The following is a 60,948-nucleotide window of genomic DNA, read 5'->3' on the forward strand; positions in this document are numbered from 1 at the left end:
TCAGAGAATTTCTTTTGTTCCACATTAATTTCACACATGTCTGGTATAAATATGTGGCTTTGTTTCATTAATACAGTGTATACTTTTTTCTTTATTTACCCCGAAAGAAGGGAAGGGAAATGTGACAACATGCCCCATAGGTGGGGCACATTGTAACATGTGATGAGGCACGTTGTAACATGACCATATGACAACTAAAAATGTTATCTGATTTAATTAAAACAATATGTATGACAAACTAAAATATTTTGTCAATAAAAGACAATTATTATTTTTTTTTAATATAAAATAATGACATTTTTTTTAGAAATTCAGATTTAAATAATTTTGTGGTTTGACAGTGAACACTCTCACAGAACACAAGATAAATAGACGAGCCGGTACAAATGCTGTAAATTTCTTGAAATAATATTTTCTGAATGTTCAGGTTCTTCCTCTCAGTCTTTATTCACCTTTTTTCCATGGTTTCGCAATAGACATTCATAAAAGTTGATTATGACAGTTGTATCGTAACTGTATAGATTAGTATAGTTCTAATAGCAGGGCAGATTGTAATGCAGTGTTACAACGAACCCTCTCTGCGCAACTGTAATTTAAACCTGGTTAGTGTCTTCTGCTAGTTAGTGAAGCATTAAAGAACTACCCAAACTGCTAAACAACAGATTGGAGTTTAAAATAATATCAGATTTGTCTAATTTTACATAAACACAAAAAATATAGATGAAAAATTATCCTAAGTAAGAAATTTACTTTTGCTATTGTTAAATAAATGTATAGTGATATCTTCCAAATATTTCTGAATTTTGGCGCAATTTTTTCTCTATATATTGTTGATATGGCAACTAGTAAATATGCTAAGTTTCTTCATGCTAGCATGTGTGGAAGTATTTAAACCATGCATGTTACAGCTAACCCGTGTTAGTTTGTGCCCTGCGCTCCCCTACTCTGTTACGGGACCTGATGTTCGTGAGGTGAACAACTGGCACACAGGGGAGGTGAAAAAAACATCTTTTTCCTCTCCCCCCAGAAGAAAATTTTGTACATTTTAAAGATAAATTCATTAATCTTGTGCACTTTGAGAGTTCAAAATAAAGAGCTCCAACCTATGTTCAGTGTGCAAACTGAACAAAGAAAAAGTCTGTGCATTGACTTGCACCTAAATCCTCTGTTAAAAATAAATCATCCACCCGCCAACCGCCTAATTATATTCTCTGATTTAGATATCTGCACCTGATCATCACATTACAATTATTCACATTCTGGTAACGCTTTAGATTACAGCCCAGAAAGTACTGTGTAATTACAACAAATTTACAGCATAACTTTCGATAATTATAGTGTACCTATAAAGTAAGTATGTGTAAGTATAGGGGAACAATATGTAAAGTCTTGGGAATAAAGGGGTAACAACCAGGAAAATAACACATTATTTATACTGTATTTTAGAACTAAGAGGTACTTATACTATTATGATAGACAACAATCTTACATTTGGGAGCAATTTAGCGAGAAAGTGCACTGATTAAGTTGTTTCAAGGCAAGTAGAAAGAACTACTGCAATCTTTTTTAATACATGGGGAAATATACTCGTTTCATGTAGTTACAGGGTAAGTATGACATTGCGGGCCGTAAATTAAAGTGGTGCTTGTTACACTCTTGTTTCATGTAGTTACAGGGTAAGTAATAAAAAAAAATATTTAAAAAACTGCAAACAATCTGATATCACTGACTCCGAAACATTTATTTGAAAAACAACTTAATTAAAAACAGGTCTACAACACGTATTATTCATTTTTTTTTTAAATCAACTTTTCATTTCAAATTCTAAAGTCCTGACAGAAAGTAACACGTTTTGTCCTTTTTTGGTTGTTGTTGTTGTTGTTGTTGTTGTTGTTGTTGTTTCTCTTGCTTGGCTTCCTCCTCCTCTTGTTTCTCAACTGATGAATCTTTAGAAGGAATCCCCTTGCTATTCTGTATTAAAAGAAAATACAGTAAACCCAGAAATTTTCTCATGGTTTAGGCTATTCATCTTTTCGCTTCCGAACAACTGTCACCAGCGCCTGCATGAGAGTCGACTTTGCATTCGACAAAGCATATTGTAATTAGGGATGGGCAGATCGATATGAAGTATCGATATATCGATACTGACGTTGAGTATTGAAAGTATTGATACTCAAATTAAAATATCGATACTAAGGTGTTTTTTTTACTAGTTATTTTGTTCAATTAACAATAAATTTAATGCATACAATATGCATTAAATTGGACAAATAACATATGTTAGCGAATAATTTGTAGTAGAAGTATTTTCCTGGCTGCTCATCTGAACACACAAATGCTGCAAGTCAGAACCAATCAATCACAGAGAGTGTTCGTTCACTGCCAACACTACATCTATCGTAAGAAACCATTTATGCTTTTGGGAAACGCAGCCCAGAACAATGCTTAACCGAAGACAGAACAATATAATATTATTATTATTAATTATTTCACAATAAACAAAATGAAATAGTAGCCTACATAGTTTGTGCAATTACATTTATTTAAATTGAACTTTAAAAGTTCATATTGATGTTCTGTCAGAATACAAATGTTTCATTTTATGGGTGCAACAGCCTGTCACTGGCAGTTCCTTATGAAAATGAACCATTACTACAGTGACCATAGTTCATATAGTGCATATAGTAGGCTTATTTGTAGATTTTCCATGGTTTACCAAGTAAACATTTTAACCATGTGTGAACAAAAATATAATCTAACAAACTGCAATTAAGGCATATTGAATGTTAAAATGCCTTTCAAATGTAATGTTAAGTGAGTATCATAACCCATTTTACTCTTAGCAATTCAATAATTGAATAAATGTTAAAATCTATAAGTTCATATTAGTGGTATCGTATCGCTATCGATATCGGCGATATTGTCCTTGAAAGTATCGTTATATCGAAAACAAAATAAGTGGTATCGTCCATCCCTTATTTTAATGAGCAACGTGAAGCTTTCATGACGTTCTCGCGGGAGATTCATGTGAAACTCGCGCGAGAACTGGCGTCTCTGTTATTCTGTCTTGTTTGTTTCTCATTATCATTATCTGTTATTCTGTGTATTTTGTTGTGAGCATTAATAAAAAAAAATAAAAAATGAATAAAAAACTGACGGCATCCAACATCCGCGTGAGTTTCTCGGCAGGTTTCAAGTTACGTCAAGCATGAACTCTCAACCCTCTCATGCACGCGCAGGTGACAGTTGTAACAAGCACCACTTTAATTTACGGCCCGCAATGTCATACTTTCCCTACATGAATCAAAAGCATATTTCCCCATGTATTAAAAAAGATTGTAATCTACTTGCCTTGAAACAACTTAATCAGTGCACTTTCTCGCTAAATTGCTCCCAAACGTAAGATTGCTGTCTATCATAATAGTATAAGACAGGCTACTGTCTGCCTCACTGCTCAGAGTGGTTTGCGTCTGTAACTCTGTATAGCTCCGTATAGCTTTGCTTTGAATCTCTTACTTTTATTCATTGTTGCTTATATTATCATTACCCTATATATAATATTGCCTACTACATTAATCTGATGTCGCTAGCTTTTAATCTTTGAATCTAAATCACTATTACAACGCGTTTGCATCTCGCTAGTTTGTCATCAGTCTCTCGCGCGCTCCTTTTTCAATGCGTTCATCAAACAGCTGTGGTAAGTCGGATCAGTCTACAAACACGGTGAGTCATGTCATCCTCTCCTAGTGTTATATCGTGTTCTGTTTGCCACATGTTCAGTATAGCTTTCTCTGTCAGCGATGAGGGATTTACATGTCATAAATGTAGGGAAATAGTCAGGCTGACAGAGAAAATCTCAGAATTAGAGACACGCATCCAAACTTTAATCGAGGATAGTAAGAATGCAAGGGTTTCAGATACTGTTTTGGATGCAACTAGCTTAGTAAACTCTGTACATTGTTCTGTTCCGGCTGTAGAGCCCGCGCAGCAGGGCACTTGGGTAACGATGGGGCGGCCTAGCCGCAGAAAACACCACTCTTCCGTTCCAATAAGAACATCGAACAGGTTCTCCCCACTCCGTGACGCACCCACTGAGAATCCTGTTGAAAGTGCCCTAGTAATTGGCAATTCTATTACACGGAACGTGAAAATAGAGACACCAGCCACCATAGTCACATGTTTGCCGGGAGACAGAGCACCTGACATCAAAGCAAATTTAAAAGTGCTGGCTAATGCTAATCGTATATACTCTAAAATTATTATTCACGTCGGCACTAATGATGTTCGACTTCGCCAGTCGGACATCACTAAAATTAACATTAAAGAGGTGTGTGAACTCGCAAGTACAATGTCAAGAAAAGTAATCTGCTCTGGCCCTCTTCCTGTTCGTCGGAGTGATAAGATAGTTAGCAGATTATCATCACTCAATGGCTGGCTGTCTAAGTGGTGTCCGCAGAATAATATAGGTTTCATAGACAATTGGAAAAGTTTTTGGGGCAGACCTGACCTGTTAAAAAGAGATGGTTTTCATCCCTCCTGGGGTGGTGCTGCTCTTCTCTCTAGTAATATGGCACATAGTCTTAGAGCTGAAACATGACAAACTGGGGTCCAGGTCAGGAAGCAGACAGACTGGCTAAACCGACTGCCTGCTAGCTGCCTCACGTTACAGAAGTCAGAAAATTCAGATAACTCACAACACATAGAAACTCTTACACCTAGATATTATCACATAGAGACTGTGTCTGTACCCCGAATTAGTAAAAACAAAAAACTTCCAAACCCCTTTGAATGGTAAAAATTTTATTGATGTTCAACAAATAAAAAATAGAGATAATAATAATAAACAAATGATAACGCTTGGGTTGTTAAATTGTGGCGGTGTGGAAGTTCCGCGTCCATGCCCATATCTGGGAGTCAACAATTAGGAGTAAAAGATAAAAGGGAAGTAAAACTTGGGGAGGAAGTGAAGTGTTTGAGGGAGGAAAGAGAATTGACTTACCTGTTGCACCAGCTCCATGCTCTTCTGTGACGCGGCTCGCAGTATCTGCCTTGGCTATTGAGAGTGTGAATCAAAGCAGCGCTTTACTCCTAACATTGGCAACAGAGAAATGCCGTGCCGTTTTCCCTGCTGAAGTATGCTGAAACATTGGGTCCCACACACACTAGCCTACAAAGTCACGCATTCATTCACATCTGAACTTTCGTGTTTCGCCTATTGGCATATAGTTTCTTGTTTCTTTTGACGAACTTGGGAACTTTTGAGATTATTTATTTAAATAATTGTTTGCTTTGCTCCCTTTTTGTTTTTTTTGTTTTTTTGTTTTTGTGTTTTGGTTCTTTTTGGGGTGATAATGTGAAGTGAAATGGACACGTGAAACTGCCGGTATTACCAGCATTCACGGACTGACCTTATCATTTATATTTTTCTCATACTGTTTTTTTTTCCTCTTTCTTTCTCTGAGTTTAAAATTGTGATTTGTTGTGAGAAATGCTGATTATCTCCCCTGATTACTTGATTTTTGCAAATATATTCTATTGATCTGCATCCAGTGTTATGTTATGATTTAAAGTGGTGTGTTTTCCTTAATTTTATGTAACTGGTGGTACATTTTGTACCTTTTTGTGATAGGATTCCACCTATCTGGCGCCCGAAATTAACTTACTTAAACTAAAAGATTATTTTGGACAGGCCGCCACCGTTACAAAATATTAGATCCCTTTCTTCAAAGCACTTATTGTAAATTATATTATCACAGATAATAATCTAGATGTGCTGTGTTTGACAGAAACCTGGCTAAAACCAGACGATTACATTACTTTAAATGAGTTTAGCCCTCAAGGTTACGATTATCAACACAATCCTCATCAGAAAGGCAAAGGGGGAGGTGTTGCTGTAATTTATAGTGATATTTACAGTATTAGTCAAATATAGTTCCTTCGAAGTGATGGTACTCTATGTAACATTATGTAAGTTGACATTTGTGCTGGCTACTGTATACAGGCCACCAGGGCACCATACAGACTTTATCAAAGAATTTGCTGATTTTCTATCAGGGTTAGTACTAGCTGCAGATAAAGTCCTTGTTGTTGGTTATTTTAATATCCATGTAGATAATAAAACAGACTCATTGGGATTGGCATTTACAGACATTCTAAACTCTATTGGAGTTAGACAACACGTGTCAGGACCCACTCATTGTTGTAATCATACTTTAGATCTAATATTGTCACATGGAATCGATATTGATGCCGTTGAAATTCTGCAGCAGAGTGACGACATCTCAGATCATTATCTAGTCTCGTGTATATTACATTTAGTCAAGGCTGCTAAACTGCCTCCCTGCCATAAATATGGTAGAACCATCACTTCTACCACTAAAGATCGCTTTATGAATAATCTTCCTGATCAGTTTCATCGCTTTAGCATACAAGACAGCTTAGAAAACCTCGATGTTGCTACAGAAACTATTGCCTCTGTCTTTTCCAGCACATTAGACTCAGTTGCTCCTTTGCGTTTAAAAAAGATTAAGGAAATTAATCCAACGCAGTGGTACAATGAGCACACTTGGGCCCTAAAGGGAGCAGCCAGAAAAAAAAGAGTGCAGCTGGAAGAAAACAAAACTAGAAGTTTTTTGCATTTCGTGGAGAGAGAGAATGATTGAGTACAGAAAGGCCTTAAAAACTGCTAGATCTGCCTATTTTTCTAAACTTTTAGAAGAAAATAAGCACAACCCTAGGTATTTATTTGATACAGTGGCTAAATTAACAAGAAATAAAGCTTCAACTTCTGATGTTTCCAAAGAGCACAGCAGTAATGACTTTATGAACTTCTTTACTTGCAAGATTGACAATATTAGAGAGAAAATTATAACCATGCAACCATCTACTACAGTATCGCATCAGACAGTGCATTGTAGTGTCCCTGAGGAAAAATTAAATTCATTTACTGCTTTAGGAGAAGAAGAATTGTCTAAACTTGTTAAATCATCAAAATCAACAACATGTATGTTAGACCCTATACCGACTAAGCTATTGAAAGAGATGCTTCCAGAGGTTATAGATCCTCTTCTTAATATCGTTAATTCATCTTTATCACTAGGATACGTACCAAAAACGTTTAAGCTGGCTATTATTAAACCTCTTATTAAAAAACCACAACTTGATCCTAGAGAATTAGTCAATTACAGGCTGATCTCAAATCTCACTTTTCTGTCAAAAATACTAGAAAAGGCAGTATCATCACAACTATGTTCCTTCTTAGAAAGAAATGATATCTGTGAGGATTTCCAGTCAGGATTTAGACCGTACCATAGTACTGAGACTGCTCTCATTAGAGTCACTAATGATTTGCTCTTATCATCAGATCGTGGTTGTATCTCTCTATTAGTGTTACTGGATCTTAATGCTGCATTTGACACTATCGATCACAACATTCTTTTAAATAGACTCGAAAATTATGTTGGCATTAGTGGAATTGCATTGTCATGGTTCAAATCATACTTATCTGACCGTTATCAGTTTGTAGTAGTAAACGAAGAGATGTCATATCGATCACAAGTTCAATATGGAGTATCGCAAGGCTCAGTACTAGGACCATTGCTGTTCACTCTGTACATGCTCTGTACATGCTACCCTTGGGAGATATCATTAGGAAGCATGGCATTAGTTTTCACTGTTACGCTGATGATACTCAGCTCTATATTTCTTCACGCCCTGACGAAACTTACCAATTCACAAAATTAACGGAATGCATAGCTGATATAAAAAAAATTGGATGACCAGTAATTTCCTACTACTAAATTCAGAAAAAAGAGATTCTAATTTTTGGACCAAAAACTTCTTCACGTAATTCTTCATTTAAAAAGCATGTTTAAAAGCATGTCAATTAATTCCTTTGTATTCACCTCAAAAATTCAAAAGTTTATTTTAAAGAAATGGTTGGTTATTTGTTCAAATAATTGATATTTGTGACAAAAAATAAAAATCACTTTAAATTAAGGCAAGGTGTATTTTAATAAAAAACACAAAACAATTTTTTATTTAAAAGAAGACAGAAGCCTCAAGTATATAATTAAATTTTTTTTTAATAATTTAATGTATTTAACAATTGTATAAATGATGAACCAAACAAAACTGATAAAAACAGTGGTTTAACTTTATTTTTTTATAAAAATAAATAAATTTAGTAACAGGAATGAACACTGGGTAAAAGGAATGAGTGTCCATATGTGTGTGCATGTGCGTGAGAAAAAGAGTGTGTACATGGCCGTGTGTGCATGAGTGTGAGTGAGATTTCTGTGTTGAAGGGATGTGCTGTGTGCTAGTAGTACTTCACAGTGAAGGAGGTGGAAAGAAAAAGAAGGAGAGACAGGAAAAGAGAGAGAGGGAGAGAGAGGGAAGAAAAGACAAAAAGTGGGGAAAAGAGAGGGCTGCAGGTATGTTTCACTCCTTCCCTTGCAGCATGCCTTGGGTGGGTGTTTCTGGCACCTGCATAGTATAGGTTCTCTCCATCTTCTACAAAAGATAAGAAAGACAATGTCAAAAAGTTTAAGTCACTTCGTGGTGGACTGGCTCCCTGCAAGCATGGCATTCACACTGTAAAACAAATCCTAAAAATCTACAATTTAAGTAATTTCAACTGTAAAACTCATGATACAGGTGAATAGTATTACATATAACTAATATTCACACTATTAAATCAACAAAACAGAGGACTCTACTCACTCCTGTTACTTATACTCACTCCTGTTATTTTTCATATAAGTAACAGGACTGTAAGTAACAGGATTGAGTTTTTAAGCAAAAAAAATGATCAAATACATGACAAATTGCCACATGCTAATAGCATGAGGACACTAAGCAAATTCTAGTGACTTATCTAAAGTTAATATTTTTAAAATAAACAAATAACATCAAAGAAATAATTTAGGTAACAGGACAGTATACGTTATGACCTTCTCAGTCATAGTTATAATTTCATCAAATATACAGAAATTAAAATGAGAGGACTTACTTTTGGGCTTCTCATGGCCTGCATAAGATCCAGATGATGTAACTTCCTGTTGAAAATGTGTCTTGTGGCACATGTTTCAAGTTTTTTAGAGGTGGCAATGTGCGAGGGTAACAGGACTGAGTGAAAACCTGGGGACATGACTAAAATTTGTATTTTGTATAATATATTATGGATTTCTTATGAAATGTCTTTTTGTTTAGCATAGATGGTATATGGAGTCATACAGCAATACAAAAAAAAAAAAAAAAAAGATTTCTGAAAGTTATAAGTTATAAATTATATTTCATGATAAAGTTTAGGTTTTGATAGCAGGGACATGCAGGGAGTAGTTTTTAAAAATGTTTTAAATTATATATTTTAAATTTGCAGTTAAAGTAATGTTCAGGACATTTTGCTTAATAATAAAATGTATTTTAGAGTTAATTGTCATGCATATTTATACATACAATGTCCTGGGGACATAAATGTTACCCATTCGGCAGAATGGCTTGAAAGCATACAGGCCGGAAACCGCAACAGAATTGTGTCGGTGAAAACAGGGCCGTTTCTAGCCTTTTTGGCACCCTAGGCGGAATACCTATTGACACTATATGTAACTATAAGTATTATTATACAATAATACACAGTTTCCACTTTTCAATAAAACAACTGCATATTCATGCTCAAAGGAAGTAAAGGGTAAACAACTACAAGGAAACAAATTGCCCTTGGCATATTTGAGCATGTTAGCATTTTTGATAGCTTTAAAAGTGGACACGCCATAAACATCCCTGTTTATGCTCACCATGGCCAGGCCATTGAGACGGTGCTGTGTCATTGTAGACCTCAGATATGTTTTAATGAGCTTCAATTTTGAGAAGCTCCTCTCTGCACTAGCCACACTTACAGGAGAAGTTGCAGCAATTCGGAGAGCTACCCACATATTGGGGAAAATTTCCTTCAGTTTCTTTTCTTCTATGAAGGACAAAAGTTCCAGTGTTGTCATGGTGTTCTTGGGGAAAATCTGGAAAATTTTGCATTTCTAGTGCAAGTTCCTTTCCATTCAGATCTGACTGACCATTGCTAGTCAAGGCGTCACTCAGTGTTGCACACTGTTGACATATCTCCAGGGTTGAAAGCTTAGGGAAGGCTTGTGAGGACTTGCTTTCAACTTTACTCAGGGTCTCAAAACGCTCATGCAGTGATTCAATGCAAACATCCACAACATTATTGAAGAAACAAACCTCCATTTGTTTCATTGCATCATTGAAGGGCTCATCATGAGACTCATAAGAGAAGAGATGTTTTGTTTTTCTGAGTATCTTATGCTTGAGCACGGCCTCTACATTCATCTTCTCACATATTTCTCCGGCAGTTGCTTGTGCAGAAGCAAACCCTGTCTTTCTGTAGCTCTTGAGGGAGGCCTCAGTTTTCATCAGCAGACTGACAGCAACATCCAGCTGCATGGACTCTGACTGCATTAATTTGCTGACATGATGAATTTGGATGAGGATGTCATACCATACTACAGTGCAGATGGCAAAGCGATATGACCCTACTTCCTCAGCTAATGTGTGTGCCTCAATTTTAACCACTGGGTCATTGGCTTTCTCTAGAAGGGCATCCCTAACTTCTGCAGCCTGGTACCTCACAGCTTCCAGGCTCTTCACTCGACTTTCCCATCTTGTCTCTGTCCAGGATTTCAGAGTGAGATTGACATGGCTTTTTAGAATAGACCAACATTGTGTGGAGGCTGAGAAAAGAGTGAACAGCTTCTGCAGGTAACCATAATAGGCAGCAGCTTCTGGGGAGCTTTTTCCTGCATCAGCTACCACCAGGTTTAAAGAGTGTGTTGCACATGGCACAAAAAAGGCCTTTGGGTTGATTTCTAGCAGTCTGGCTTGGACACCTTTCTTTTTCCCGTCCATATTTGCCCCATTATCATACGACTGCCCCCTGCAATCTTCAAAAGAGATGTTGAGATCCTGCAGTCTGTTTAGAATGAGGGATGATAGGCCTTCTCCAGTGGATTCTTCAGATTCAAGGAACCCCATAAAATATTCTTTAACTTCCACATTGTGTACTGCCACAGTTCGAATGGTATGTGAGACCTGTTCTGTCAGGGGTGCTGACATGATTCCACAATTAGTGAAAAATATTTTGCCTCTTTGATCTCATTAGCCATTGTCTCCATAATTCTCTTCCCTATGCACTCAATCAGCTCGCTTTGAATGATATTACCTAGGTATGTGGTGTGGCTGGCTCCACTTTGAATAAGACCTATATGATGTTTTAGCACAGGGTCACATTTTGCCATGAGTTCAGAATTTTAGAATAGACCAGCCAGCTTCTCTTCATTTTTTCACTGTTCTGTAATTTTCTAAAAAAGTAATGGTGATGGCACCCTCTCCCATCTTCTCTTTTCGGAAATATGTAGTCTGGTGTCAACTGACATGGTCCTCTGTGCACTAGTTCTGTTCTAACTTTGTCTGTCATGGCTGGCCAGTCAGCAGGGTCTAGAAGTGCTGCCACAGTCAACTCACTTTCTGATGGTTGTAAATGGACGACAGCAGCCTGCAGATGTGTATCAGTAGCAGCAGCCACACCACACAATGAAGAACTTAGTCCCTCGACTGTAAAGTCCCTCGAGACCTCGTCCTCGTCTTTTTTTGTAAGTGAATTCTACTAGCTCTCTGTGTGTTATGTTTATGGATGAAAAAAAGAATATGAAAAAAAAAGATTAATCATATATTTCAGAGCAAATTGAAACTCTTATTAAGCTAATTAAATTGTATTCTACTCACAAAAAATGATAGTTGTGGGATACAAAATAAATAGATGTAAAATAAACTGTTATTAGTTTAACTCTAAATACAATCTAATGAAGATGGTATATTAGTCTTCATGTGTAGAAATAATAATAAAAAAAAAATGTGTTTAATAGCAATACACAACTCATTTGTGTTCTATAATTTTTTAGTACCCTATCCAGTGTATGAGAGTAACTATTGTACAGCAGTATTTCATATGAGAAACATGTACACACCAGTGGTGTGTATCCAGGGGTGTCAATCCAGTGGTTGTCCCTAAGTTTGATGTGTCAGCTTCACCTACATGTACAATCAGACATGGCATTGCCACATACCATTTTAAACCCTTTTGAAACTATTCTATATAGCTAAAGCTGTAAACAAGAAGTAAACACTTACAGTTAGGACTGGGGCTTGCCTCTGATTCTTCTCTTCCTACAGTAGCATCTGCCTTATGTTTCTCCAAAAATTTGTTGAGTGCACCTGTCATGATTGTTTGTAACATTAATATAAATCTCTCCAGCATAAACAGATTCTCATAATCTACACACCCAAATCACAATGCCTATCTGTCTGTCTGCACTATTACAGCACAAAGAAATGCATTTATTTGATGTTTTTAAGTTATTTCTTGATATGCACTGAATTCATGTCAAACTCATTTGTAATTATTTTATTTTTATTTATTTTTTATTTTTTTCTGTTGAAACTATGTTCGTTTGGCAGGTCCACGCTGGTTGTCAAACTTGTCATAGTTATGACACTACCACTTGGTCAATTTACACTAACAGCCATCTCTGATTTTTTGAGCATGACGTGTAGTAAATCCGTCCCGTGCTAATATGCAGTGTCATGTTTTGCTCGTGATGATGGAGCGACTAGCTTGTAGTAAAACAGAACAATTAACCAATTAGTAACCAATTAGTAATATACCTGTATATTTCGCTTTCTTTTTTCTCATCCTCTTTTTATTTTTACGGTACTGAGCCCCTGATGGCTTTGACCTTTTCATGATGATGAAAAATAAATAAATTAATCCAGGTAAACACGGATGACATTCCCTGCCGCCTTCTACTTCTCATTTCTCTCTTCCTAACAGCAGCAGCCACTATCACCAGGGAGACTTGTCACTCAGATAATCGCAAGTAATCATAATGCCTCGAAATAGCAAAAGTACAAAATAATAATAATAATAGTATTAATAATAATGATGATGATGATGATGATGATGATAATAATAATAATAATAATAATAATAATAATAATAATAAAATACATAAGCTACATAAGGTCTATATCAGACGGGCTGCAGCGTTAAAAGATTTTATGTTTATTGAAAAAATGAAAGGGGGGGGTCTAATGCTATTTCATGCATTCTGACTTATTTACACTGTTAAAGAGTACATTCTCATGCTAAACATGTAAGTTTCAAAAAATGAGTAGGACGTATAATGGAGTATTTCTGTGCCAAAAATACTCTTCAGATTTCTCATAAACTTCGGACAGTTTTTTTTCGAGTATGGTCATTTATTACGAAATAAAGGGTGGAATTCCTTGTATGGGGCACATCGTCCAGAGCGAGAGCAAGAGCACGGCCATCAACATGCCTCGTTCGGCTTTACAGAAGTCGTCAGCAGCCCTGCAAAGGACTTGCTCGAGAAAGATTTTTCACTTTGTTTTTGGACTACAAAATCAACAGTGTCACCAAAGAAGTGTGTTTTTGGTTGTGAGGGAAAGATAACCTTGCTTCCCAGAGAACCCAGCGTTAATTTTTGTGCTCACACAATACATTGATGTGCTCTCGACATTTGTTATTAAAATAACCAAAATAACTTTTTCTATTGGTTAAAATGAATGGAGAATATGTCGTGTTTTTCTGAGGCTGCTCTAGTCCTCAGGATCGGCGCTTATGGTTTCATAAACAAGGCCCAGTTCTACACTGGATTTACCGATCGTTTGAAATTGAAAGATGGAGCGGTCACAGCAATAATGATCCCGGTCATGAGTCGGAACCGCAGGTGGTGAGTAAAACTGCTTCAAATGTCTGTTTTGTTGGCAGTCGACGTGCAAGTGCATATAATGTAAACAACACGAACGTAGTGAATTCATAAATTCATTATTCATCATTCACTATACTTATATATATATATATATATATATATATATTATAGTAATATAGTGATTAAAAAGTTATCCAGGGATAATGCGATGGTGTATTGTGTGTGTTTAAATACATTTTGTTTAGCTGACCATTTATAGCTTGCAGATGATCGCTACATAAAAGCTGCGCGTGCTCGTCACACGGCACACCTCCAGGAGCTCAGCTGTTTTTGGAATGACTTGGTACAGCGTATGTATCTTTTATAAATATGATAAAACTAAAGACCCTTCGGAGATATTAAGGATGCACTACTACTCTATAGGTACTGAAGATTAACATGAGATTGGCAGAAACTGTCTGTCTTATGTACCCTTTAAACACTTATTTCATATATACATCATCTTCCAATAATTCAAGCACTTTTCAAGTACCTTTTCAGCATTATCACTATTTTCAAGGTTTTCTTAATTTTTAAAATGTCAAATTCAAGTACTTCAAGCACTTTAAGCACCTTGTACGAACCCTATAATTAGGTTAATTATTTGAACGTGCTCCTCCCGAACTTTGTTAATAAAACATTATTTCTCTAAGACAGAGAATGCCTCTGAGCTGTTGTTCCAGTTCCAGTTCTGGGATAATACAGTGAGAGGCTCTACAAGTTAACAATATCTCAAAAATCCTTCAGAATGGTCAGATGACAAACTTCCTCCAAATTATATAATTGTAATTAAGTCAACAATCTTCCATGTTTGTTCTTTATTGTCAAGGTGAAATTCTTTGTATGGTGCCCCGTAATATTGGGGCAGCAGTCAAATAGCACTAATAAAGTTTACCAATAAGTGGAAACTGGTGATTTTTGCATTTTTCAGAGCAATTTCGTTCTTCCGGTTTGAGAAGCAAAGTTGAAGCTATGTCACAGAATCTGATGTAGGTTCAGGCCTCGGAGTGTGTGATAGACAGGCGGCAGGGGCGGGAGAGGCCCGGTTCGGAGCGCTTTTCTGCATTTATTCATGAGAAAGAGCTTGTTCAATCCAATCACTGCACCGTAGTATGCATAAGATTATAATTGCGGTATTATGCATGAGAAAGTATCACTTCTGTTGCTTCTGTGTCATTGCCTATTATTGTCATTCAGAGACATGGGTCGTAGGTGCTCGTTTCCTCAGTGCTACAACACAAAAATGCTCTTCCCTGCGACGTGACCAGAGCTGAAGTTTTGGTGCAGGTGGTTTGTTTTGCTGTTGTCTACCAGCACAAATGGAAAATATGTCTGCATAAGTAAGATCGCATTCCAGCTGAGAATTCAAATGTCACAAAAGTGCTGTTCATTCACCTCTGCCTGCTCTGCGTTCAGACATGTGAGCCATGTCTGAACTGGAATTTGACAACGAACACATGGAAAATACGATTGTTGCGATATTTAATATACACGCGGAGCGCGCATATGATCGGTTTCAGCACGGAGCTCTTTCTTTCAAATTATCGGTTGTCTGATGCTGGTGGTCTTAAAAAGGGCTGCCTTTCCAATATTTGCACTGCAGAGTGGCAGTTGTACGGTGTGCTGGCTAATGTGGTTTTATAATCTGACTAAGTATTTTCTTTTGATGTTCGTCGTGCTTTCTTTAGCTGTTTTTGCTGATTTTTCCGTGGTGTCCCAGGATTCCTTACTGATTTGTGGGATTTTATGATTTTTTGTATTCACCTCAGGACCTACTTCATCTAGCCTCGCTATATACACCGGGATTCCCGCCGCAAAATTTGCACAAATGCTTCTGTTACCTCAGCTGATGGATGTACTATACTGGTCATTTAGTCTCTCATCGACTGCCCACTTAAACACATCATGAGGATGGGAATAGATGGGAATAGATGTCCCATCAATGGCTCTACCAGGCATTATCACATCTTCAACAACAGCTCAGCCTCTATTTAAAATGGCCCTAGTGAGTGCTAGGTCATTGTCAAATAAAAATTTATCTAAATGCCACCCTACTCTGTGTACTGGTGTACAGACCTCCTAAAGTCAGTAAAACTTATTCATGAGTTTTTGTCCAAACAACATTCAACATTCATGTCTGCTGTCCATCTAAAACTATGGTTAAACATTTTATCAGCCTTTTGCAGACATCCCACCCTGCCAAATTTCAGAAGGCATAAATATGAGGGGCCTGTACTTTCACTCGTGATAAGACAGAGTTGTTTTGCCAACCTTCACATTGCAGAACTTTATATCAGCTGCGTCACACAGAGGAAACAACATATTAACTGAGTTGTTTACAAGGGAATTGGTGAGTTATATATAATATTCAAATTGAATACTGTTCTGTTTTATTTGAACCGATGTACTGTAAAAAAAAAAAAAAAAAAAAATGAGAAGGTAATGAATGTATTTTGTCCTGTGCATGATTTATGTTCGTAATATTGCTTGTATGATGATGTTAAAGGGGGGGTATCAAACACAGTTTCTGCCAATCTCATGTTAATATTAAGTACCTATAGAGTAGTATAGCATCCTTCATATCTCCAAAAACTCTTTAGTTTTATCATATTTATAAAAGATAATGAAATGAAAATGGCATGATTTAACTATTTATTCTACTGACATGAAAACTAATGTTTATCTTCTTTATTGTAGGAGATCTGTCCTGTATTTAAAAACTGAAGTAACAAAACGGAAGTAGCCAAAAACATCAAACTTCCTTCAGAGGATGCCTTCGCCTAAATATATTTTAAACGAAACACTTAAATTTCTGAAACAAAAGCCATTTTTCAGCACTTTTCCATCAAGTCTTTTGTTAATTGGATTGGAGGAGTTGATTGAAAAACAGTTTTTTTCATGCCCTTGCAAATATGAACAGAATGCACTGCTAACAACATCCATCTTCACTGGACCTACTCTTTTTATTTTTGCTTTAATGTTCTTCTGTTTTAGGGCATTTAAACAGGAATGGTTTCATTGTGATGGAAATGAAATGAAGAAAACAGAGAAAAAGAAGAAAACGAAGAAAATGAAAAAAGAAAATGAAGAAAATGATGATGAAGGAAATGATGAGCTGAGCGATGCAAAGGTTTTTGCTTATTGCCTGTTTCCACCTCTTATGTGGGTCATCATCTTGTTATTTGATGGTGATTATGTTGCTTGTGGCATGACTGACTGGAAGGGAGTTTATGGTTTTGATAAGGAGCTCAGCAGGTCTTGGTGTAAACCTGCTGGAATGATGCGAAATGAGGCCAAGCTACGAGATTTGAATGGCAAATATATTTATCATTCTCAGGTAAATATAATATACTATATAAGCTTGTCCTGTTATCATAATATCATTATAAAAATATTAAAGTAGTTCTCTGTTTACCTCACAATATGTCAGAAAAGCAGATCCCTTTCTGTCCTTCGAAATAATGAAACGATTCTCTTTAGGGCTTTTCACACTTATAATAGTTAACCCTGGGTCATTCTAAACCCCAGGTAAATGAAATCCTGTGTTATCCTGCTTCATGTTTCACACTGCTCACAATTTACCCAAGTTAACAATTAATCCTGGGTATTCATAAGCTGATGTTTCACACTGTACACTCCAAAACTGTGGGTTAACATTATTTGCATATTTGTGGTGTCAGTGTGGTTGATTGGATGAATGCACCATGCGACTTGTTTACATAAAGGCTTTAGCATTGCGGATCCTCATATATCGCCGGCTGTACTATCAAGTTTTCCAGAATGGACTTTTAGGTCTATAAAGGGTTTCCCCTCAAACACTGAAACGACTGTTAATATGCTGTGTTCACGCCATGTAATTACCATAATTTCGAGATGACAACACATGACATTCTACTCAGAGCTCTTCACGTCCTCAGATTGGGAATTAAGCATTTCTATGGCAACACTATCAACACCTAAATGAATCTGCAGTGGTCAAGTGGTACAGGAGCTCAGAAAATCCCCAACTTGTAATTACGAGCTCTATGAGGATGTGAATGCTTTTTACAAGTTAAAATCTTGTAATTATGGTAATTACGACATGGCGTGAGTGCACCTATACAACGCTCTGTGTTTTTGTGACTGCCCAATGCACTTGAATATGAGGCACATGATTGGTTGCCGGTTGCTAAGCATGTAGCTGTAACATTCTAATGCTGCATCACTTCATACTGAACAAGTTTGGCACCGCAAAAGCAGTGCTAACCCTGCTAATCCAATTGTGAAACGTACCTTTACCCGGGGTTAAATGCAGGGATTAGAACAATGATAACCTATGGATAAGTACAGTGTGAAAAGCACATTTATGCTATACATTTTTCCTGTGCTTATAAATAATTGAAAGCCACAACAAACCCTAACTAACATAACATGAACATGTGGCTTTGTGGCTCTCAGTCAGGGGTGTCCAATCTTGCTCCTGGTGGGCAAATTTTGTTCTAACCCCAATTAAACAAATCTGAGCAAGCTAATCAGTGCCTTCAGGATTACTAGAAATGTCAGGTGTGTTGGGACAAATTGGAGCTGGCCTTCTTGGAGCAGGATTGAACAACTTTGGTTTAAGCACACAATAAAATATATAGGCATAGCATTTTGTTTTATATATTGATTTTTTTTTTCTTTCAGTTTGCAGGTTACATTATGGTTGCTGTCTTCAGTTTTGTGGCAGTCATCTTAATTGTTATTTATAATTGCTGCATAAGTAAAAAATGTGATTCCTGCTCAAAACAATTATCCTGTGGCAGACGAACAGCAGAGCCACAGAGTGAGGGACAAGGTGATGACCACGAACCAGAATCTGTACCACTTGGAACTGTAAACACTTCCTCCAGCACTTCAACTGTATAAACTTAATTCAGGTTTAATTTGATTCAGGTTCATGCAAGGGACCAAAACAGACACCATGCAATGAGACAATAAACTTACTAATCTGAAGAAAAGATCATGAAGCAAGGAAACAGAAATCCATTTGCTTGATCTTCTCTCCTCACCCATCCTAAATCCCTCTCTCCCCACTCCTTTTCCTTTCACCCTGGCTGAAAGTTCACAAAGAATGGCAATACATATGATGAATCTTGTGCATCTATTGCTTTTTCTCTTTCATGTTTGGTATTACTTTAAATGTCTCGGTGCGATTGGTAAAATTGTCTTAATTTCACAGAAGTCATTTATATTATGAGAAAGATTGAAAACTCTGAATTCTGTTTAGTTGTTAGAGGGTTGTGGGTAACACTTTATTTTAGAGTGTTTTAACTAGTTGCTTATTAGCATGCATATTACTAGAATAATGGCTGTTTATTAGTACTTATTAAGCACATATTAATGCCTTATTCTGCATGACCTACCCAATACCTAAACTTAACAACTACCTTACTGACTATTAATAAGCATTAAATTAGTAGTTTATTGAGGGAAAAGTCATAGTTAATAGTTTATATGTGTTCCCTATACTAAAGTGTTACCGGGTTGTGCCTCTCACAAGGTCTCTGGTGAGAATGTTTTCCTATCCCTGACCAGGCTTGACCCTTGGGTCACAGGATCCTGTTCAACCAAAAGGTCTTCTGTAATTTACAATTTAGGTTTGAAGACTTCTTTGTTCTAGTCTGCATATTTAAGGGAAAGTGGCAAAAGAGTCATTGGGATTCTGTTCTGCACTCAGAACTCACACTGCTGTGCATCTCTCTGCTGTCAGGTGTTATCCCTCACTCTTAGATTCATCTTTGAGCAGTTGATGTTGTGTATTTATCATTTCTGGTTTGGCTTCTTATTGTTTAATTAATTGGCATGATACATTTTTACCTGACAAATAAAATGTTATATTTGATTGATTCTGTATTCTTCTGAAATATATTTTTTTAAGTAGATTAATGTGGAGTCTGGTGTTACCGCATATATTGTGTCCAGGATAGGATAATCTGAAGCCCCACGAATGAATGGAGCATAGGGCACATCATCAACTCATAATGTAATAATCTCATATGATGTAAAAACTGCACATAATTTAATATGTATTACATTATTGTAATAAAATGTTCATAATGTAATAATTTTTCAATGTAATAACAATTTTTCACATAATGTAATGTAATGTCCCCCAGAAGGACCGATGCCCACCCACCACAGTCTCACAAAATCCTGTGGGAAACACTGTGGCAACTTATAATGTAATCACAGTTCATAAGGTAATCCCAGCACCTAATTTACAATATAATAATTATCTTTATTCAATAAAATATATTTGAGCACAAAACGTGCTTATGTAAAATAAGCTATTACATTAAAAGAAAATTAAGCTTATTTTAGGCTACATTGTGAACAATTTTTTATAAAAAGCTAACTAATTTTGTGATTATGACATGCTTCATAATTTTTAGTCGCTTTGATCCAGAAACACATTTTAAGTTTTATGCAACAAATTTAAAAAAAAATACAGTTTCTGCTCTCTAATATATATATATATATATATATATATATATATAATTTAGAATTTTTGAGATAACACTGTAATAAGTGAACATGGGTGTAAGTTGGATTACTAGAACTATTTGAGTCTATTTAATTTGTATTTCTGCTTTCCTAATTGTAATTGATTATTGTACACTCTTTCAACTTAAATGCATAGAAATTCACAGATACTCAAATATCTCACTTTCACCCAAATAATTTCCCTTTAAGGACCCCACGTCAGACGTTTTTTTCTGACGTCATGACACACGAGCCTGTTCTGAACTTCTGCTCGACCACCATTTTCTTTTTCTCTCCGGACTCGGATGAAAAAGGTAGGTTGGAAGTTTGTTTTAGGGAGTTTTCACACTTGGGTCCTCTTTAAAAGAACCAAACTCAGACCCCTTTAAGTGGACCACGAGGTGAACCCAGTGAAAAAGGACCCAGTTCTCTTTACGTTCACACTGTCCTTGTCACTGAAAGAGGACTCAGATCCTTTTTTGGTCCACTTAAGGAGGAACATGGTCTGAGACCTCTTTGTTTTCATACTGGTGCTTTTTGGATGGCTTGACCTATGGCCTTCAAAATTTTATCCCATTCACTTACATGGCATGTGCCTCACTAAACAAGAAATTTGTTTGTAAAGATTATTATTATTACGGAGCCCTGCACATGACATGCAGAAAAAAAAAAAAAAAAAATCGTAGGCTAAATCGTGCACGATTTACTAATTTGTTCCCTCAATTTGCTAAATCGTGACCACGATTTACTTTTTTTTTACTGCATATAATGTGCGGGGCTCCGTATATAATTATTAATTATTATTTTGTAAAACGACACTGCTACAAATGCTCTTGAATGAGCTTAAAGGGTTAGTTCACCCAAAAATGAAATTTCTGTCATTATTTACTCACCCTCCTGTCGTTCCACACCCATAAGACCTTTGTTCATTTTCGGAACACAAATTAAGATATTTTGATGAAATCCTAGAGTTTTTTTTTTATACTGAGTCGGCATTCTGATGTAAAACCTGGTGGAAGCGCTGCAACGTATTAGCGTAGCAGAATGACGAGAGAGACGAATTTGTTGGATAAAGTCGTTATTTTTGTTTTTGCGCATAAAAAGTATTCTCGTCGCTTTATAACATTAAGGTTGAACCACTGTAGTCACAAGGACTATTTTAACAATGTTTTTACTACTTTTCTGGATATTGAATGTGGGATTTTCGTTGCTTTCAATGGAGGAAAAAAAATACGTTCTTGTATTTCATCAAAAATATCTTAATTTGTATCCGAAGATGAACGACGGTCTTTTTTTTTTTAATTGTTTTCCTTGAATCATTTTTTTTTTTTTTTTTTTTGCAGAAGGCAATTACATCAGCATAGAAAAAAACATGGACAAATACAATAAATGAAAGATGCAAATGAAACTGCTTTAAATTTTCAGGTAAAATAGGTATAGCAGCATTCAAGTAAGACAGATAATAATCAAATGAAAAAATAAAACTGCATATTTTTCACTGTATGAATAAAACGTGTACTGATTCTACTGATTGTTTTATTAGGCTGGCACTTTAAGATTTGCAATAACCTAATGCATGGATCGAATATACTGATAAACCTACACAATTTCTTTCCCAGATACATTCACTTAAGACAAAGCCTGTTTATGTGAACCTAGAGTGTTTTGACACTTTAAACGAAATAAGACACTACAGGTAATTCAGTTCAGTACACGCGCTATGACGGCTGGTTTTCTGTGCATGCGCTAAGTGTGTGTGCTTGTAAAACCATATATTAAAAAAATTAAACTGTCAAGGCATGCAGGCGCGTCTCCCTTACACAGTTTGAAAGCAGAAAAAAATCACAATAAACAAGTGCACGTTGCGAACGAATAATTTGTAGAGATCTGAGAGAAGCAGCAGCCATGATGAACAGCTGATTTGTACGGAGGCATCTGATGACCAAACTACACTGGAATTCGCGAATGGAAAAAATCAAGTGAGCTCGGAGCGGTTTGTGTTCAGATTGCATGTTTTTAGCGAACCGTACCATAAGATGAAATCGAACCGTACTCAGACCATCTCCTGAGATGGTCTCGGTTCGGTTCGTTTCGTCTGAGATCGTTTGGAGCGTTCACATATGGGCCAAAAATCACACGAACCACGCTCAGACCCCTGAAAAGGACCAAGTGTGAAAACACCCTTAATTAAAGGATTAGTTCACTTTCAAATGAAAATTAGCCTAAGCTTTACTCACCCTCAAGCCATCCTAGGTGTATATGACTCTATTGTTACTGATGAACATAACTGAAGAAATATTAATAAATATCCTGATGCATCCGGGCTTTATAATGGCAGTGAATAGGGTTCACGAGTATGAGCTGAAAAAAAAGCTTCCATCCTCATCCAACCATCATAAATATGTGCTCCTCGCGGCTCGGTGGGGTTAATAAAGGCCTTCTGAAGTGAAGCGATGCATTTGTGTAAAAATATATCCATATTTAAACAAGTTATGAAGTCAAATATTGAGCTTCTGCCAGACTGCCTTCCTTATTCAACGTATGCAAAAGGTGTAATAAGTTTTCGGGCTGGACGATATGACGAAATATATAACATTGATATAAGTGATCACTCTGATGTAGACCAAACTTACCTATATTTGTAGTTATATAAAGCATTAACAGGCCGATTTGCTTTATGTATTTCCCCGGCGTCGAAATCAGGCACATGTCAGGAAACACGATTCCTGGCTGCATGCCAATATCCATGGATTAGTTTTCTTTGACATAAGGAACACTTTCGAGCCCAACCTTTAGTGTAATCCTTTGTTTTACTTGCGTTTTCGCAATTTCCCCTATTAAATCCAGTCATGCTGCAGATCAGCTGAGGGAGCACGTTCCGGTGGGAAAGTGACGTCTATGCATACCCTCTATACTAACGAAATCATAATTAACCAAATTTTTGAACGTACGTTTGCGATATAGCATTACTGAATATGTTCTATACAAGATGTTATATTTACTCGTTTGTTTTATAGAAATGTATTCAGTTTGGATCTTGGGAGTAATCATTTTAAAATAGATGCCCCCTTTACCGTTTGCCGTGCGAGATATTGGAAATGCTTTGGGTGGGAACAGTGCCGCGTTAAGCCTTCGCGGGGCCCTGGGCTAACGAACGCAAAGGCGAGGTCGAGGATCAACTTTCCGCGTCAGAAACGCATGTCAAACTGAACAATATCAGTCTTTTTCAAAGCCCTCATCCCTGCTAGCATGAGAGACAAACCCAGCAAACATGCCAGTGCGGGCCCACTGTGGGTAAGTGTGGGTTTACTGTGAGCAGGACAAACCCACACTAAACCCCATATGGGGCCCCTATATGGGTTTTAAAACCCAAACAGACCCTGTGTGGGTGAGCCCATGCGGGCCCCACATAGGTTGAGCCTTTTGGGCCCCCATGTGGGTTTTCAGTGGCTGACCCACTGTGGGCTTGCCTGCAAAAAAACCCACAGTGGCCCCAAGTGGGTTACCCCACTAGCCTATAAAAGATTATTATGGCTTTATTTAATCCTAAAAGGGGCGAAGTGGGGGATACAAACATTTGAGAGGCTGTGGGGAGAGGCAGGGAATGTTTGGGTCTCATTTCTTGGTTTCAATATAATTTAATTGAAAACAGAATGCTTGGTTGGTAATGCGCATTACAGCATTATAGCCAGATTCTTTAAACATTTTTTTCTCTTATAACTTAAACTAAACATTCTTTGTAAAATTCTGTTGAAAAACAAGTATAATGCCTAATTATGAATATATTAGCCTACTGTATAATATTTTATATGCACATTTCTAGCGAGAATAAATGGTTTTAAAATGTGGCTAAAATGTTGTAACACATTGCCAAACAAGCATTCTGTATTCACTTAATAAATGGGCGACATATGCTGGGATTTTAATACACAAATTAAAAAAATAAAGTCATGTTTAAAAAAAAAAAAAAAATCATGAAATTTTATTATTTGTGTCCTAAGATGATGGAAAATAGCAATAAATTCATTTTTTGATGTCTCTTTATGGTCTTGCCCCTTTTAGGGTTAAAACTTCCACCTAAGACAGGCGTAGACATTTTAGAGGGCAGGTGCCCAAATAAAAAAAAAAAAGGGGCATCCACTCATAATTATTTTAAAATAAATAAAGTCAATTGAATCACTACCAATAAAATCCTTAAGCCATTCAGAAATCCATATGTAATGGCTTTTAAATCCAGTTCAGCGGGTATAAATGCAAGTGCAATTACAACTGCATTAATATACTGTGATGATTATAACATTTTAGAAACTAACAATATGAAATTGAAATGTTTGGGAAAAAACATTACAAACAGTAGCTCCTCACTGCAGAACATGAGATCCAGGATCCAGATCCAGGGGGTGGGTTTAGGGATCAGGGTATGGAGATGGGTAGGGTTAGGGATATGTAAAGTGGGAGGAGTTGGATCTGGATCCCACCTCGCCCCTTGGATCTAGTGTTCTGCAGTGAGGACCATCTCAAAAAAAGGGGAAAAACACCAGTAGGTGGCAGCAGGTCACTGTCTTAATGAGCATCTCACTGAATCATTTAACTAAATCATAGGACTGATAATCCGGCTAATAATCAAGGGAAAAAACTGCATTCTTGATCATGTGATATTTCTTATCTATCATATCAAAATATGAATATACAAGATAAAAAAAAATCATTCAGGGACAGTAAAGTTCATTTGTTGTATTAGTGACTAGACACAAGAGTTGACTGATATCATCTTTTTATGGAAGGTCCACTTTTATAGAACTTTGTCATGTGCAGCTTTTGTGCCTCTCTCAAGATATATCCCAATGAACCACCTGAAAAACAAATGCGTGTACACATTTGATATTTTATATTGTTTTAACATAAAAATGTTGTTTTACACAATGTTGTTAGTTTATGAAAAATCCTGAGGGGAGTTAGGTGAAGTGTGGTATTAATGACATAAACCCTTCTTCAGGATTGGAACAGCCAAGTAAACAATACTTGATAAGCTAGTGCAAGTGAAATAAATAATTATATTTATTATTTATTATTATTTAATATTTATTTATTTATTATTATTATTATTATTATTTAGTACATAATTAAAATAAAACTTTATCTATTGCTAGTACAATATAAAATTATAAGATTATAAAGATTGCTATGTATTATTTTATATATAATTTATATCACTTATTCTTTTTCTCCATTTTCTATATATACAAAATATAGTATTTAATATAGTACCTGTCAAAAGTTTGTAAAGTTTTTTTTTTTTTTTATGCTCACCAATGCTGCATTTATTTAATCAAAACTACAGTAATAAATACATAAAAGTAAAATGCATAGTAGGCTAATATTGCAAAATATTATTACAAATAAAATAACTGTTTTCTATGTGAATATATAGTAAAATGTGATTTATTCATGTGATCAAAGCTGAATTTTCAGCATCATTACTCCAGTCTTCAGTGTCACAGATCCTTCAGAAATCATTCTAATATGATGATTTGATGCTCAAAAACATTTCTAATTATTATCAGTGTTGAAAACAGTTTAACATTTTTGTGGAAACAATGATATAACATTTGTGGTAAGATTAAGAAAGACAGAACTTAATATTTTTTATTCATCAAGGATGCATTAAATTGATCACAAAAGTGACCGTGAAGACATTTAGGTATAAAGTTACAATATATTTAAATTCAATAAATGCTTTAATAATAATAATAATAATAATAATAAATATCATTTTTACAAAAAAATAATAATGCAAACACTGTTTTCTACATTGATAAATTGTAATATTTAACAATTTTACTGTAGTTTTCATGAAATGCAGCCTTGGTGAGCATAACAGACTTATAAAATTATAATGTTTCAAAACTTTTACTATATTATTTGTCACATTAGGATAAAAAAATAAAAAAAATACTTGACTGCTGCCATAAATGGGCAAATGAACTTAGTAAAAGCCTATATGGCTTTACATATTACATATTTTCCATTACATATAAAAATATATAAATAAATAAAAACGCTCCCACGAGTTTACTATTTAAAGAATAAATATTCAATTCAATTCAATTCAATTCACATTTATTTGTATAGCGCTTTTCACAATACATATCATTTCAAAGCAGCTTTACAGAGAATGCATGTCAACATTACAATTTGGAGACTGCAGTTAGCTAATAATGTAATAATTTAGGTGATTAATATACAATCACTGTTAGCAATTTAATTGAAGGTAGAAGCAAAGAGCTCCTGGAAAAATTAATTACATATTAACAATAATTAGGATATATAGAAATTTGCGAATGTGCGTGTTGATCCAGATGTTGCATCTTCTGAAGTCCTCGCAGGAGTTGGCGCCGTCTCTTCCAAAGTTTTAGTCATCTGAGGTCTTCTTAAGAGTCTGGATCCAAACTGAAACTGATGTACTCTCTAGTCACCTCAGGACGGGCGTCCCAAGGTAAAACAGAAAAGCAAATGGAGAATAATTAGCATAGCTGCTGTTCATAACATTAAACAAAGATAGTCATGTGCAATTGATCTGATATGAGATGGATTATGTGAATGCTTGGCTAAAGAGATGCGTCTTTAATCTAGATTTAAACTGGGTGAGCGAGTCTGAGCCCCGAACATTATCAGGAAGGCTATTCCAGAGTTTAGGAGCCAAATGTGAAAACGCTCTCCCTCCTTTAGAGGACTTAGCTATCCTAGGTACAACCAGAAGTCCAGAGTTTTGTGATCTTAAAGAGCGTGAAGGATTGTAGGGCGATAAAAGATTGGTTAAGTACACAGGAGCTAAACCATTTAGAGCCTTATAGGTCATTAGCAGTACTTTATAATCGATACGGAACTTAATAGGTAACCAGTGAAGAGATGATAAAATTGGTGTTATATGATCATATTTTCTTGACCTGGTAAGAACTCTAGAAGCTGCATTTTGTACCAATTGTAGCTTGTTTATTGAGGAAGCAGGACAACCAGCTAGTAATGCATTACAGTAATCTAGTCTAGACGTCATGAAAGCATGAACTAACTTTTCTGCATCAGAAACAGATAACATATTCCGTATCTTAGCAATGTTTCTGAGGTGGAAGAAGGCTGTTTTTGTAAAATATGAAATATGATTTTCAAAGGACAAGTTGCTGTCTAATATAACACCCAGGTCTTTAATATGGATTATGTCAGTCAGAAGAAACTTGTAGGCCCTATAATTTATTTATATATTTAATTATTTATTTATTGCGCAAGGTATGAAAAATGTACTCCTTAGAGTATTTAAAAAAAAAAAGAATAAAATTGATAAAAAACGTATAAAAATATACTTTGCTATTTTACACCTCGCGTGCAAAGCCCGTGAAAGAACCTGGCAGCGGGTAAAAAAGCTGGGGTCTGCGGCATCGCGCGCACAGCCCGACGACTACATCTGTGGACATCGCCCGACTGACAAGTTTCCTGAGGTAAAGTACTTTTTAAATTATGTTATTTAAATTACTTTTAAAACATATAACTCCAATACAAGTGTCAATCACAATTAGAAGTATTAAGAAAACATATAAATAAATCAAATCTTGAATTACTAAAAAAGGGGGACAAGCGGTCTGAGGGAACAGTTCGTCATATCTCATATTTGACTGACTACCTTTTACCACCTCTAATGTTCACGTAAACACTAGGTTTTGCTACCGTCTACACTTCAGCCCCGTTAATTACCGTTAATGTCGTTATGTCTGTGTGACGTCATTTGCGCATTTGCGCTAATGGAGTAACTTATGTGCTCAAATTGAGAAAATTTCTTTGGTTTCAGATTCATGCCCGTCAAGACAACTTTAGTTAAACCGATTAATTTTACAATTATTATTAAAAATACTTTTACTCTGAAGGAAAGTGGTGTGCTCTTACTGATTTGGGCTACAACGCGTGAGCTCAAGTTCAAGTTCAAGCGCGTGAATTCTGTCTCTCCCACATATGCTGAAAGAGATCAGAGATTTAATGAAATCCACTACCCATTAATAATAATATTAATAATGATAATAACTGAATACAACTTTATAGTAGTTTAAGGTCTCAAAGTATTGCTCTCATTGTGCATTTTCAGATGTTATACATGTTTATACATCTTTCATAACTATATGAAAATAATTATAAAAATATTTTTTTAGTGTCAATTGACATCCAAATCTTGTAAGTGACCAATCTAATTGTCATCCTGCATCTTTGATTTGCCATAACTCATCTAATCATTAATGAAAAACAACATGTGTTCATTCATTCCCACAGTATGTCTAACTGTTTTTGTTTTGTATATTTTTTTGAGTGTCAGACACTTTCCAATATTTGCATTCAGATCAATCACAGCTACATCGTGCAGCAAGTCATCAATAATACCTTAAACAAATCAGACAGACATATCTTTTAAAAACAATCTAGCAGTAATACCTTAATAAACAAATTAAACAATATATTTAAAAAAAAAATCTAGCATCATCTCTAATTTGCAATGTTCACAATGATCAATATTAATCAGAAAAAAAACATGTAAATTCATGTCTCCCTACTAATGTTTTTTTTTTTTTGTCTTTTTCTCCCCTTTGTTTTTGTGCTGGAAGTGACTAAAATACAACCCAACGGCTCTTTTGAGAGCAAAAGCATTGAGCATCTTTGGCTTTTTGTGAGTATAAATTTTTTAAATGAGTGTCAGACACTTTTCAATATTTGCATTCAGATCAATCAGCTACATCATGCAGCAACCAGCAAGTCATCAGTAATACCTTAAACAAATCAGACAGACATATCTTTTAAAAACAATCTAGCAGTAATACCTTAATAAACAAATTAAACGGAATATCTTTAAAAAAAAAAAAAAACTAGCATAATCTCTATTTTTTTTTTTTTTTTTTTTTGTCTTTTCTCCCCTTTGTTTTTGTGCCGGAAGCGGCTAAATACAACCCAACAGCTCTTGAGAGCCAAAGCATCAATCATCTTTTTACGGTGACCAGAAGGGGACATGTTCAGTTCACTTATTTTTGTCATGGCCACGACATATAAACTTGTGGGAACGTGATAACATCATGGCCACAAGATAGTAACTCGTGGGAACGTGATATGTTGTGGCCACAAGATAATTTTGTCATTAAATATTATTATAATCTTATCCATTTCTGATAATTCCAGGTTGTTATGGTTGCGCAGTTGTTTACACATTTAACTCGTGGCCATGAGAAATAGATGTCGTTCCCTCAACATAATGAAATATATTGTTCCCTCACCACATGATCTCGAGGCCACGACTTTACATTGCGTGGCCACGACATAAGGATGTCGTTACCTCGAAAAAAAAAATCTTTTGGCCAAAACTATCACGTTCCCATATGTAAATATGTCGTGGCAATGACAAAACTAAGTGAACCGAACATGTCATGTGTAAAAAACAGTAAGTTACACACAATTTCACCCTTATAGGGTCTTGGGGTCTTTTTAGACCCCAAACGACGTTTGCTCAAATAAAAAAAAAAATGTTCTCTTTGTCCAAATGACATGAAACTTTGTACAGTTGTTAACACTTTCTAGATCTACAAATAAAAAAAATAATAATAATTGGAGTGATATCTTGTTTTTATGTTAGTGTAGAAAAAAAAAGTCACACTCAGGGTCTTTGGGGTCTCCACAGACCCCAGGCAACAAAATGTAATTTTGTAACAAAATAATTGTTTTTTTTTAAAAAAACAATTGTAATTTCACTCTGTTTATTAATGTTTTTACTTCATATTTGTGCAGTTTTTGGAGGATTTATCATATCTTTTAAATTTATATAAATAAATAAATAAATATTTTGTTGAGTAGGTTTTTATACAAAAACAGCTTTTTATGTAAAATTCAATTTATAAAAGACCCACATTTCTAAATTTCATTCATGGGGATAACATGGATAATTTGACATGGTTTAGTGTAAGATTTTTGCCCACCTTTTGGAAAATGCAGTTTTAAAAGTAAAAAACTATCACTTTTACCAGTAAATGTCTGCAGAGCTCCACTATTTGCTATGTGTTATTTGACTAACTGAAAGACATCTTTTCATAAGTATTTTTCGGTTGGATTTATATCTACATATTATGAAATCACAATTATGACAATAACATTTTTTTGTCAAAGTTTAGCTTTTTTTTTTTGTACTGAAATTTTTTTTTTTTTTTTTTTAAATGTTCATTTTGAGGATTAATTTTTTTTTCCATTTTCTAAGTGTGGTCTTAACAATATTGAAAAACTGATTTTTTTTTTTTTTTTTTTTTTTTTTTTTTTTATTACAAAAAATACTAAACTTTGACAAAAAGTTATAATTGTTATAATTGTGATTTCATAATATTTAGACGTAAATCCAACTGAACAATACTTGTGAAAAGATGTCTTTCAGTCAGTCAAATAGCACATTGCGGAGCTCTGCAGCCATTTACTGGTAAAAGTGATCGTTTTTTTACTTTTAAAACTGCATTTTCGGAAAGATGGGCAAAAATCTTACACTAAACTATGTCAAATTATCCATGTTAACCCCATGAATGAAATTTAGAAATGTGGGTCTTTTATAAATTGAATTTTACATAAAAGCTGTTTTTGTATAAAAACCTATTTAAAAAGAATATTTTTTAATTTATTTATATAAATTTAAAAAATATGATAAATCCTCCAAAAACTGCACAAATAAACATTTAAAAAGTCATCTACAATTACTGATTTTTTTTTTTTTACTGTTGCTGTGTAAGTTTCTCCCCCTATCTCAATATTTGCATATCATTGAAAATCTGTCATGGAGCAAGTAATGTCTTACATTATATTAATGGAATAGATCTTTTATTTACATTTTGTAATTGATTATTGATATTAGCATTTAGTTTGTCTTAATAATGTAAATAACTTGTTTTTTTGTTTTTTTTTAATCACATGTAACTGCATTACATTATTATATTTTTCTTGCATTAGATTCTGTTTCTTGTGTGATCTGTCTTTGGCTGATATTGGCAAAAAAGTAAGTATTATAAAATGTTATTCTCTATATTTTAAAAGTAATGCAAAACATTATAACATAATTATAAAAAACTTAGTGGCATATTACAGAAAAAGCCTTACTTCAGAATCCTATCTTATCGGTTTAGTAATCATGGCAATTTCAGTTAGGAGCTCATGTAGGACAAACACTATAGCAGAACAACATTTCCAAAGAGCATTAAAGGGTTACTTACCCCCAAAATGAAATTTCTGTCATACTCACCCTTATGTCGTTCCACACCCGTAAGACTTTCGCTCATCTTCGGAACACAAATGAAGATCTACAAATAGATTTAATTTAGACTTTTACTTGCACGAAAACATTGATCAGCGAACATAAGCAGAAGCTCAACCGAACCTGAATAACGCACAAGAACAAACCTCTTTCAGAAGCTCAAACGTGCTGCATAACCATGCGAGTAAAAGCCTCATAACAAGCCTCATAACATATTTCTCTTCAGAAAATTTGGACTAAACCATTTGATTCATTTGGATTAGTTTTTCAAGTTCTTTATGAACTTTTTGAAGTGTCAAAGTGTCAGTTGCAAAGGCAGTCTATGAAAGGAAATCTGACAGCATTCTGTAATGAAAAATATCTTTATTTGTGTCTGAAGATGAACGAAAGTCTTACGGGTGTGTAACGACATGAGGGTGAGTAATGATAGAGTTTTCATTTTGGAGTGAACCGACACTTTAACTTAATCTTAGAAAAACTGTAGCATACAGAAGCATCCAACCTTTACAAAAAATCCTAAAAAGTGGCTTTATAACCCTTTATAACCCCACTGGTATCCAAACTTAAAACTAAAAGCCAACTTAACAATTACAATACAGTAGCCAACATAAGATGGACAGTTTCTGTAATACACCCACTGGGTTTCAAATTCTCAAACTAAAGGTGATGATACACAGGGCAACTTTCTGAACAATGGTGCCAAAAGTATCCATATAGAAATTTGTTGCCCATTCTCAATGGGAAAGTGCCCAAGCAACATTGCTCAAAAAGTTGCCTGTGTATTATCATCTTAAGGCTGGCCTTTTTTATTCACAGGGAGGATATGAACATACCAAATACACACATAAAAATATTTTTTTTTATGTTTTGTTTTTTTCTTTCAATTTCTGTACTGATTTTTTAGTTTCAAATATTTGCAATAGGCTTGCCACGATATAATACCGGTTTTACTGGTTATGAGGGACAATACTGGCTGAGATGGGAGCAAGTCACCCATGTTAGAGTCAAAACCAAGTCCTTACCATCAAGTCTCAAGTCCCAGTGCACAAAAAAGTCGGTTCCTGCTAAGGATCAAGTCAAATCACAGAAAGAAGTTATGTGGGCACTTCCGAGCTTGTGTTAGAATGTGCTGTATGATTTCTTGCTTGCAGCCTTGCACATAAATGTTTGTTATATTATTCATACACTTGTATTCATATTATTCAACACTAAATAAGTGTCTTTATAGAAATAAAATGTATTTTATCTATAGAGGCAAATATAATTGTCCCTTCATTTTATATGGACAGCGATATATGTAAACATGTCTGGGGACTATGTTTTCAATATTGGGATATACCAACATACCAAATAATAAAATTATTAGTAATAAAAATTAGTACTATAGTCTTCATTTCTCAGTTAAAATGGCTAATAGTTTACAGGGTTTTTCCTGGCTCAAAAATGAGGCGGACAGATCCTGATCACGGTGAAAAAAGAAAGAAAGAAAAAAAAAAAAACACTTTTACAAGCACGTATTTTAGTTATTTTAATACTAATAGAATAAGATTTGTATTTTGAGAACACTATAATATATACAGTGTTTCCCACAGGTTTGTGTGTTTTCTGTGGTGATTGTACCTCTGTCCCTATAGGGGGGTCCAGAGGCATGCTCCTCCGGAAGAAAATTTTGTACATTTTAACCCTCTATGATATTAATGAGGACAAAATTATTTGTGTTTTTTTTTTTCCTGCTTAAAATTGGGCACTTTAACAATATCAATAAACATTTGCATAGATTTAATTTATTTTTTATAAGTTTGTTGTCTCGAGGCAACATTGTACCACAATGGATTTAAACATTTGGCATTTTCATGTAGAAAAAATAAATGTATTGAAAACATCAGTTTCTTTAACTAGACACTTGAACAAACAAATTTATCCAGTTTTTAATATATTAAAAGTTTCATATTTAATAAAAAGTAACATTTTATATCCAGCTGTTGCCCTCAGGCAACATTGCACCATAGTGGAACACAAGTATTACCAAACCATCATATTATTATGTTATTATATCAAGTTATCATATCCACCTTCATCCTCATCTCCATCTTCTCTCTCACCCTCACTCTCCCTGACGGATTGTCACTATGATTTCATCTTCCTCATCACAGTATGACCCCTCATTAACTCCTCATCATCACCCTCATCAACTGCCACTGCTACCTGTGTTTTATACCTTTTTGGAAGTGCTATAGAAAATGTGCAGATCATAATATATGCAGATATAGTATGTGAATGACTATTTTTATAAGTGCATTACAAAACCATGTGAAAATGCAAATATATTATATAAATGTAATACATTTGTACTCAAACCTATTATGCAACGAAATAGTTCTAACGAAAACCACAGCAGAACTACAACACACATCGGTATTTCGCGAACACTTCTGCGGCTTTGAATGAATCGTGAGAGTCAATGATTCAATGATTCATTCACAGCCACTTGCTTCGTTACTGAATGAATGAATGACTCGATGACTCGCTCATAAAAACAGTGACTTGCTGCCACCTACTGGCGGTTTTAGTTTAATATTTAAAAGTATCACTTTGTTTTACTATCATTGCACAATTCTCTATTGAACATTTTTATTTAAAGCATTTAATAAAGTTATTCATAAAGGTAAAATAATGCACTGGAAAATCAATTTAGGGGGCAAATATTGTCCCTTAATGGTAAAGATGTGACTGCAGTCTAAGTGGAAGAGAGGGGGTACACAGAAGGATGTAAACCCTTCAGGGAGTACTCCACACTAAAAAGTTTGGGAACCACTTGTTTAGACTGTTTTGTCCATGTTTTTCGCTATATTGGTAATGTTTGTCAATAAAAAAAAAAAAAAAAAAAAAAAAACTGTTCTCAAAAAGTGATCACCAGATCTCCACATTGAAAATCATCTGATAAATTAGCATGAAGTTTTGCACATTATTCTCTATTAGACTCTAACCATAACATAAAGCTTACAAACCATTCCTTGAGGTTTTTGCTCATGGCAAATGAAGTTATCCAATATCCTTGCATTGCAAATTGTGCATACTGCATATTATATTTGGCACGTTGTATGTTGCCACGTTGCCAGTGTCCATATGAAAGCATCCGTGGCAGGCACACACACACAATTAAAACACACAATTAAAACAATTTTAATTGTTTTAAACAATTAAAACAATTAAACAAGGAAGAGGAGCTAAATCCTACTGGTGTCGCAAACAGTTTATATTTTCGGTCAAAAGCTAACCGCTGTTTCTGATCAGTTTCGAACCGAGGACCATTTGCGTGTTAGGCGAATGTGATGACTACTACACTACATAAACCTTACAGCGATCCTTGGGTGCTTTTTCGAAGACAGGGTCATCCCATGGTCTGCCCTGCAAGCAGAGAGAGAGTGAGAGACTTTCACCATAGTATTCCATGTGATGTTATGTCAGGATGTAGGATCAGCAGATCTTAAACAGATTCTTAAATTTGCAATCCCACACGTGCGAGGTGAACGTGATAACCACTACACTACGGAAACCTGTCTTGTGGACAAAGAGAGAAATTTTCTGGTGTACGCTTCATAAAAGGCTTATAAGGAAAAGAGTGCTAAGAGTGACAGTCAATGTAAATTCCACAAACAGGACAGAGCTCATTTGGCATGACAGTCTGCCTAGAGCTCCTTAGTACGATTGCCTTCACCTAGCTCAAAAGTAAGGACTTTGCAGCGTGGACATCCTCTTACTGGAGAGCCAGTTCGGCATGTATATTACAAAAGCCTCCACCTGTTTCCGCCCAGTTTCAATAAAATAAATAAATAAATAAATAAATCTCCGCCTGTCACGCGGAAGACCGGGGTTCGATTCCTCGACGGGGAGGCTCCAACTTTATGATGGCCAAATGCCTTGCATGAGTTCAGGCTTTACCATCGAGACACTTTAGACGTCTTGCGGAAGAAAGGGCTCCCTTTTGTGCTTGGTAAACCTTACAATCATGCTGCTGAGCTAAGACTTGACATTGCGAACAGGGAAAGTGGCGATGGTCTGTTGACCACTCAGCTCCAAAACGCCCGCTTCTTTCGACCATGCTCGAACGCCAGCCCAGCCTGCAGCGGTACTCTGGAGTAGCGATGGGCGCTTTCGAAACACTGCTTCGCGAAGCTCCGAAACCTTTACGAATCTTTATTTTGAGTCAGTGGTCCGGAGCGTGAATTGAGCGCTCCAAAACAGCGAACCGCTCTGTGAAGCAACTGCTTCAAAAAGCTTCCTTCCTGCCATCGCAGCTTCGGAACAAGACGCAAACCAGTCTCTCTTTTTGAACAAATGCATGCAGCTCTGCTGTGAGCAGAGCACCCAAAAATATCAAAAACTCGCAAACGCTCCCCTCCACAGAAATCTTTAGTAAAAGGCAAAAAATTTATACGTGAATGAAGAGAAACTCGAGCTGTGCCCCTGAGAATTTGGGCCAATGTGCTCCCACTAAAGCACCACAATGCTCAGCAAGGATAATATCTGGTGCAGGCTCACCCTGCTTTTTTTCTGTTCCTTTGTCCCTGGGTGGGTCGAACCACCAACCTTTCAGTTAACAGCCGAACGCACTAAATATCTGTGGCCGGGGGATACAATTTGACCCAGTAGAGCAGGCCAGTAATATGCACAACCAAAACCAGGAGTTAAAGTTCCGTTTGGGTCTGTCGAGTGAGAGAGCGAAGGCAAACTCCTCCAAATTTCCAAAGGCAAAAGTGAGCCATACAGCAAAGAGTTGGAGGACCCAACCTCCAACCAGACCTGAACATACGAAAACGCCAGCACGTGTAGGCGTATGCCAAATCGATTGACCTCATGCCAGAGAGCTTGATAGGTTACAAGTTACTGGTGCCCTGCTTATATGACCAAAATTCACATTAGAACCACATTAAGGCTAGGGCAGATATAAGCTTTCACACAACGCCCGCTGTCTTCTTTTAACCCAAAGCAACTGACGAAGCTGTAAGCGCTAAAACCCAGGGGCCAGAAACCTCCGTGTCGAGCTTCCGACATGGCGCGCGTGCTGAATTCTGCGTCTGTGGTTCCCTGGTGGCATGGCACCGAAAAAGCTCCTTCGTCCCTAGGTGGGCTCGAACCACCAACGTTTCAATTAACAGCCAAACACACAAACCACAATCCCTGGTTTACAATCCCTCATTACTTCAGCTTCAGTGACAACAATAGGCTTATTAATTAAACAAGGCAAGCACAGTAATTGTTCACGGATTATAGTCAAAATTATAATGACTTTAGAATAGCGTTGTGGTAGCTTTTCTTTAAGTAGGATCAGTAGATGAACATAAATAAAAGAGACATAGCAGCGGATGGTTTCAATCCATCGACCTCTGGGTTATGGGCCCAGCACACTTGCGCTGCGCCACTCTGCTTGCTCTAAACAACCTTCCATTCACAGGTGTTTTCAAAATGACTTGCATTTAGGCATACATTAAATGCTCCTCTGTCACAGATGAGATCTGTTGAAAATGGTTATGGTTTCAGAATAGCGTTTTGGTAGCTTTACCTCAAGTAGGAACAGAACGCGTTCATAAATAAAACAGTTTTAGCAGAGGATGGTTTTGAACCATTGACCTCTGGGTTATGGGCCCAGCACACTTCCGCTGCGCCACTCTGCTTTAGACCACCCCAGATGGGACTCAAACCCACAATCCCTGGCTTAGGAGGCCAGCGCCTTATCCATTAGGCCACTGAGGCTGTAACATGCCAGCACCCATGTGCCCCCATTACTTCTGCTTCAGTGACAACAATAGGCTTGGTGTTTAAAAAAGGCAAACACAGTAAAGGTTTATGGATTCAGCACAGTGTTTTGGTAGCTTTTCTTTGAGTAGGAACAGGACATGTATGTAAATAAAGCAGTTTTAGTAGGGGATGGTTTCGATCCATTCGATCCATACATTAAATGCTCTGCTGTCACAGATGAGATCTGTTGAAAATGGTTATGGTTTCAGAATAGCGTTTTGGTAGCTTTACCTCAGCACAATGGATTAGCAGTCCTAGAAGAACCTAGGGAGAACGCCAGAGTCTAGAAAAAGGTAACAAAGCTGGCATTGGACCTCCCTCAGAATATGTTTGCAGTGTCCTTGCACTTTTCATTATCCTACCCAACCTTGTAGGGGGCTCGTTGAATCGATCCCGAACTCAAACATGTTCTTGGAGATTGAGGGTTATGACTCCTCCCCTTTGCATACCCATAATTCTCTCCACCTTAGATTTACGGAAACAGCGCACTTTTTTCTTTAAGTGAAGAGAGTACAAGGAATAAACCTTTTTGCGCACGCCGCTTGCCTGTTTCGTAGATACACCATTCATCCATTAGGGCCAAAATGCTGATTGTATGGTAGTTTAAAGCTTGATACCACCCTGTCATTCCATGTGCAGATAGGTGCACAGAAGACGTTGCGACTTTTTCTGGTGTTCTTTTGCAGAGGCAATATTGTAGCCTATGAGGTTTATCCAAGGAGTGATCATTGCTGGTTGAAAACTTTACCCAATACCTTGCCGGGATGACTTGAAATACAGTCAGCCTTGGCAATTTTTGTCAGTCTCTTAGCAGGCTTAATAATTGATTGAAAAAAAGGATTTGTGTTTTGGTTTCTTCCACGTGTTGCTTTCGTTGTAGCGGTGAAAGCCCGAGTCTGGTGAAGGTTTCCCTGAGAGCACGTTTGGAGTGTCTTTGTTTTCTTAATGGTCATATACTAGCACCAGCTGGCTTGTTGTAGTGATCCTGATCTCAACAATGGTTTCAGACATGAACACAAGCTTTTTCTGCAGCTATTATTAAAACGTGATTCAGTTAGAGAACACCATGGTGTGTCGTAAGCAGTGATGGGAGAAACGAAGCTTTTCAAAGCTCCGAATCAATTGAACCAATTACTTCACAAAATGATTCACTGTTTCCAAGCTTTCGAGACGCCACACATGTAACCTTTTACAAACACATTGCAAATGTTTTATTGGAAGTAAAATCTATCAAATGCAACTGGAACGGGGGAGGAGGCTGGAACTGGGGAGGCGGCTGGAACTGGGAAGGCGGCTGTGGAGGCAGCTGGAACTGGGGAGGGGGCATACACTGGGAAGACTGAGGCACTGGTAGACCTGGTGGGTAGCTGGGAAAGGGTGGGTAGGACCCAAAAGGGGAGAATGCAAAGTGTGGTGCTGGTGGGTATATGGGAAATGGCGAGTAAGATCCAGGAGGAGGGGTGGGCAGTGGGCACCTGTTGGAGATGCGTTTGCGAATGAAGGCCTCTCCCTCCTGATTTTCTGGCTCCTCGAATTCCATGGCCTCATGCCCATGCTGTGCAGGAGCAGCTGGAAGTTCACGCACTTCAGGAAGAGGCTCCTTTGCCAAATATAATTGTTTAGGCAGTGCAGTACCCTGCAGCAGCATGTCTCTGTCCACACGTTTCTGTCTTCTTAGTAGCCTGCAAGAGAAACATTGTTCAAGCAATTTATTAAAATTGGTTTTGAATTTACTGCCCTAAATTATTGGAATGTGCTACAGAAATTATTAAAATTTGAGACAAATATTTCAGTATGTGCATTTAAAAAATTCCTAGCGAGTGCTTTTATTACAACACTCAGTAAAACACATTTCGCACTGTGATGCACTTGTGTTGCAAAATGGTAAAAGCACCAAAAGTTAAGCACAACTACAACACAGTTGTCATCCTTTACACAACGACTCAAAATTGTTTACACTTGTTTCTAATGATGTGAAACCAACTGTATGAAATACAAGCCAGTTCAGAGTGCACAGGTGGCACAGGTGCTAAATGATGATACCAACAATAGATGGAAACAATAATAATTGATGATCTTTACAACGGAAGTGAATCGACACTGAACTGACTTCAGCTGAACAATGACACTATTTTCTTTTAGAGATACTGTACAGCCGAAATGAACTCTCTTTGTATTACTGATCATCATGTACCTGTTATCACTGTAAAGCTGCTTTGAAACAATCTGTATTGTAATAAAGTGCAATAGAAATAAAGGTGACTTGACTTGACTCAGGCTGGACCCAACATGAAGACGTGATGCTGAAGCAGAATGAATCTCTCACTGACTTTGATTTTGCAGTTTTTTTCTTCTTTTTTTTTTTTTTGTGTGTGTGTACTGTAACATGCTTTTCATTTAGAGTTTTCTTGACCTTTAAGGCTTTTGCATTTAGACTACTATATTTTTACAGCATGCTGAATATACAGTCATTCAATACTATATAACAGTGTTTCTCAACCAGGGGTCTGTGGACCCCTAGTGGTCCTTGACGTAATGCCAGGGGGTCCTTATAAAATGTCTGAATATGAATATTTGTATATTTTGACATTTGACATGTTCCCATAAAAGAAGAATATAATATGTACATGTATATGTATAATATAACTGACGATATGACTGAATATTGGACAAGTCAACTAACATGGTATTAAATTATACTTGATTGCATATAGTCATCACAAAGACATTAATGATACCAATGAGCCAATATTATTATTATTATTATATTATTATTATTCTGGGGTCATTGAGGACGGTTCTAAATATGACGGGGGGTCCATTACTCAAAAAAGGTTGAGATTCACTGCTATATAATATTCAATATAATACTGTACTTGCAGTACATACAGTATACAATATATTCACCTTACATAGTTGTGATTTCTATACTTTTATGTAATTGCAAATTTGTTTACTGTGATACAATATGCTTTTTTTTTCTGTAACTACATGCTCTGGATGTTGTGTTCTCCATTTTGTTGATGTAGTGTCTAATGAATGATCTTGAGTACAGGTGAAAGTGTTTTGAAGCAATTGTTTGATTTTGCCATAAGAGTCAGAGGTTTTGTGAATTTAGTTGGAAGATTTGGATTTATGTTTAATGTTTAGGGAAAATGAGTGATGGTTTCAAGAAATGTGTTTTAGCAATTCAGAAAAACTGTAATGACTTAAAAAAATGCCTGGTTAAATAAAGGTTAAATAAACTAAACTAAACTAAAGCCCATTGTCTTTACTTAGTATAATTTTTAAAAGAAACATTTACAGGAAGGTTTTATAAGTACAATCTTGATATACTATTGTGATTGTATAAAAGTATTGCACAAAAGAAGACTCACCACGAGGAGACAGTAGTGGTGTTTATCGGGACCAGAACCAGGTTAGTCTGTCCTAGAACTGCTCTGCTGTCCTCCAGCAGCTGTTTTAAGTGGCTGTATACCATCACAATAGATTGTGTAATTGGCAGAGTTTTTCCTCTTGTGTCCTTGGGCCTGTTCCGTGCTTGCTTAAACTCTTTAAAAAGCCGTAAGCAAACACATTCACTGACCCTGTGGACTTCAGGGTCCTGAGCCGCCTGCCCATGAGTCATAAACAGTCTATGGAAAAGAAGGATGATATAATCTGGACTGTATACTGGGTAATAAACTAGTGAATATCCAAATAGTCAAATTACCTCTCTGCTGCCTGCTGTCCTGGAGCAGAGCCACTCCGCTTCCTGGATGCTCTCCATGGTCCTGGCAAAGTCTTCTTCTTTACCCTCTGGCTATATTTTGATGGCACCTTGTCCATGGCATGCAGAGCCATGTACAGCTGGACTATGTTGGCCTCATCTTGTGATGACAAGGCAGTGATTGTTCGGTTTAGGCCAACCAGGTAGGCTGCCAGGGCATCAACTGCCTCCCAGCCCAAGACACCTCTAGAATCACACTGAGAAAAAAAGTCAGCCACAGTCCAATAAATATATATGGTGTTGTAGTAAATATTTTAACTTTACAAATGGTTGACAATAAGTGTTTCGCACTTCACCAGATACATTTTTTTAAAAAGTAAAAGATAGTACAGGATAGCAACATTACCTGCCCGGATGTGCTAGGACTTGCAGTGTCATCCTCCTCTTCCTCACTGACATCCTCATCAGGGGATTTGGGTCCAGTGTCACCCACCTGACTGGTCACCTGGGCCTCCACGGCAGCTACTGAAGGGTCAGAGTCACCAGCCCTAAGATCAGCTGCATGGCACACAGTCGTGTCAAAACCACTGTCATCTTCGGGCTCCTCTGAGGGGACTTCAGGCATGTCATTGTGATCACCAGTGTCACCAATCAACTGGTCGCCTCTATTGGACTGGGCCAACAAGTACTCCACTGCAATACGCTCCTCTGCAATAATTTTTAACACATTGTTAATGGGGAGAGGAAACACACACACAAACACAGGAGAGAGAGGAATACTCCAATGCTCAGCATTTCCCTGAGAGATATTTTACCAGTGGGTTTTCCTGGAGGGGTGAATTCTGGCATCAAAGCACAACCAAGGACCCGTTGGCTCATGTTGTTAAGATGAGACATTAAGCAGACATCAAATGTCCTGACGGTTGAGGCCCCCACCACAGATACAGCTTCTTTTGCCCGGCTCATGTTCCACCTCAAGGCCCCCTCTAACATGTACATTTGTGTGTACATGGCATTGCATCTCCATCCTAAGAATGAAAATGTACAGATTCAGTCAGCAATTATTTCAAACTGAGGACATACAAATTTAATGACACAGTTATAGAACAGCAACATAGAATAATAAGCTGGTAGTAAATTCCATGAAAACAAGCCAAATCCAGGTAGTACCCAGGGTTCTATATCTATAATGTTGAAACAATAGCAATCTTTACAACTTAAAAATCTACAGAACATTATGCAATTTAACATTCAGAATTTACCAGGAATGAAGGCACACTGGTGGCGGTGAAAACTCTCCAGAGAGGATGACCCCCTGCCACATCTAAGTACATTTAAGACTTTGCCACCCTTCTGGAGTGTCCCCGTCTTTGTATACAAGTCTACATGTGGAGGGTCCTGGATGCACTCGAGGTGTTTTTGCTGCATCTCCCAAACATGGCGCATGCTGTCAGGGTTAACCAGGCGAAGCCCTGTAGTGTCGGTTAGCTCCCACACTGATTCCAGCAGCCCTGAAATCATGGCCCGGATCTCCTTAGCCCCGCGCGTCCGCCGCCTACAGTGCTTTGCCAATTCACCTGGGCTGATGCTGGCCATGAGCTATGCCTCAGTGGGAGCCTGTCCACCATGTCTGTTTTTCCACTCCCCTCTCTTGGCCGCCTTAAGTTTTTTTCACATCCTCCTGATCCCACTCAAAGATACAGGAGGAAAGTTTAGAACAAAAGGTACCATAGAGAGGGTGGTGCTCTGTAGTAAGGCCGCAGTTGAATCTTCTCATAAAATGGAAGATATCTAGCCTTACGATACACTTCCATGGCCGAAAAAGATTTAGCACCGCAGGTGCACCTGTGGATAGGGAAAATAAATAATCAAAAAGCATACATTTGATTTAATTTCAACATACTTTTCAGTCATTATAATTAATTACAATTACATTACATTGATGGTAATAATAATATTACCATCAATATATATATAAATATATAAATTACCAACAATAGGGAAAGGGGATTTTTTTTACACCACTATTAACTTTTGTAAAATATATTGCAATGCACATTTGTGACCCTGGACCACAAAACCAATCATAAGTCACACAGGAATATTTGTAGCAATAGCCAACAATACATTGTATGGGTCAAAATTATTGATTTTTTTTAATGCCAAAAATCATTAGGATATTAAGTAAAGATCATGTTCCATGAGGATATTTTGTAAATTTCCTACCATAAATATATAAAACATTTATTTTTGTGAGTGGATATGCATTGCTAAGGACTTCATTTAGGCAACTTTAAAGGCGATTTTCTCAATATTTTGATTTTTTTGCACCCTCAGATTCCAGATTTTCAAATAGTTATATCTGGGCCAAATATTGTCCTATCCTAATGTTACGTGTGGTGCTGCAGGGATCAGGCAATACACAGAAATCCACAAAGTAAGGGTCTTTAATGAACATAGGAGCAGAAACAACACTAACACACGGAAAGCTAACAATATAACGGACAAGGAGTGCAGGGAGTGAGTCCAACTTGAAGGGAGTGCTGACGAGGACAACATGTGCTGGGAATCCGGGGAGATGGCGGGAAGACTGATGAGGGAAGTGCAAACAGGAGTGCGGAACAGGAGGATTCTGGGAAACGGAGTCCGGGCAGGCGTGGATGTGACATTACCTCCCCCTCCCCGGAAGGCGTGTCCTCACGCCTCAGATGAAACAGCGGGGAGGGGGGGTGGGCACCCTGGAGACCTACAGGCAGGTGCGAGGGGTGCAGGCGGGTGCGGAGGTCTCCAGGGCGGGTCAGGAGCCTTGGCAGGCCACGGCGGGTCAGGAGCCTTGGCAGGCCACGGCGGGTCTCCTAGCCCACCCCCATCTTTCCCACCCACAGATACCCTTCCCCCCCCAAAAAAATATTTTGGGAGACTCAGGGGTTCAAAGGGCTCGTGGGCTACTGGAGTGGGTTCGGCGGCGGCGGCGGCTGGAGCGGCTGGCTGGGCGGCGGCGGCTGGAGCGGCTGGCTGGGCGGCGGCGGCTGGAGCGGCTGGCTGGGCGGCGGCGGCTGGAGCGGCTGGCTGGGCGGCGGCGGCTGGAGCGGCTGGCTGGGCGGCGGCGGCTGGAGCGGCTGGCTGGGCGGCGGCGGCTGGAGCGGCTGGCTGGGCGGCGGCGGCTGGAGCGGCTGGCTGGGCGGCGGCGGCTGGAGCGGCTGGCTGGGCGGCGGCGGCTGGAGCGGCTGGCTGGGCGGCGGCGGCTGGAGCGGCTGGCTGGGCGGCGGCGGCTGGAGCGGCTGGCTGGGCGGCGGCGGCTGGAGCGGCTGGCTGGGCGGCGGCGGCTGGAGCGGCTGGCTGGGCGGCGGCGGCTGGAGCGGCTGGCTGGGCGGCGGCGGCGGCGGCGGCTGGAGCGGCTGGCTAGGCGGCGGCGGCGGCTGGAGCGGCTGGCTAGGCGGCGGCGGCGGCTGGAGCGGCTGGCTAGGCGGCGGCGGCGGCTGGAGCGGCTGGCTAGGCGGCGGCTGGAGCAGATTCGGCGGACCCTTGAGCGGGCTCGGTGAGGGCTGGCACATGGAAGGCTGAAACAAGGTCGAGGAGATTGGGAGCTGGCTCAGCCCAAAAGTCTATTAATCAGTCCTCCGTGTCCAGGACTGGCATCTTGGGCTGCACGGTGACAGACAACTCAGGAGACTGGGGCTGCACGGAGGCAGAAAACTCAGGAGACTGGGGCTGCACGGAGGCAGAAAACTCAGGAGACTGGGGCTGCACGGAGGCAGAAAACTCAGGAGACTGGGGCTGCACGGAGGCAGAAAACTCAGGAGACTGGGGCTGCACGGAGGCAGAAAACTCAGGAGACTGGGGCTGCACGGAGGCAGAAAACTCAGGAGACTGGGGCTGCTTGGCGGCCTTCTTCCTCTTCCTTCTTGGCCGTTTCGGCCCCGCAGAGGATCTTTCATTGCCCATCCGGGGTTTTGGGTCCGGCAGGACACCAGGGGAGTGCTCACTGGAGGGGCAGGCGGAGGAAAATGGAGATTGGCGAACTGGCCAGGCCGCCTGTGTTTCTGGGGTGACTGGACGAGGATCGTATGATCTATCACGAACCTCCTCAATTACAAACTCTGAACAATTTAGAAACAAAATCAGATTGATTGCATCGACTAGGGAAAAATAACAGGCAGGTTCCTTAAAACGAATCATGTCCTCATCCAGCCCCGCCAGAAAACAGGCGTTCAAACATGCATCTGGCCAATTCGCCAAATAAGCAAGCTCGACAAATTCCTCCACATACCTCTCCAGCGAACGACCGTCCTGCCGGAACCCAACGAGGCGATCCGAGGCTGTAACCGGCTTGGGAGGCATGGGAGACGCAGGGATCTCAGAGACGGTGAACAAGCCCATCTATGTTGCAGATTTCCAGTGGTTTTTGGTCCGTTATTCTGTTACGTGTGGTGCTGCAGGGATCAGGCAATACACGGAAATCCACAAAGTAAGGGTCTTTAATGAACGTAGGAGCAGAAACAACACTAACACACGGAAAGCTAACAATATAACGGACAAGGAGTGCAGGGAGTGAGTCCAACTTAAAGGGAGTGCTGACGAGGACAACAGGTGCTGGGAATCCGGGGAGATGGCGGGAAGACTGATGAGGGAAGTGCAAACAGGAGTGCGGAACAGGAGGATTCTGGGAAACGGAGTCCGGGCAGGCGTGGATGTGACACCTAACAAACCATACATCAAATGGAAAGATTATTTACTCAGAATAAGCTTGCCTTTCAGATGATGTCTACATCTTAATTTAAAAAAACTGACCATTAAGACTTAATGTGGTCCAGGGTCTTTATCCACATTTGATAAAGTTAGTAATCTGAAAATCCCATCTGACTGACTGCAGCAATCCCGGTCAACATAGATGACCTCCGGCTCTGGCTCGCCAGCATTCTGGTAGCGTCTGACGACGCCCTGGCACAGCTCCTCCAGTCCTGCACCTTCAGCTGTTGTTAAAACACTGTTCAGAACCTGGCCGAGCTCATTGCCAATGTTGGTCATCCATGCAGCCGTGTCCCCAATGCCACCAGCCAGCTTTTGGTGATCTGAAAAACAAGCATAAGAAAACATAAAGACATTATGAGACTTAATTACACATTTTCTTCTTTTTGTTATGGTCCATTACAACATATATAACACAAATGCACACTTTTTCATCATTATGATGAAATTATATCTATTCCAATTACTTAACATGGATGGCTGAAAATAAAACTCATGCTCAATCCTTCATGTACTGTACCTTCTTAGTAGAATCCATTTTTAGGATTCGGCCATAGGTGGAGGTAATCACCCCCTTCATCTCGTCCACGTGGCTGAGGATGTCGTTGGAGTGGACAGTCTCAAACCACTGGGCGAGTGGAAGCGGCCTGAAGGGTGCAGGTGCAGAAAAGGAAGGTGCCGTTGCAGATTGGACCAGGGCAACCTTTCTAAAATGATGCTCACAGTCAGAGAGGTACTGGATGGTCCGTCGTGCCCACTCCTCACTGTGGACTTCCTCTACTGCTGACTGGAGGTAGGAGGAACTGTTGCCGCTGGTCCTTGGCCTGAGGAAGGTCACACATGTCCTGTCTAGGGCTAGCTGAGTGGTCAGCACTGCTGGAAACAGTGTCCTGTTTGCCACATCCAGTTGTAAAATGCTCCATGGGCATACTGGCAACCGTCATACACTGCAGCGTGGATAGTCTCCACCCACCAGGTAGTAGCGGCTATCCATGTCGATCACCTCCCTGACCTTCGGGTAGATCCCTGAATGGTGCATCTTACGGCCACACTGTGGACATTTAAGAGGAATGCCCCACATCCTCATTGGTGCCCACAAGAACATCCTCTGTCGGAAGTACCACCCGGGCTCAGGAGGAGACGGCTTGGGCTGCATCGGTGGATAAAACCAGTTCTCCTGGATCTTCTGCCTCAGCTGTCCTGTGGGCTCATAGAGGCACTTGGCAATCCACACCCAATCTGCTGGCTGGAGGACTCTCTTGAACTGACTAAGAAGAAAGCTTTCCCAATCAGTAACAGCCTGAGGCAGAGGTGGTGTGGGCAGTGAGGGTGCTGGATGTGAGGATGGAGTGGGCTGCAGGGACGGAGTGGGCCGTGGTGGTGAGGGCTGTGGAGCTGGAGATTGGCGTGGGGATGGAGATGGCCACGGGGATGGAGTGGGCCGTGGTGGTGGTGGTGAGGGCTGTAGAACTGGAGAGTGGTGTGGGGGTGGAGTGGGCCGTGGGGATGAAGTAGGCTGTGGTGGTGGTGAGGGCTGTAGAGCTGGAGAGTGGCGTGGGGATGGAGTGGGCCGTAGTGGTGGTGGTGGTGAGGGCTGTAGAGCTGGAGAGTGGCGTGGGGATGGAGTGGGCCGTGGGGACGGAGTGGGCCGTGGTGGTAGTGGTGAGGGCTGTAGAGCTGGAGAGTGGCGTGGGAATGGAGTGGGCCGTGGTGGTGGTGAGGGCTGTAGAGCTGGAGAGTGGCGTGGGGATGGAGTGGGCCGTGGGGACGGAGTGGGCCGTGGTGGTGGTGGTGAGGGCTGTAGAGCTGGAGAGTGGCGTGGGGATGGAGTGGGCTGCAGGGATGGAGACACTGATGCTGGCAGTGGAGACGGCAAGTGCTGCAGAGGTGGCGCCAGCTGTGGAGATGGTGTGGGACTTTTTGAAGGGCTGACACGTGGAGCCAACAGGGCCCCATAATGGTTGGACTCAATGTGTTGGAGGAGTCCAACAGCACCCTGGACCCTGGCCCCACAGGTGTCACACCTCTCTTCAGCGTGGTGGTCAGAGAGGTGCTCGGAGAACTTCTCTGCCTCCACAACCACACTACACAGAGAAAACTTCACCCCCTGTTTTCCCTGTGATGTCCCTGCCTCCTCTGAGCTGCTGCCTGCCACTACATTAGGCCCTGCCTTATCTGTTGACTAGGAGAAATAAAAATTAGGAACAAAAGAAGGCCATACTATTCATGTTAAATAATTTCACCAATTATTCTGCAGAACTGTGCACTCTGATAACAGATCAGGGGATGGTCCATAAAATAGTCTATTACATGATACAGGGACTTATCATGCCTTTGATATATTATATCATATACCTACCTTATGGAACCCACAAGTGCACACTATATGCCTGCCAAACAGGTCCACCTTATTCCCCCTTTGCAGGGGACAGACATCAATCCGCTCCAGGGCCTCTTTCCATTTTCTGCTTCCAGGCCTTTTGCCTGTACTGAACTGGAAGGTGCCCTGGGCATACCTATAGCAGACGTCATTCCAATAGGCGGAGGATTTGCCTGTTTTGGTCATATCTGAAAAATATTGTGGAACAAATCAATGTAGTTGAGCATTTCTTGGCAGTGTCTTTTGGCTATGTTAATATAGCAACAATAGAATTGTTAAACTGTTTTTTTTTTTTTTTTTTGCCTTAGGGCAATAGGCCTATCATGCTAAAGTGTGGATGCATATTAGAACCATATGGTGCATTCAAGTCCTCCTATGTAAAAAAAAAATAAAAACTAATAACATTTTCTAATGCATATATTGGCACACCCACAGTAAATACGACAGTGTTTTTGAACCATACTATAGTAAATTGTAGTATTCTGTATATATTATAATATAATATACCGTATAAATTGTAGTATTAACTATAGTAAACTGATAAACTGTAATGGTAACACTTTAGGTTAATTAGTTAACATTAGTTAACTACATTAGTTAACATGAACTAATAATGAACTACACTTATACAGGATTTATTAATCGTTGATAATGTTAATTTAAACATTTACTAATACATTATTAAAATCGTGTTAACTGTGAACTAACATGAACAAACAACGAACAACTGTATTTTCATTAACTAACATTAACGAAGATTAGTAAATACAGTAACAAATGTATTTCTCATGGTTAGTTCATGTTAGCTAATACATTAACTAATGTTTAACTAATGAACCTTATTGTAAAGTGTTACCACTGTAATAAATACTGTAGTATAGTTTAGTTTTTACTACAATAAACTGTAGTGTATTGTAGTATAATATACCCTGTTGTAGAAAACTTAGTACAGTATTGGGTGAAGTAATTTGTTTATATTACTATAGTTGTTATATTACCACAGCAACTGTAAAATTGCCACAAAATTACCACAACAAATTAATTCAAATACTTTACTATAGTATGGTTCAAAAACACTATAGTATTTACTATAAATGACTATAGTATTTTTTTCTTTAACACATTGTTGCCCTGAGGCAACAAACCAACATCTGGATCTGGGGTGGGGGGTCGACACATTTTATGATGGATATATTATCAGGGATCCCCAAGAAAATATTAAAAAATTATTTTCCCCCCCAAAAAATAAAATGACGTGCCATAGAGGGTTAACTAGCACTAGTTAGCAATAACTGTCACACGTCAATGTTAAGTTAACTTGCCTTAAGTGTACCGAACCAAATAATCTTTATTCCAAATCATGAATTAATGTTTAAACAAATAGGTTAACAAGAATTTGTAATTTGATAACGCTTACCTTGAATCTCCCGATAGCAGACTATGTCCCGTGAGTTGCAAACGGCGGGAATGTCACGACAACCAATCAGCGGCGAGATTGGCCTGCATGTCAACTCGATTGCTGATTGGCTCTTTTTCGGTAGGACTTGATTGGCTCCTTTGCCCCATCAGTTCGGAGTTTTCGGATGTGCGTTAGGACCTGTTCGGATTTACTTTGGAGGTGTTCGCAACTCGTTCGGACTTTCGTTCAGAAGTGTTCTGAACTAGTTCGGAGGTATTCAAATATTGTTAGGAAGTGTTTAGCCGGCCGATTGCTGGAAGTAACGGCCACGACTACGTCTGCCTGCGGGCCACACGTTCTGTTGGCTGGATGGGGGGCGGCACAGAACACAGGAGAGCTTCAGCCATCAATCCAGCTGAAGGATCGAGGCGGCAAAAAGGAGCTCGACATCGCCTTTGCTTAACAGAAAAGGCCCTGCCGTGACCCGGATTCGAACCGGGGTTGCTGCGGCCACAACGCAGAGTACTAACCACTATACGATCACGGCGCACTACGTGCTGCGTAACACACAAGAATGAACTTCATTGGTTCTTGCGGAAGATCAAACGTGCTGCGAAACACACAAGAATGAACCTCATTGGTTCTTGAGGAAGCTGAAAGGTTCTGTACAACACGTGAATGAACCTTACTGGTTCTTGCTGAAGCTCAAACATGTTGCATAAGACGAGAATGAACCTCATTGGTTCTTTTGGAAGCTCAAACGTGCTGCGTAACACGAGAATGAACCTTATCGGTTCTTGCTGAAGCTCAAACGTGCTGCGTAACACACGAGAATAAACCTCATTGGTTCTTGTGGAAGCTCAAATGTGCTGCATAACACGAGAATGAACCTTATTGGTTCTTAAGGAAGCTCAAACATGCTGCGTACCACAAGAATAAACCTCATTAATTATTGTGGAAGCTCAAACGTGCTGCGTAACACACAAGAATGAACCTCATTGGTTCTTTCTGAAGCTCAGCGTGCTGCATAACACGAGAATGAACCTCATTGGTTCTTGCAGAAGCTCAAACGTGCTGCGTAACTCACGAGAATGAACCTCATTGGTTCTTGAGGAAGCTGAAAGGTGCTGTGTAACACGAGAATTAACCTCGGTGGTTCTTAAGGAAGCTCACACGTGAATCACATGAATCACATTGGTTCTTGTTGAAGCTCAAACATGCTGCGTAACAGGAGACTTAACCTCACTTGTTCTTATTGAATAACTGGTACATTGTTTGGCTGCACAGCAGCTCTTAAAGAATAGTGTCAATGCAGGCAGATCAAAGCACTGTTGAATATCAAATGTCAAGTCAAGTGTCCCCAACTAAGCAAGCCAGAGGCGACAGCGGCAAGGAACCCAAACTCCATCAGGTGACATCAGGTGGCAGACAAGTGGCAAATTGGTGTTAAAATGGAGAAAAAAACCTTGGGAGAAACCAGGCTTAGTCGGGGTGCCAGTTCTCCTCTGGCCAACAGTGCTTTGTTACAATTCAGGTTGCTATCATAAGTCCAATAGGATCGCAACATTAAAAGTATTTATTTCAGTTCCATCCATATTGAGGATCGTATTCATCACGCCGGTATGGACGGTTGTTGAGGAACTGTGTCGTGGCTGTCGTGTCGATGAGGCCTTCACAGGGGATGATCTAGTTGACTCAATCTCTGCTGATACTTCAGGGCTGCGTTGTGGTCGTGTCAAGGTGCAGGTCCTTGGTCTCACCTGGATACGGCCCGGATCCAGTTGACTACGGTGAACCTCGGGATAAACAGAAAGACTAATATTAGCGTAGATGCCATTCTTCTTCTGATGTAACGAGTACATCAGGTGTTATAGGAAGTGTTCCCGGTTCCGGCTGACCTAATTTATGCAGCCTAATAATCCTTTAACGGATTTGGAAATTGGTAATGTGTTATGTATATGCCAGGTTAAAGAGATGCGTTTTTAGTCTAGATTTAAACTGACAGAGTGTGTCTGCTTCCCGAACAATGCTAGGAAGATTGTTCCAGAGTTTAGGTGCCAAATAGGAGAAGGATCTACCACCTGCAGTTGATTTTGATATTCTAGGTATTCTGGCCTGAATTCTGAGATCGCAATAGACGTGAAGGACTATAATGAATTAGGAGCTCGCTCAGGTACTGGGGAGCTAAACCATTTAGTGCTTTGTAAGTAATTAGCAAGATTTTAAAATCTATACGATGTTTAACAGGAAGCCAATGCAGTGTTGACAGAACTGGGCTAATATGGTCATACTTCCTGGTTCTAGTAAGAACTCTAGCTGCTGCATTTTGTACGAGCTGTAGTTTATTTATCAGGCGAGCAGAACAACCACCCAGTAGAGCGTTACAGTAATCTAGCCTTGAGGTCATGAACGCATGAACTAACTGTTCTGCATTTTTCATTGAGAGCATATGTCGTAGTTTAGATATATTTTTAAGATGGAAGAATGCGGTTTTACAGATGCTAGTAACATGGCCTTCAAATGAAAGATTGGTATCAAAGAGCACACCCAGGTTCCTAACTGACGACGAAGACTTAACAGAGCAGCCATCAAGTGTTAGACAATATTCTAGGTTATTACGTGAAGAAGTTTTTGGTCCAAAAATTAGAATCTCTGTTTTTTCTGAATTTAGTAGTAGGAAATTACTGGTCATCCAATTTTTTATATCAGCTATGCATTCCGTTAATTTTGTGAATTGGTAAGTTTCGTCAGGGCGCGAAGAAATATAGAGCTGAGTATCATCAGCGTAACAGTGAAAACTAACGCCATGCTTCCTAATGATATCTCCCAAGGGTAGCATGTACAGAGTGAACAGTAACGGTCCTAGTACTGAGCCTTGTGGTACTCCATATTGAACTTGTGATCGATATGACATGTCTTCGTTTACTACTACAAACTGATAACGGTCAGAAAAGTATGATTTGAACCATGACAATGCAATTCCACTAATGCCAACATAATTTTCGAGTCTATTTAAAAGAATATTGTGATCAATAGTGTCAAATGCTGCACTAAGATCCAGTAACACTAATAGAGAGATACAACCACGATCTGATGATAAGAGCAAATCATTAGTAACTCTAATGAGAGCAGTCTCAGTACTATGGTACGGTCTAAATCCTGACTGGAAATCCTCACAGATACCATTTCTTTCTAAAAAGGAACATAGCTGTGATGATACTGCCTTTTCTAGTATTTTTGACAGAAAAGTGAGATTTGAGATCGGCCTGTAATTGACTAATTCTCTAGGATCAAGTTGTGGTTTTTTAATAAGAGGTTTAATAATAGCCAGCTTAAAAGTTTTTGGTACGTATCCTAATGATAAAGATGAATTGACGATATTGAGAAGAGGGTCTATGACCTCTGGAAGCATTTCTTTCAATAGCTTAGTCGGTATAGGGTCTAACATACATGTTGTTGATTTTGATGATTTAACAAGTTTAGACAATTCTTCCTCTCCTAAAGCAGTAAATGAATTGAATTTTTCCTCAGGGACACTACAATGCACAATCTGACACGATACTGTAGTAGACGGTTGCATGGTTATTATTTTTTCTCTAATATTATCAATCTTGCAAGTAAAGAAGTTCATAAAGTCATTACTGCTGTGCTCTTTGGAAACATCAGAAGTTGAAGCTTTATTTCTTGTTAATTTAGCCACTGTATCAAATAAATACCTAGGGTTGTGTTTATTTTCTTCTAAGAGTTTTGAAAAATAGGCAGATCTAGCAGATTTTAAGGCCTTTCTGTACTCAATCATTCTCTCTCTCCACGAAATACGAAATACTTCTAGTTTTGATTTCTTCCAGCTGCGCTCCATTTTTCTGGCTGCTAACTTTAGGGCCCGAGTGTGGTCATTGTACCATGGCATTGGATTAATTTCCTTAATCTTTTTTAAACGCAAAGGAGCAACTGAGTCTAATGTGCTGGAAAAGACAGAGGCAATAGTTTCTGTTGCAACATCGAGGTCTTCTAAGCTGTCTGGTATGCTAAGGCGATGAAAATGATCAGGAAGATTATTTATAAAGCAATCTTTAGTGGTAGAAGTGATGGTTCTACCATATTTATGGCATGGAGGCAGTTTAGCCGCCTTGACTAAATGTAGTATACACGAGACTAGATAATGATCTGAGATGTCGTCACTCTGCTGCAGAATTTCAACAGCATCAATATCGATTCCATGTGACAATATTAGATCTAAAGTATGATTACGACAATGAGTGGGTCCTGACACATGTTGTCTAACACCAATAGAGTTTAGAATATCTGCAAATGCCAATCCTAATGCGTCTTTTTTATTATCTACATGAATATTAAAATCACCAACAACAAGGACTTTATCTGCAGCTAGTACTAACTCTGATAGAAAGTCAGCAAATTCTTTGATAAAGTCTGTATTGTGTCCTGGTGGCCTGTATACAGTAGCCAGCACAAATGTCAACTTACATAATGTTACGTAAAGTACCATAGTTTCGAAGGAATTATATTTGAAAGACTTCTGACTAATACTGTAAATATTACTATAGATTACAGCAACACCTCCCCCTTTGCCTTTCTGACGGGCATTGTGTCGATAATCATAACCTTGAGGACTAGACTCATTTAAAGTAATGTAATCGTCCGGTTTTAGCCAAGTTTCTGTCAAACACAGCACATCTAGATTATTATCTTTGATAATATCATTAACAATAAGTGATTTTGAAGAAAGGGATCTAATATTTAACAACCCGAGTTTTATCATTTGTTTAGCATTATTATCTCTATTTTTTATTTGTTGAACATCAATTAAATTTTTACCATTAAATGGGTTTGGAAGTTTTTTGTTTTTACTAATTCGGGGTACAGACACAGTCTCTATTTGAAAATATCTAGGTGTAAGAGTTTCTATGTGTTGAGAGTTATCTGAATTTTCTGACTTCTGTAACGTGAGGCAGCTAGCAGACGGTCGGTTTAGCCAGTCTGTCTGCTTTCTGACCTGGGCCCCAGTTTGTCATGTTTCAGTTCTAAGACTATGTGCCATATTACTAGAGAGAAGAGCAGCACCATCCCGGGAGGGATGAATACCATCTCTTTTTAACAGGTCAGGTCTGCCCCAAAAACTTTTCCAATTATCTATGAAACCTATATTATTTTGCGGACACCACTTAGACAGCCAGCCATTGAGTGATGATAATCTGCTAACTATCTCATCACTCCGACGAACAGGAAGGGGGCCAGAGCAAATTACTTCTCCTGACATTGTACTTGCGAGTTCACACACCTCTTTAATGTTAATTTTAGTGATCTCCGACTGGCGAAGTCGAACATCATTAGTGCCGACGTGAATAATAATCTTAGAGTATTTACGATTAGCATTAGCCAGCACTTTTAAATTTGCTTTGATGTCAGGTGCTCTGGCTCCCGGCAAACATGTGACTATGGTGGCTGGTGTCTCTATTTTCACGTTCCGTGTAATAGAATCGCCAATAACTAGGGCACTTTCAACAGGATTCTCAGTGGGTGTATCACTGAGTGGGGAGAACCTGTTTGATGTTCTTATTGGAACGGAAGAGTAGTGTTTTCCGCGGCTAGGCCGCCTCACCGTTACCCAAGTGCCCTGCTGCGCGGGCTCTACAGCCGGAACCGAACAATGTACAGAGTTCACTAAGCTAGTCGCATCCAAAACAGTATCTGAAGCCCTTGCATTCTTACTATCCTCGATTAAAGTTTGGATGCGTGTCTCTAATTCTGAGATTCTCTCTGTCAGCCTGACTATTTCCCTACATTTATGACATGTAAATCCCTCGTCGCTGACAGAGAGAGCTATGGTAAACATGTGGTAAATGGAACAGGTAGCAATGCTGGGAGAGGATGACAACAAGGAGAAACCAAGTTGAACCTGTGGACCCACAGCACTGGACATTTTGTACATGTCTCCTATCCGGCACACTCAGTTGACTTCACCGGCGCTCTTTCCCGAAGAGCTGATGATCTAAATCGGGTGTGTTGAGTAAGGGAGGTTCACAAAATGCGCAGAGGCTCTCCATGTTTGAGGAGTGCTCTTGCAGAGAGTCACAGCAGACTGAAGCCTCCAACAAAGTGACAGCCCCTTCGCCCGAACAGGGACTTGAACCCTGGACCCTCAGATTAAAAGTCTGATGCTCTAACGACTGAGCTATCTGGGCCCGTGCCTTCTGTCTGCCCCTTGCGCCATAACAGCCGTTTCCCCACAAAGCGTATGCGCTCCGTCGGCCAGGAGGTCATTTTACACACGCCCTGCAGGATGAAGGCCGCAAACAATAAGGACAGAACGAGATGGCCTGCTCCTGGCATCTTGGACATCTTGGATTTTCAGAAAACATCTTTCTGTATGATTTACATATAAGCTTGTTTCCTCATAGGGACTTACTGTAAAAAAAATGTCCCTACAAAGTCAAAATGCACTGGTATTACTATACTTGTGGGGACATTTGTTCCCCTACCAGGACACACATACACACCATTCCTTTGGAATATTCACCTGTTTCAAAATTATGCTAGTTTTTTTTGGTTGCTATTTTTTTTTTTTTTGTCCAACTACACATGGTTGATGTATTTCTTTTCTTTTGTACTTTTTAATACTGTATTCACAACCACAAATGCTTACAGTATAAAAATAAATAGTATGGTTTCAATCTTGCTTTCGTGATTACCATGAATTTTTCACAATTACTTTAAATCTTGTACAGAAATGTACATAGGAGCTCATGAAAGAAGAGCTTTAGGTTTTGAATAACTGTGTGTATATGATATATCCAAAAATAGATTATTATGGGAAAGGTGTTTGCAACGTAAGACAAATGTTTGCTTTTGAGATGTGTTTGTCATATTTTGAATGCAGTGCCTCAATTTGCAAGACATGTGAGGCATTTTGCATTTTGTGTGTGTAATTCTTGGATTTGTGTGTAAAGTTTTGAAAAAAAGAGACAAAGTTTTAAAAATGTGTGTAAGCAGTTGAAAAAAACTGTACTGATCATCATGTACCTGTTATCACTGTAAAGCTGCTTTGAAACAATCTGTATTGTAATAAAATTACTGTATTGTAATTTTTTTTTTTTTTTTTTTTTGTGTGTACTGTAACATGCTTTTCATTTAGAGTTTTCTTGACCTTTAAGGCTTTTGCATTTAGACTACTATATTTTTACAGCATGCAAGTGCTGAATATACAGTCATTCAATACTATATAACAGTGTTTCTCAACCAGGGGTCTGTGGACCCCTAGTGGTCCTTGACGTAATGCCAGGGAGTCCTTATAAAATGTCTGAATATGAATATTTGTATATTTTGACATTTGACATGTTCCCATAAAAGAAGAATATAATATGTACATGTATATGTATAATATAACTGACGATATGACTGAATATTGGATAAAGTCAACTAACGTGGTATTAAATTATACTTGATTGCATATAGTCATCACAAAGACATTAATGATACCAATGAGCCAATATTATTATTATTATTATATTATTATTCTGGGGTCCTTGAGGACGGTTCTAAATATGACGGGGGTCCATTACTCAAAAAAGGTTGAGATTCACTGCTATATAATATTCAATATAATACTGTACTTGCAGTACATACAGTATACAATATATTCACCTTACTTAGTTGTGATTTCTATACTTTTATGTAATTGCAAATTTGTTTACTGTGATACAATATACTTTTTTTCTGTAACTACATGCTCTGGATGTTGTGTTCTCCATTTTGTTGATGTAGTGTCTAATGAATGATCTTGAGTACAGGTGAAAGTGTTTTGAAGCAATTGTTTGATTTTGCCATAAGAGTCAGAGGTTTTGTGAATTTAGTTTGAAGATTTGGATTTATGTTTAATGTTTTGTGAAAATGAGTGATGGTTTCAAGAAATGTGTTTTAGCAATTCAGAAAAATTGTAATGACTTAAAAAAATGCCTGGTTAAATAAAGGTTAAATAAACTAAACTAAAACTAAAGCCCATTGTCTTTACTTAGTATAATTTTTAAAAGAAACATTTACAGGAAGGTTTTATAAGTACAATCTTGATATACTATTATGATTGTATAAAAGTATTGCACAAAAGAAGACTCACCACGAGGAGACAGTAGTGGTGTTTATCGGGACCAGAACCAGGTTAGTCTGTCCTAGAACTGCTCTGCTGTCCTCCAGCAGCTGTTGTGGCAATTCTGTACAGGTATTTAATTAATTTATGGGTGAAATATATGAATATAATAAATCATAAAGCTTTATGATTAATTATAATACATATACCAACCCGAGAGGGAATTATACATATATTGTGAATTAATTACAACGAATTATAATCAATTACATATATGATTAGTTCTGGTTTGATAATAATTTAGAGAAACTATTGGTTTGTCCAGCAAACCGTTAGCTCCTCATAGCCGATTATAAAAGGAAGGTTTTTCTCTGGCCACGAGAAAGACTTCCTATTCTAGCATCAATGCGTCAAGCAAGGATACTGGATCGAAACGTTAAAGTGACCTGGGTTTGTTGCATGAGCAAAAAAACAATCGAGCATGAATATAATGTCTTTAATATATGAAACTACGGATACAGAGACTATACTACTAAACATACACAAACAATACACATATATAGAAAGCGAAAGTAAAGTCAAGAAAACAGAGGTGATCAAAGGAATGGCAACTTACGAACAGTTAAAACCTTTGAGAGCCAGCAAGGAAACTCAGCTTACACATCGAGCTTAAAACGCTTTGGAAAGAATGGTTCTATACTTGCATAGGTTCAGGTGCTGTGGTCGTTTCGTGTTTCTGCAGGAGTTTCGGTGCGTGCGGCTGAAGCGATTGGTCCTTTTCCGAGAAGGTGTTCTTCGGCGGGGTTTCAAACAAGGGTTTAACTTGAGAGTAAGATAACCGGAAAATAAAGGAAAAGAGTCCGTCTCCTAGGCGATGAAGAGTGAAAACTTCGGGCGACGGATGAAGAGGGTTTGACAAAGAAACTTGTTGCCAAAAAGATGGTCGTCCCGAAAAGAGGGGGGCGCGTGATGGAAGCGCGGTCGCCGAGACGTCCGGGAGAGACGTGTGTTAAATGGCGAGGGACAATCGAGAGACAAATGAGAGATGCGTGTCATTGTGTTTTAAGGACAACAGACCAGAACGCCTTCTGGGATACATCAGCCAATGAGGGTGCGATTTTGGCGGGCAAACTCTTTCTTTGTCTCCATTTATGACCTAATTTGCATGGTTTATGAAGTGTCCGATCTGAGTACATTTTCTTCAAAGTACCATTAAAAATAAAAGAATGCATTTTACAGTCATGTGACATACATTTTCAATTAGAGCATAACGAAAGCTTTACAATGAGACCAAACTTGTCAGATGGCAAAGACAAAAAGGGGGAGATACAGTTTATACTTGAGTTTTATCGTTTAGAAGAAAACTAGTACAACTACAGTCATAGCTAAGCTTATATACTAGGGATAAATACATGCACCTTTAAATACAGCGACGGGTACACTTTGGCACAGTCATATTTGGAGGATAAATGTACATACACAAAAATTTCCATGCGTGTTTGTGAGTGTCTGTATGTGTGTGTGTATTGGGGTTGTGGCCAGTGTCTGTGACCACATGACCTTTAGTCCCACCAGGGTGACTCTTTGAAGTCTCTGGAGCTGGTGAGAATATGTTCTGTTTTTCTTTACTGGGGTAACAAAGGTGCCAATGGGGCAATTGGTCCCGGACTTGCCGGAGCCGATTCGTGATTTACATGCACAGTTCAGGAGGCTAAAAGCATTCTGAAATTTCCAAAGTTGATTGACTACGCCGGATCTATCCAGACGCTACACTGTTTTAAGTGGCTGTATACCATCACAATATATTGTGGAATTGGCAGAGTTTTTCCTCTTGTGTCCTTGGGCCTGTTCCGTGCTTGCTTAAACTCTTTAAAAAGCTGTAGGCAAGCACATTCACTGACCCTGTGGACTTCAGGGTCCTGAGCCGCCTGCCCATGAGTCATGAACAGTCTATGGAAAAGAAGGATGATATAATCTGGACTGTATACTGGGTAATAAACTAGTGAAGATCCAAATAGTCAAATTACCTCTCTGCTGCCTGCTGTCCTGGAGCAGAGCCACTCCGCTTCCTGGATGCTCTCCATGGTCCTAGCAAAGTCTTCTTCTTTACCCTCCGGCTATATTTTGATGGCACCTTGTCCATGGCATGCAGAGCCATGTACAGCTGGACTATGTTGGCCTCCTCTTGTGATGACAAGGCAGTGATTGTTCGGTTTAGGCCAACCAGGTAGGCTGCCAGGGCATCAACTGCCTCCCAGCCCAAGACACCTCTAGAATCACACTGAGAAAAAAAGTCAGCCACAGTCCAATAAATATATATGGTGTTGTAGTAAATATTTTAACTTTACAAATGGTTGACAATAAGTGTTTCGCACTTCACCAGATACATTTTTTTAAAAGTAAAAGATAGTACAGGATAGCAACATTACGTGGCCGGATGTGCTAGGACTTGCAGTGTCATCCTCCTCTTCCTCACTGACCTCCTCATCAGGGGATTTGGGTCCAGTGTCACCCACCTGACTGGTCACCTGGGCCTCCACGACAGCTACTGAAGGGTCAGAGTCACCAGCCCTAAGATCAGCTGCATGGCACACAGTCGTGTCAAAACCACTGTCATCTTCGGGCTCCTCTGAGGGGACTTCAGGCATGTCATTGTGATCACCAGTGTCACCAATCAACTGGTCGCCTCTATTGGACTGGGCCAACAAGTACTCCACTGCAATACGCTCCTCTGCAATAATTTTTAACACATTGTTAATGGGGAGAGGACACACACACACAAACACAGGAGAGAGAGGAATACTCCAATGCTCAGCATTTCCCTGAGAGATATCTTACCAGTGGGTTTTCCTGGAGGGGTGAATTCTGGCATCAAAGCACAACCAAGGACCTTGGCTCATGTTGTTAAGGTGAGACATTAAGCAGACATCAAATGTCCTGACGGTTGAGGCCCCCACCACAGATACAGCTTCTTTTGCCCGGCTCATGTTCCACCTCGAGGCCCCCTCTAACATGTACATTTGTGTGTGCATGGCATTGCATCGCCATCCTAAGAATGAAAATGTACAGATTCAGTCAGCAATTATTTCAAACATCTATAATGTTGAAACAATAGCAATCTTTACAACTTAAAAATCTACAGAACATTATGCAATTTA

At 38.8% G+C, this 60,948-nt stretch overlaps 1 protein-coding gene, 1 long non-coding RNA gene and 4 other non-coding genes across 8 annotated transcripts; 2 read left to right on the forward strand and 4 right to left on the reverse strand.

Annotated features, from left to right (window-relative positions):
• The first annotated feature begins 15,959 nt into the window (after positions 1-15,959).
• Positions 15,960-33,031, forward strand: LOC127518766 (uncharacterized). 3 transcript variants are annotated; one of them, XR_007931639.1, is made up of 6 exons: positions 15,960-16,191; positions 16,539-17,178; positions 18,507-20,062; positions 20,556-20,659; positions 28,988-29,049; positions 31,353-33,031. It is a non-coding gene; the product is annotated as an uncharacterized LOC127518766 (long non-coding RNA). The 3 variants fall into 3 exon arrangements; XR_007931640.1 differs by lacking the exons at positions 28,988-29,049; positions 31,353-33,031 and adding an exon at positions 21,689-21,808 and having other exon boundaries at positions 18,507-19,845; positions 19,979-20,062; XR_007931638.1 differs by lacking the exons at positions 28,988-29,049; positions 31,353-33,031 and adding an exon at positions 21,689-21,811.
• Positions 33,032-35,999: 2,968 nt separating this feature from the next.
• LOC127519465 (U5 spliceosomal RNA) lies at positions 36,000-36,114 on the reverse strand. The gene has a single exon (XR_007931861.1). It is a non-coding gene; the product is annotated as a U5 spliceosomal RNA (small nuclear RNA).
• A 1,220-nt stretch (positions 36,115-37,334) lies between these two features.
• Positions 37,335-37,407, reverse strand: trnar-ccu (transfer RNA arginine (anticodon CCU)). Its single transcript has one exon. It is a non-coding gene; the product is annotated as a tRNA-Arg (tRNA).
• A 719-nt stretch (positions 37,408-38,126) lies between these two features.
• Positions 38,127-38,267, forward strand: LOC127519461 (U4 spliceosomal RNA). The gene has a single exon (XR_007931858.1). It is a non-coding gene; the product is annotated as a U4 spliceosomal RNA (small nuclear RNA).
• Positions 38,268-46,457: 8,190 nt separating this feature from the next.
• LOC127518888 (uncharacterized) lies at positions 46,458-60,438 on the reverse strand. Its single transcript, XM_051906106.1, has 2 exons — positions 60,271-60,438; positions 46,458-48,092 (listed from the first exon to the last, which is right to left on the reverse strand). Exons 1-2 carry the CDS (start codon positions 60,436-60,438, stop codon positions 46,851-46,853), a joined length of 1,410 nt encoding a protein of 469 aa, XP_051762066.1. The 3' UTR covers positions 46,458-46,850.
• trnah-gug (transfer RNA histidin (anticodon GUG)) lies at positions 50,165-50,236 on the reverse strand. The gene has a single exon. It is a non-coding gene; the product is annotated as a tRNA-His (tRNA).
• Positions 60,439-60,948: the final 510 nt, after the last annotated feature.

The sequence above is a fragment of the Ctenopharyngodon idella genome, chromosome 9 (genome assembly GCF_019924925.1).
Source record: "Ctenopharyngodon idella isolate HZGC_01 chromosome 9, HZGC01, whole genome shotgun sequence".
NCBI classification, from domain to species: domain Eukaryota; kingdom Metazoa; phylum Chordata; class Actinopteri; order Cypriniformes; family Xenocyprididae; genus Ctenopharyngodon; species Ctenopharyngodon idella.

Coding starts and splice junctions, on each gene's coding strand:
- LOC127518888 (XM_051906106.1), bottom strand. CDS start 60,438: ATGCCTGAAGTCCCCTCAGAGGAGCCCGAAGATGACAGTGGTTTTGAC. Junction 48,093..60,270: donor CCAAATCCCCTGATGAGGAG/GTCAGTGAGGAA, acceptor TATTTCTCCTAG/TCAACAGATAAGGCAGGGCC.